Source organism: Podarcis bocagei (genome assembly GCF_964188305.1).
Source record: "Podarcis bocagei genome assembly, chromosome: 14".
In the NCBI taxonomy this organism is placed as follows: domain Eukaryota; kingdom Metazoa; phylum Chordata; class Lepidosauria; order Squamata; family Lacertidae; genus Podarcis; species Podarcis bocagei.
The window spans coordinates 41,893,684-41,959,015 of record NC_138139.1 but is presented as its reverse complement, the minus strand read 5'-3'; the positions used below and the strand labels follow the sequence as shown (position 1 = coordinate 41,959,015).

Sequence of the window (65,332 nt, the reverse complement as noted above, 5' to 3'; positions counted from 1 at the left end):
TACGTCTTGCATGTGGTCATGTTCTGGGGAGGGTGTGTATACGCAGAAATGCCTATACATGAACCGCCCCATTGGAACTGCCCTCGCACAACCGTCCTCAACTTCCAAGCAAGACGGAGAGCTTTTAAGCTCTCCACCTTGCTTACTAGGCTCTGGGATGCTCTCATGAGATCTCATGGGGCCATCTGAGTTCCCGCGAGATCTCGCAAGAGCATCCTAGAGCAAGGTAAGCAAGTCCAAGAGCTTAAAATCTCTTTCCGCACTGGGAAAACCCAGCACAAAAAAGGAGCTTTGAAGCTCTCCACCTTGCATGCAATTAATTTGTAGGATTTCAAGCAGCTGCCTTTGAACCACACAAGGTTGAAATCACACAAGTAAATTGGGTTCAAGATGCAATTGTACTGTAATGATTTAATAAAACATTGACCAACAACACTGAGACTCTAAAAATTCTTTCATAGGAAACCTGGGAGGAATGAGAGAGAAGTCGGAAGAATTTATTTACCATCCTTTTTCTTGGTCTCTTCATATCCTGGGTCTGATCGAAATAGACTAGACGGTGTCATGAAGACCATATCAACTTCTTGCCTGTGACGTCTCTGGATTAAGTGAACTGAGGAATTAACCAAAGCACCTTTTTAATGAACTTTACAAAACTTAATAAATGAAGCACTGATCTAAATAGATTTGTTTTCATACAGCTTACCTTCCCAGTGTAATATGCTAGAAGCCTACTGTGGGGAGAGGTAAGGTGTATGAGAGGTTATATAAGGTAACTTATATGATAAATTTGTTAAGAAATTTTCTTATATGTTATTTCACAGTTTCCCACTTTAAAAAAATTTAAACTGATTCTTTTCCTTTTCCATAACTGGTTAGCTAAAATCCTTGAGTTTTCATTGCCAAGTTCATAATAGGATTGTTTAAGATACTGAATGGTCACAATTTTGGGGATATCTAGTGAGTAAAGCTGTTTTATTTTCCCAGGTAACTGTCAGTAAGCACATTTACTAGATGCAATTTTATGTTATCCTGTTCCTAAATGTCTTCAACTAATGGTAGACAAAGGACTTTACTCTTTTGTTTCAGTGTACTGTGCTATTGATAAGAGTACCCCAAACCACAGCCTTGAAGATATCCCATCCCAGTGCTGGAGTATGAAGACTGGTGTCATTAAATGCCAAGCGCCACTGGGATTTCCTTAAGCAAGCTTTGTTGAACCAAACAGTTCTGCTGTTAAGAAATTTGAACCTGCCAGCATATGGGCAGCCAATGTAAGCTTTTAAGCACTGGAGATATTAGATGGTGACAACCCACCCCCATCAATTAAGCCACGGGGTTGTGTTTTCCTGCTATATACAGTTATGTGCATACACTTCAAAATTTGAGAGCAGCAGAATCTGAATACCATGGGAACTTATACCTTCCACTTCAGAGCCAGAAGATGCAATTAATTGGTCTCTAATGGTCTGAGAACAACATGGCATTTATTCACTGCATTCTTCCTTTGGCAAATGGTTTTTAAATATGATTTCTGGCCTAAGTGGAGGTGGAACGTCTGAAGCATCTATTTTTAGGTAAACCTTTTCCACGTTTTCAACAGTCTCCATGTTTGAACTTAAAAAAATTGTGGTGGCTGAAGATTTTTGTCCCAAACAAATTTCTCCTGCAACCACTTACAGTAATTGGGCCAGAATGCTTTGTGTCCAATGTGCTGCCTGGGTTCTCAATATTTACATGTTTATTATTCAGTTGATTCTTTGGGGAATCGATTTCACCCCCCAGAAATAGGAGGTTTCAATAAGAAAAGAGGATCTTTTGTTCTGTTATGAAGAACAAAATAGCTTGATCTTTGTTTCTCATGAATGGAAGACATTACTACTTTGAAGGGAAATGGCAGATCTTAGCTTGGAAAGATTTTCATTCCCATCCCTAACATAGGGCTGCCATATTTCAAAAATCAAGACTCAAAAACCGCCACCGAGCCCAAACAGCCCAAGCCAGAGAGTTTAAAGACATCACTCACAATTGCATTTCTTGTTTTATGCTGAGGTAGGACAACTCACTCTGAGGAAGAAAAATCACACTGTGGAGAATGACTCAGGTCCCATATATCTGAAAGACCACCTCCTTCCCCACAGACCCTCTTGGGTACTGAGATCGGCACAGGGGACCCTCGTGCAGTTAGTTCCTCTGCCCTCAGAGGCTCGAGGAGGGTGACAGGACAGGGCATTCCCTGTGGTGGCCCCCAAGTTGTAGAACTACTTTCCACAGAAGTGTGTCTGGCACCTTTATTATACAGCTTCTGAAGAATGCTGAAGACACACATTTCCCCCCGGCTTTTGACAATTGAAGTGTACGTTTTTATGATTGTAAGCTGTTTTTAATAGTGTGTTTAATTCTGTAAACTGCCCTAGAACCTAAAGGTAAAGGAAACAAACAAACAAACACCAGGATGCATGGTCTCTATATCCTTTAGAATATACTTCAAAAATCTCTTCATAATCAAATGATATTTGCCTATTCAGTAAATTTTCTTACACAGTATTTAAAATTCAAATCAGCTATGAAACCTACTCTGAATAATTTTTGATATCAAAACTTAAAAATTTCAACAATGCCATTATATCCCATAAACTTTACCTCCATCAGGCATATCACCCAGTCTATGTGCATAAGGATCATTCAGAGGACTATTAGCAGCAGGCGACCTCTGTATTAATTCTGGTTCATACTCAAATGAAGGATTAACTAATGAAGAAAAAAGAAAAGTGAAGAAGCAGGTTGAAGCTCTTCTTGTAGTCCACACACACACACACACACACACACACACATCCAGGGGGAAAGCTAAGACCCTGTAGAACTAGTTTTCTGGGTCTAGAGATTCTGTACATTTTTGCATGGAATCACATATATGCCCCGCCTCCACTCTGACACAGTGCAGCCCAAACCCAAGTGACAGCCAGGGCACAACCAAATTCACAAGCTGTTTGCGCGCGCACACACAGGCCCACCTTTTCCAATTTCACAAAAAATAAAATTGCATATATTCAGAGATTTTACCCCAGTTTTTCCATCATGTGTCCTTTGGGGGGGGGAGCCTAGAATTCTGCCGAAGCCAAAATAGTAACTCACAGCCAGGCATCCCTAGTCCCGCCAGCAGCTGTGCAGATACTTACACAATCAAAGTATTAGATATATTACAGTATTCCCTGCATTTCTGACACACAAGTTTTAGAGGCCTGTTGTCATTTAGCCCAAAATTGCACCAGCCACACACGGATGAAATTTCAACAGGCTTCAAGGATTTTGCACAAATAAATCCTAAATTTGAGGTGGAGGAAGACACTCAAAACAGTTCAGTATGCACTGAATGCCTACAAAAGGCTGACTGTTTTTGGAGGGATGGAGAACTAGGAAAGATGTATGATGGAAAGGAGCGGCTGGGGTCTTAAAACATCAACACTTCATGTGGAATCCTTTTCTTGCGGTTCGCACTTGCATTTTCCCATTATGGTAACCTCAACATGTTCTGCATTATTCCGTTACAACTTACATACATAAAATGCAATGACATACCATGAGAGTTTCCATATGGATTTGCACTGGACATCTCAGGCACAAAATCTGTCCGTCTGTATTCATCATCATCAGATGGAGTCTGCATCAAACTCATAGGCATCAGCACAAACGAGCTCCGTCCTCGTTCTTCCGCATTGTCGTAATCAACATCGGATTCGTAGGGAGAGGCGCCGTAAGGATTAAAATGAAAAGAAGTGCTCCTCTGAGAAGGTCTTCTGTGTGAGAAATAAAGAGAGGGGAGAAGTAAGCAGCTACCAGGAAGGAAGTGAAATATGGGGATTGCTTAGGAAGGCCTAAAAATGTCAGAAGAGCCCTGATGGAAACCAACTGCAGGTCTGAAAAGCTAACCACCCTCTCACTATCTCGTTATGAAAGGGGGTGTGCGTTTGTAGGGGCAATGATTCAAAGGCTTCATGATTAGACGCAGTTCTCAAGGGCGCCATTTGCCCATGGGTGCCACACTGGTGGCCCCAGGACTATCTAGTTCAACTTCCTGTATCTCACAATGGCTATTCAGATACCTGTGGAACGTCAACTAGCAGGACACAAATTCTCCTCCTCACAATCTCCAGCAAGTGGTAGTGCGAGGCATGCCCTCTCTGATCTTAGAGGTAGCATATAGCCCTCATGACTAGTTGCCACTGATAGCCTTTCCCTCCATATAACCACCTAAGAGTAGCCATCTTTGAGCATGACCTGAAAAAGGCTTGGGGAACCTTTGGCCCCCAGCTAGCAAGGTCAATGGTGATGGCTGATGGGATTCGAGTCCAATAACATCTGAGGGCCAAAAGTTCCTTAGCTCTTTTAATGAAAATGTGAATCTAATTTTGAATGTGTGTTGCATACGTAAAATATTGGTGTCTGTGACACTGGCGATATTGTGTTTTCTGTGCAATTAGTAGAGGTCTCCTCTCAGAGACCAGAAAGGCATATCCTAGTAAGTCTGAAATGCAGTGGCAATACATGCTCCAATTGGCTGTGTAGTTGTGAAGGAGTTTTCCTCTATATGTTTGCTTCAAGGTTTCCCTGCTATGTAGAAGGCTGGAACTACAAAAGAAAAGCTCTCCGGTCCTCTCTCCTCAAATTATATACTGTTTTCGTTCATTTTTCTCAGTGAGGTATTCTTATCTGGATTTCTTTTCTCTTTGGATTCTACCTGTGTTACAAAAGTAACTTTGGTACCCATGAGGACTAAACATTCAGTAACAGAATGCTGCCAATCAGGAAACAAAAACAGAAGTCTGAGGAAATGAAATGGCTTACTGGAGAAGGGTGTGTTTCGCTGGCACCCTGAACAGAAATACTTTTACTTGTAATAAATAATCTAGATATCAATGCACAGAATGAGTAGCTAGGTTTATTCTAGGAACATGCATCATTATTTGCTTTGTTAATTCAACAATAGCAACAGCTTAGTCTTTTATATGCTGTATTTCAGACTTACGTTCTGTCAATCTCTAGCGTTTCAGAGTGGTGATAGTCTGGGTTTTCAAAGGCTTCATTATTGTAGTGGAAAGACATGATGCATCCAAATCTTTGCCTTCGTATGAAAGATGTTTAGAAATCAACTTGGTGGACTGTTTTCAGTTTTTTACTGGGCGAAGTTTCATCCCGAATCTATTTTAAAAGAAATTAAATTAAAATACGTTCCAGCCAATCCTTCACACTCACACCCTCTTGTTTAAGCTTTTAACAGTATCTCTCTCTCTCTCTCTCTCTCTCTCTCTCTCTCTTACTCACACACACACACACACACACACAGTTTTCTTAGTTAAAAATCACATACCTTCTCAGAAGTCCTATGAGGAGTTGAACTGGGCATGTTTCACTTTGCTCGAGGGCTACAGGTCTCCTATCCCCAACAAAAGAGTTACACAGAGCGATCACAACCAGTAGCCACTGATACCCTTGTCCTCTTTGAGTTTCTTTCCTTTCCTTTTAAAGCCATCAAACTCCAGAAACCAGCATGTTTTCTTCTAACAATGAATGTCATAAATGAATAGGGTTATATCCAGTGTTAGCCCTACTCAATCATGGACATTACTTACTGCAATCCATGAATTTCAGTGGATATACTCCGTGTTGAATATAACCCACTAAAGACTGTGTGCAAGATAGCTCCATTTATCCAGCCCAAATCTACCCCAATTCAACTTATTAGCTGTCCTTGAGTTGTAGCATTTTGGGGTGATAGTTATAGGAAACCACATATGCTGAATACAACATTCCGGTATGGATATACCACTTCAGTGAACCATGGTTATGAGATTGGGAACAGGCGAAGGGATTGCATACTTTCTCTCTCATGAGAATCTCTCCAAACTCTCCAAGTGTCCCTATATTCCAGGGACAGTCTCAGATTTACAGAAGCTGTCTCAGTTTCTGATTCGATCCTGCTTTTCCTTAGGATGTCCCTATTTTCATCAGATAAATGTTGAAGGGTATGGAGTTTTGTGACCCTCAAGCCAAGGAGATAAGTAACTAGACAACCTTTAGAAGACATCTGAAGGCAGCCCTGTATAGGGAAGTTTTTTTTAAAAAAAATGTTTAATGGTTTCTTACATTTTTATGTATGTCGGAAGCCGCCCAGAATGGCTGGGGCAACCCAGTCAGATGGGTGGGGTATAAAGAATAAAATTGTGGAATAGGACAGCCCTGTTTTCACTGGAGAAACATTGGAGAGTATGTCTCACCCAGCTTAACTAAAGATCAAATTACATCAGCACTAACGTTAACTGTGTTGATAACAGAGCCTGAAATCTCAGTTTGAAACCTTGGGTTAAGGACAAACCCTGGTTAAGGATTACGGTCTTGATTTTTATGCTAATATTTTGGTTTATGATCTGGTTGAATTGTGGATTGTTTTGTATTTTTATTGTTGACCCACCCCCCCACCCCCATTTTTTTTTCTTACAATACTTAAAAACATATCTTTCAGTCTGGGGACAAATTCCGTTGATATGTGTCCGTCTAACAGCACAGGGGCTCAATAGAAAAGCCACAATTCGAACTTTTCAACTGCATTTTTGTCTTCAGGTTAGGATCAACCTGTTCTGGCCTTTTTGTTATTCCTATGAGATGACATGTTTTAGCTTGCCAAAAAGCCAAACACAAATCCCATCTTCAAATATCCGCTACGTCACTTAGAAACCACAAGGAAATACTGAGTGCTAAAAGAGTTAGCATACCTTTGTTCAGCGAGACCAGGAAAGGTGGAAATGCTTTCATGGCCCTCAAGACAAAGGTCAGCCATTTTACTTGAACATAAGCAGCCTAACCTCTCTATCGTGTCATCAGGAACTTGTCAGCAAAAGTTCCAGGTGGCAATATAAAACATGGCGAATAAGTTAATACATTCTTTTACTCGGACTTCGATACCAACACCATCAGCAAAACTCTCTTTTTCTTCCCAGAATCCTGAAGGAAAGTGTTTACGCTTCTACAAAACTAATTTGTGTAACACAGAAAGGAATAGTTTTTCACTCACTCACACACACAGCCTTGATTCTGCTCTCTCCAGCTACTTTTAAAAAAATTAATATAAATTTTATTTTCAATGCAACATTACAACAAAAATTACACTGAATCCAAAATAAAAACTATACAAACAAGAAAGAAAAACAAGACACAAAAAGGAAAAAAGAGAAAAAAGGGGGGAGCACACATCTACAAATAAAACCATATCTTCATTCTAGTCTAGTCATTCATTGAATTTGACATGTCTGTGTGTGTGTGTGTGTGTGTGTGTGTGTGTGTGTGTGTGTGTACGTTTGAAAGAAAAATAAAGTAGCTGGTCATATGTATGTACCAGCTACTTTCTTTTACTTTCAAACGTACACACACACACAAACTTGTCAAATTCAATCATTAAGTTAAATAAAGTGTGTCATTTTGCCCTCAGTCGGTATACCGCCTTAGCACATCATGCTATTATTAAGTGATTTAATCACCGAGGTCAAAACAAACAGGACAAGCTCCAGGATCAAGGAGTCCCATTGCAATGTTCCCTCCCCTCCTATATATCCTACCTGCCCCATACATTTGAAGCAGTATCACACCACCTTAAACAGCCACTGCTTCCCCCCCAAAATCCTAAGAGCTACAGTTTGCTAAAGGTGCTGAGAATTGTTGGGAGAGACCCCATTGCCACCCTACAATGACAATTCCCAGAGTTCTCTGGGAAGCTCTGTGAGGGAAAGAAGGGCAATGGCTGAGCCAGAAAAGAAGCGGAGGGGGGGGGGAAAGAAGGGGCAAGGTATATTTCTCTGGACTCATTTAAGGTCGTTCTTCCTTGTCCCTGCTATAGGCTTGTAGCTTCACTGGCTCTGGGTATTTATTTATTTTAGCTCATTCACTTTATTGCTTTCAGTATGTTCTCAACCAACCTGAGCAGTGAGAAACTGCAACCTCAAAGTAATAGCCTGAGCCATCAGAATCAACAAAGAGTGAGGCTCTTTTCCTTCTCAGGTTACGTCGAACTGAATACTGTGTTTGCTACCAGTTCCAGGTTATAATTTAATGAGATGTATCGCTTTCAAGAACTTCACCGACCAAGTTCATTTGGAGCAGGAAGGAGAGGAAATTAAAATATATGGATTCTTTGTTTGCTTTTAAAGAACACAGCAATTGCATTAGCAATCTCTGCAACCATGATATCTTTTTAGAAAACTATTTCCCATTAAGATAGCTCAGGAAGGCTGAACCACAGGCTGCCTTCTCTCTTTGGTCCTTTGGACTCTCTCCACGCCACACATCTTCCCCAGTCACACAAAGGTGCGCAAAAAATAGCCTAAATTTACATCCATTGCCCACCCACTTTTGACTGCCTTCTCCCACACAACTGCACCCCCACCACGTGCCCACCCCACTCCCAGAAATTGATTTGGCCCTCAGCAAACAGTCATGCTGCATATATATGAAGCACATTTTCCCCTTCCAAAAATTCTGGTTGCTGTAGTCTACCCCTCATAGAGTTACAATTCCCAGCCACACTCAACAAACTACATTGCCCAGAATTCCTAGAGGAGGGAAATGTACTTTAAAGATATATCATATACACAGGGAGAGATAGAGATATTAGTAACCACACCTTGATTTACAGAGAAATATGTTTTTTCTCCACAGACTACCTTCCAGGTTTCTGCTACTATGGGGCAAATAAAAATGTTCCACTAACGCTAAAGAAGTATCCTGAGTTTGGCAAGTAGTGCAGAGCCAAGGGGTGCTGTTTTCAGAACGACAGTGTGAAACAATATGATTCACAGCCTTTATCATGTTCTTCCCCATAAAAATACAGTTAAGGTAGGCTTCTAGATGGAAGGAAAACTGAGGCTGAAAGTTAATCCTCATAGAAGTACAGAGCCAGCCCTACCATTGGGCATCTTCCAAAGTTTCTAAGTGGGTAGGTTGGCAGCCAGGTGTGGAAATTGCCCATAAAGTAAGGAGAGCTCACCTGAGTTCAGATCCTGTTCTGCGCACCTTGATTCCTGAGAGCATGATGCTCATGCTGATTAGAGCAGACATGTGGTGGGAGCCAGGCTTTCCAAGGGCTCCCCCACAACCTTCAGAGCAGTCTTTATCCCAATCTACAAGCCCATCCACTTGAGCTAGCCACCATGAATAGCAGCCAGCTCATATCCACAATGTACATTTAAAGCACTTTTAAAGCAAATGGCTTCCACCCAAAAAGGAATTATGGGAACTGGAGTTCACCCCCCATAGAGACGCAATACCCAGCACCCTTAGCAAACTACAATTACCAGGATTCTTTGGGGGAAGTGATGTTCTTTAAATCTGCTTTAAACAGTGAGAAGATTATGGCTGTGGGGTTCCTGCTGGGGGTGGGCTTAGGCAGATGCCTGAATTTCCCATCTCCCAAGGCTGGAGGTCCAAGATGAATGCAGCAGAGAAAGTTAAAGCTGCAAATTGCAATCCTGTACCCCAGGTACAGGGAAGTTTTTCTTCAGCCTGAAAGCCACATTCCCTCATGAGCATCTTTCTTGGGGTCACACTGAAGTGGTGGGTGTGGTCAGAGACAAAATATAGATAGAGGAAAATGGAAAAGTAAGTGGAGCAATAGATGTGACTCTTACATTAAAGTAAAAGGTAAAAGACGCCTGGATGGTTAAGTCCAGTCAAAAGCGACTATAGGGTTGTGGTGCTCATCTCGCTTTCAGGCCGAGGGAGCTGATGTTTGTCCATAGACAGCTTTCCGGGTCATGTGGCCAGCATGACTAAACCGCTACTGGCATACAGATGACCGTGACGAGTGCCAGAGCGCACGTAAACAACATTTACCTTCCTGCCGCAGCGGTACCTATTTATCTACTTGCACTGGCGTGCTTTCAAACTGCTAGGTTGGCAGGAGCTGGGACAGAGCAATGGGAGTTCACCCCCTCGTGGGGATTCGAACCGCCGACCTTCCAATCAGCAAGCCCAAGAGGCTCAGTGGTTTAGACCACAGTGCCAGCCGCGTCCCTATACTCTTACATTAGGCCTCATCTGCACTATACATTTAAAGCAGTATTACTCCACTTTAAACAGTCATAGGTTCCCCCAAATAATCCTGGGAACTGCAATTTGTTAAGGGTGCTGAGAGTTGTTAGGAGACTCCTATTCCCCACCTAGAGCTACAATTCCCAGAATTCCCTTGGCAGAGGGATACACTGTTAAACCGTTCTCGGAATTGTAGCTTCTGACAACTTTCATCACCCTCAACAAACTACAGTTTTTAGGATTATTTGGGAGAAGCCATGACTATTTAAAGTGGTACAATACCGCTTTAAATATATAGTGCAGGTGGGGCCTCTGTATAGAAGGCCAAATTCCAGTGACACAAAATCTAGACTATCTTCCATCCAGAGGAGGATGTGTCACAATTAGATGACACATTCCAGCCAGGCACTTCAGAAGGAGACAGGACATGTGCTGCTAAGTATATTAAAATCCTATCGATTTCTACAAGGACTAGACACTTTATTTGCCTTGGGGCACCACCTGTTAACATAAACATTGCAGTTAACTGATAAGGAAGAATAACATATTACATAAAACTCCTACAATAAAGCAAGCACTAAGTTTATATGTGCAAGCACTTGTGTTTATATACGTAGTTTTGAATTTATTCAGCTGCAACCAAATTTTAAGATTTTATAATACTGAGAAAATAAATTGGAACCTGTTTTTTTTAAGTTATCTGTCCATCAGCAAGGATAACAGCTACGCTATTTTATTTTATTTCACAACACTTTATTTTAATAAAAGCTCTAAGTGGTTTTATTATCCTATCCTGCTCTTTTCAAAGACCTTGCATACTTATAGCTGTTGACACTCATGTTTGCTAATCAGCCTTGCTGAAAATTCCCACCCCCATCAGATCATTATGCTGTTGTTCACTTCCTTATTGACTAAATGTCCAAAGGTGGATTATAAAAATTACACAGATCCTTTGGGAGCAAAAAGGAAGTTCAGAATTTCTCTTTAAAGCAGAAAGAGTTTTTTATTACAAATCACTTTAACAAACCAGCACTCATCAATCTCAATAGGGCCAGCTTCCCAAAAACACATCTAGGATGGGAGTGTTAAAGTTAAATACATCTTTCAAAAATCTAACCAGTCACTGTGTTCTTTCTGTACTTCCTAACTGATAGCTTCTATATCCTAAACTCCCTGATAAAACACTCACACACACAAAATACTACAAAATACATACAGTACACAAGCACAAATAAAAGGGGGTGTCCTCAGGGGGGAAAAATTGGAGGAAAGAGAAAGTATAACAATGAAAGTGTGAAGCAGACTAGTTTCTCAGTAAGAATAATGCTTGTAAGAGTTTGCATCAGATCTCGGGTTGTACAAAAGCTAGAAACTTAATCCTTCTCTCTATTTTGTTTTAATGAAACCTGGGAATCTAGGGGTTAGGGTTTTCCAGGGGGAGCAACAGTCTCCATTTCCCAACTCTGTGGACACCTATATTTTTATCTGTATAATGTGTTTGAGTGTGTTTAAGGTCTCTAGGTCTCTGTATTTCGGTATTACGACTGGTACGAAGTCAGCCCTTTACATGGAGACCCCGGCATGAGAGAACTGCAAAAGTAAGAAAACTCTGCATGGGCGTCCTGACGATTTTTTTAAAACTGCAAAGTGATAGCAGACAGGTGAGAGCAGGCCAGTTTCTCAGCAAAATGTAAAAAAGAAAGAATTCTGCCTGCACATTTCTTCTCGTAACTCAGACTCTACAAATGCTAGAAAAGTAAGCTTTTTGAAAACAGAAAGCGGAGTATCTGGGGAGGGAGCCCCCTCGCCCACGCCCCCTGCGGATGCCCATGGAGCCGTGGGAAGCGCCAGGAAGGGAAAGAGGTTCTCCTGTAAGACCACCCACGCGGTATAAACAAGGGGGGAGAGAAACAAGTCCTGAAACAGACAAAGAAGTAGTAATGATGTCGTGGCTTTTTACCTCTTGGAAGGAGCCGGCTCTGCTATCCACTCAGCGATGCAGCAGCCGGCTAGTGGATCCGGCCCGCAGCGGGAAGGTTTTGCTGAAAGGTTGCAAGCTCCGCTCAAGTCATCATTCTGGTCCTCTTCTGCTTTCTCAGGAAGTGGCTGGCAGAGAATCCCAGGCGGGGGGGGCGGGGGGAGAGAGGCAAGGGTTCCGCCCCCGGCAGATCAGCAGGTGCCGACACCTTAAGCTGCCCTCGTCCCCAGCAGCAACCCACCCACTGCCCCGCAAAGGCACAGTCGCAACACACAAAGGTGGTGCGTTAAAGGAACGTCTCGTCCGGGCAGCTGAGGTTACAGGAGCTCTGGGGGACAATCTCCATTCCTGTATCCAAACCCCGGGATTTCCCCCTTGAAGCTCAGCTGAAGGTTTGCTAGCAATAATTGCAACGAAAGTCCACCCCCCCCGTGCTTTGCCTGATGCTTAACCTGTTGCATGTTTTCACTGGCGTGTTCACATTTCCGCATAACTATACGCATTCATTCTTTGTCCGAGGTCTGTGCTATTCAACGTGAGTAGGCAATATAAAACCACAGGAGACACAGAGAAACGTTGCTGTGTTGCGTCGATACTGTACTATGTACTTGTACTATGTACACGCCAGCGCCTCAGTGGGTGGTCGAAAAACTCACCTAAGAAGAGCCCTGCTGGATCAGGCCCAATGGTCCGTCTAGGGAAGTATCCTGTTCCACGGAGGGCAACACATGCTCACGAGAAGGCCATATGCAGGACCTGAGCAGAAAAGCTCTCTCCCCTCTTGTGATTCACAGCAACCAGTATTCAGAGGTGTACTGCTTGGAGGCAGAACATAGCCATTAGGGCTGATAGCCAGTGATGAGCCCGATCCTTCATGAAGTTGACTAATCTCTTAAAGTCACCCAAATTGGTTTGTTGGTTTGTTTATTATTATTATTATTATTAAATTTATTTTGTTTTTCAGATTAAAATTTTACATTCACATTTCCAACATACAACATAAAAACAAGATTCCAAGGAATCTCCTGGAATTCCCTCCTCCCCTTTGTGGGTCCTACTGTTCATCATTTCCTCCTGCATCTTTTATGATAACCCAAATCTTTTACATCTCCATTATGTCCGAAATTCACCATTAAGATACAAGTGTTATTCCTATCCTACTAACACTGTTAGCTGTTTACAATGGTTTTTAAGATAAATTATAAATTTCCCCCATTCCTTATTAAAATTTTGGTCTTCTTGATTTCTGATTCTTCCGGTCATTTTAGCCATTCGGCATAATCCATCAATTTAATCTGCCATTCTTCTGGTGACTATTGCTACATTTGGGGGGGGGGGCTGTAACCAACTAAGTTCTACTCAGAGAAGACCTTCTGAAATTAGTGGGCCCAAGCTAACCTTGTCCAACAATTCTGAGGGCTCTACTATTCAGAGCAGGATGGATACTGGATACAACCCATAGCTCATGTCCCGGTGAACCAAACAGAAGCTTAGCATTCAGTGCTGCAAGCCAGTGTGTGTCTACTCAGACACTACCCATGGAGTTCATTGGCTTACTCCCAGGGAAGTGTGTACAGGGTTGTAGCCTATGTTTCTCAATTACATCCACCAGAGGTCTGCAGCTTTGGAATTTGAACATCTATACCAGAGCACACCAGCAGTAAAATCCCACTCTCAGCCCATAATCCTCAGAATCTCACCTGTTGGGCTGGATGCTCTTCAGGGTGGCTGGCTCAAAAAGGAAGTGTGCAATACTAGGCACATCTATTCAGAAGGAAGCCCTGTTGAATAGGAGCCAACTCCTAGTGGTCTTGGGGGCTTCGGCCCCCACAATAAAATAATTGAGGGGACCAAGCCCCCACCAAGTTGATGGGCATTCCCATTCAAATGGTTTATGTGCACTGCGTCATGTGATCAATTTTGCGGGGCGGGGCTTACCTGGGCCCCACAATGTTTTATTCAAGTTGTCACTCCTGCCCCACTGAGATCTACAAAGGCACGACTAAGACTAAGGAAGAGGAAACTGGCAGTCAGTGCCACCTCCTGAACTGGTTGTAAGAAGGCAGATCAGCTGGGGGTTGGCTGAAGGTGGGCTGAGGTTGGCGGAAGGGGGGCAGTGCTCCCCTTTCCCCAATGGACCAGGCTCCACTGTCTCTAGACTGGAAAAAAAGGTTTGTGTCTGAAACACTGAAGAACTGCTACCAGCTTGTTGACAATATTGAGCTAGATCCACCACAGCATTTGATTCCGCTTAAGTGCAGTTTCCTGTGTTCCTGTGGAAGCTCACAGAACCCTGGTTTGAACAGCACTGCTTTAACACCACATGGTGTTCCTACAAGTTCTCTCCTAGCAGAACATTTCTAACCATGAGCAAGACTGCATGCAGTTTGAATCGCTTTAAACACAAGCTTCAACCTATCTGTAGCCCATGAATGTACTATGTAAACACTGCAGCGGTTATGCTTTTATGTTCATTTAATATATTTGTGGTAGCTTGTGTTTAACCACATTGGTGTAGTTCAGTGTTTCCCAACCGGTGTTCCGCGGCACACTAGTGTGCCGTGAGACACCGGCTGGTGTGCCGTGGGAGGGAGGCGGGCGAGTCGGGCGCCTAGGAGAGAACAAAACCAAGTGAGCAGCGCGCGAGAGGGAAGCGACCCGAAAAAGAAGCGCGTTCGGAGTCCGGAGGCACTTTTGGGGCTGCGTACGAAGGGAGGGGGGCACGGACGGCGGAAGGGGGCGGGGTGCGGTTGCAGAAACCCGCCAATGCTTCCACCTCATTGGGAAAGGGAAGGGGTTGGGCCACCTAAAACTCTCCGCCGGGGCCACATCCTGCCTCCCAGCCCCCTTTCCTCCACCCACGGAGGGAGGGATGTTTTTAACACACACACCCCCCCCCCTCACAACCCTTTGGTAGCGTTTCTCCAATCTGAGGCGAGCGCCCGCCGACGCCCCCTTCCCCTGCTCAGTCGCGCAAAAACCGAAGTCTCCTCCCTACCCCTTATTCCCTCAAACCCCGTTTCCATAAGGGGGGGGAATAACCCCTTCCGTCGCGCGCAAAGCCCAGCTCCCTCCGCCCTTCGCGGTCTCCTCAGCACTTCAGCCAGCCGTTTACACTCTCGGAGCCACTGGGCAAAACTCGCTCTCAGAAGCGCGCGCGCGCGGAGAGAAAGAGAGAGGGAAACAAAGTTAACTTGTGGGGAGAGAGAAAGAGCGAGCGGGAGCTAACTTGTGTCCAAAGGCAGATACAAAGTAGCCCCCCCCCCGCCCCGAAGGCGACCTCTCTTGCTCTGCTCCTCTGGGGTGGGGAAACCAACTCCACCACGCGGAGCAGCCCCGAGGCGGGGAATTTCGCCCCTTCGTAATGTATGCATGTAAATGAGGCGGGTGCAAGGGGTGGGCGCGGAGAGGAACTCGCGCCTCTGAGGCCGCCGCCTCCTTCTCCTCCTCCTCCGCCCCCCCCTCAAACCCAGGCGGCGGCGGCGGCAGGAGGCAGCAGCGGCAATAACAGAAGCAGCTGCGCTGACAACAACACGTGTTCGCTCGGGCACCATGGAATTCGAGGAGCTGGGGATTCGGGAGGAGTGCGGCGTGTTCGGGTGCATCGCCTCCGGCCTGTGGCCCACGGAGCTGGACGTGCCCCATGTGATCACGCTGGGGCTAGTGGGGCTGCAGCACAGGTAGGGGACACGGCGGTGGGGGGGGGAGACGGTCTGGGGAAGCGGGGGGAGGGTGGGTTGCTTGCGAGACAGCGGAGGAGGAGGAGGCCGGCATGTCCGGGCAGCAGCAGCAACAGCAGCAGCAGCAACTCCCGGCGACGGCTCCTCCTCCGCCCGCTATCGCCGCCACCAGCACAACAGCCGCCGCCGCCTCAGCTGCCGCCGTCCCTCAGTCCCTCGCTCTGCTGCCTCCTCCCACCCCGGCAAGGGGGAGGGAAAAAACTTTCACTTTTGTGCGTCCCTCCCGGCGTGACGCTGCGCGCTGACGTCACGGGGCGGGGCTTTAATGGTGGTGTGCCGCGAGATTTTTTTCCGGTAAACAGGTGTGCCGTTGCCCAAAAACGTTTGGGAAACACTGGTGTAGTTAACACTACGCCAATTCCTGCCACAGAAATGGCCTGAGTTCAAGACCTCATTTAGACTAGTCGACCTCACTTTCTCAGTGTAGCCTACCTCGAAATGGGCTGGTGGAAACCTTATACTCTGCTATGAGAAAAATAGTCATTCAAATAAGGTATGGCACTGAGAGCTGAAAGGCAGGACAGAAAGCATTTATACAGTAATAAACAAATGCAATCCCAAAAGTAACAATATATGAAAAAGCATAGGATGGTCTCCTATCTATGCTCCTTTCAGAAAAAGGGTGGAATGAAAGTGTGATATAGGTATATTATATTATACGTACTATTATTATTGAATTGATATTCCACTATTCTTCTTAAAGGAGGACATGGTAGCATGCAACAAGCAATAAACAATTTGATTTAAAAATAAATAAATAGAAACAATTCCAATACAGATGCAGAGATTTATGTATATCAGCCTGGATAGCTCAGTTGATTAGAGTGTGGTGCTGATAACGCTAAGGTTTCAGGTTCGATCCCTGTATTGGCCAGTTGCAGATTCCTGCATTGCAGGGGTTTGGACTAGATGATTCTCAGTGCCACTTCCAACTTTGTAATACCATTCTATGATTCCATGTTATGACTTGGAGCTTGGATAGTTCTGTGCAAGTGGCTTTGCCGGCTACAAGGGTCAGGCTTGGAAAGTGCCGTGCCTTTGCCTACACCGTTTCAAGCCATGCAGGCAAAAAGTGCCTCATCTGATGTCATTGTGTCATCAGCTGGTTGACAGGAGGGTAGCCTTGCCCACCTGCCAGATGTGACCTGCAGCAGGTGAGGGAAATAAAGATCTGGCTTGCCGGCTGGCTCCAGCCTCCAATATTAGCTGAAAGGAGTGCACTGACATACAAAGGTGAGTCTAATTAATTTGCTCTTTCTGAAACAATATGTGAACCGAAATACAGTGGTACCTCGGGTTAAGTACTTAATTCGTTCTGGAGGTCCGTTCTTAACCTGAAACTGTTCTTAACCTGAAGCACCACTTTAGCTAATGGGGCCTCCTGCTGCTGCCACCGCGCCGCCAGAGCACAATTTCTGTTCTCATCCTGAAGCAAAGTTCTTAACCCGAGGTACTATTTCTGGGTTAGTGGAGTCTGTAACCTGAAGCGTATGTAACCTGAAGCGTATGTAACCCGAGATACCACTGTATAGCTGGCTATAGAAATTTGCATAGAGTTTTGCAATGCAGTTCTGCAGCCAAGAAATGTGTGCAGGAAAATGCATATTAGTGGAATCAGCATACAAAAATGAATCATATTAGGGGAAATTGCTTTGCAAAAGTGTGCATAATAGGCAACATTATATTTTAAAAATAGTATTTTAAGAGAATTGCACTAAAATGCTGATGGATTTTCAATATAACTTTTTATTGTAAATTGATGGGGGAAAACAGAGAACTGAATTCAAGGTGGGATAAAATAAGAAACTGAAAGAAAATTGACAGATTCACTCACATACTCATATGTTATGCCTATTTTGATCCATATACAACCCTACCTGATGCTCTACTGTTGTAATTTACTGGGGCAAGAGGGGAGCTGCCAACTGTTTTCTTATGTTTAGATGTCAAAAGTCTTAGGAAGAATGATTACTCTGCTGAGTTCCTGTTAATCTTGGAAGAAATAACAACCTGTAGCTTGGAACAATCGGTCTGGAACATGTGGATCTTTGCTTGAGTGCAGTCCTACAGAATGTCCCAAGCATCTGTATACCTTTACTGGAGGTTTACATGGGCACTGTGCCATCCGGCTGAAAGCAAGTCCAAACTGTCGCTTATCGTTTCTATAAACATATAAGTGGGAAGCACTTTCTTGCTGAATTCAGTGCTTCATTCCTGCTATTATCCCCTCCAGTATAAGAAAATAATAGCTATGGCCAATAATTAGCTATCTTGTGACTTGTGTCAACTCAGAATCATAAATAAAAATGTGACCAAAGGGAATAGCTCTGAAAAGTGCTAAGAGTAGTAAATACGAAGTGAGGAAGGTGTTTCACTCTAGGCTCAAACCTGGTTAGTTGTAAATAAGGGGTCCACCTCCACTGCCACATCCTTGCCTCTTAGCGCATCCCCCCAGGTAATCCCACCACACACTAGAGGGCGGTACTGTCCACTTTGGGAACCAATGATCTAGATCCATTTCAATCTGGATACAGGACTGAACATACCTTGGTGAGCCTGGTGGGTGACCTCTGTTGGGAGAGGTACAGGGGGATTGTGACCATGTGGCTCTTACTAGATTTTTCATCAGCTGTGGACACCATGGATCATGGAGCCCTTCTGGACCATCTATCAGGAGCAGAGTTCACACCCGGGCACGCTACCCGCCTGCAACTCCCAAGCCTCCCCTGGGCTGTCAAAATGAAGACAAAGTGGCGCAGCTCCCCCCTTCCCCTGGCGGCTTGGGAGCCACGGGTGGCATGCTGAATGTCACCCCCCTCAGCAATGACACCTGGGGCAGTACATCCCCCTGCCCCCCTTCCTACGCCTTTGCTTAACAGCAACTCCCCCGTAGCTGCTGAGGTCCTCTCACAAATTCCGCAAAAACATACTAGAGATGAGCTTGCAGTAAATCTGGGAGAGCTGTGTACAGCTTTTAACCAAATGAAAAAACAACAAAGCCAGTGGACCTGATGGGATACATGCCAAAGTCTTCAAAGTGGGCGGAATTGAACTTACACAACAACTTCACAAGTGTATCGAAAAATCTGGGAGAAAGAGGAGATCCCAGCAGACTTTAGCCAAAATTATCCATCTCTTTAGAACAGGTAAGAGAACTGATTGCGGAAACCATCAAGGCATCTCTTTATTAGCTGTGGCCAGCAAAATTATTGCAAAGATCTTAGCAAACTGCCTCCTAACAATATCCGAGACTACCCTTCCTGAATCCCATAATGGTTTTCGACCTTCTAGGGGGTCAGTGGACATGATTTTCATTACTCGATAGCTTCAAGAAAAATGCAGAGAGCAAAACCAACCCCTGTATATGCCATTTATTGACCTGACTAAGGCCTTCAACACTGCAAATCGTAATGCCCTGCAGACTGTCCTTCTGAAAACTGGCTGCCCAGATAAATTTGTGAACACCCTTTGGCTCCTCCATGATAATATGACATCAACAATCACAGATAAAAATGACTCTCAAAGTGGACCATTCACAGTGGGGTCAGGTGTTAAACAGGGTTGTGTTATCGCTCCAACTCTTCATTATTTTCATTGCCATGATCCTACACTTTGTCGAAGGGAAACTCCCCACCGGAGTAGAAATCATATTGAACACATGGAAAGCTCTTTACTCTGAATAGGCTGAAAGCAAAGAGTAAGATTACCGTAACTTCCATCATAGAGCTTCAGTATGCTGATGACAACATAGTGTGTGCACACTCAGAGGCTGACCTCCAAACCATCCTAAATATCTTCGCAAAAGCTTATGAAAAGCTTGGCCTATCACTCAACATCCAAACCAAAGTGTTGCACCAACAAGCACAAAACAGCCCCTCTGCAGTGCCACAAATCCAATTCGATGGTGTAACATTGCAAAGTGTTGATCACTTCTCCTACCTGGGCTTTCCACAAGGGCCGACATTGATGCCGAAATCCAGTATCGCCCAATTTCTGCGAGTGTAGCTTTCTCCCGATTGAAGTAGAGAGTGTTTGTGGACTGGGACATTCACAGGGAAACCTAAATGCTTGTTTACAAAGCTATTGTACTACCAACCTTACTGTACGCTTGTGAAACATGGACCACTATCTCCAGCTCCTCAAAAGATTCCATCAATGGTGTCTCTGAAAAAAATTACACATCACTTGGGAAGACAGGTGAACTAATGCCAGTGTTCTGGAAGAAGCAAAGATCACCAGTGTCAAAGCAATAATTCTTCAACATCAACTTCATTGGACTGGTCATGTTGTTTGGATGCCTGATTATCGTCTTCCAAAGCAACTACTCTATTCCAAACTTAAAAATGGAAAGCGTAATGCTGGTGGTCAACACAAGAGGTTTAAAGACTGTCTCAAGGCAAATCTTTAAAAATGTAGTATAAACACTGATAATTAGTAAACACTGGCCTGTGAGAGCTCCAATTGGAGACCAGCCTTTACCAAAGGTGTCATGGACTTTGAAGACACTCAAACTCAGGACGCAAGGGAGAAACGTGCTAAGAGGAAGGCACATTTCGCAAATCCTCACCGTGATCAACTCCCACCCAGAAACCTACGTCCCCACTGTGGAAGAATGCATGGATTGAGAATTGTTCTCCAAAGCCACTTATGGACTCACTTCATGGAAGACAATCTTACTTGACTACGAGTGATCGCCAAAGAAGACTTTATTTCCTGAATCTCCTACACATATTAATAGTTTGCTCAGCTTAACAGATACTTTGCCAGACTTTATTTGCAGGGAGGTGTAAGCCCCTACAGCCCAAGGACAATTGGAAAGCTTTTCCCATTTTCCTTCCCCCTTGCAGAGAAATATTTGAGGTCTATTTGGGAAGAGTCAAAATGGCTTCAGGATTGCTCTCCTATACTATTTCAGACCATGTGGTTTTTATACTTATGTGCCTGCCTTGTACATTCATGAACATTTATTCTATATCGGAGACCTCAGAATTCTGATTAACACTAGTAAGGCCGTTTCCCATACAATTTGACACCATCGGTCCATGTTCACTCCTGACAGGTGTCTCCAATGTCTATATGAGGCTACAAGGCTCCTGAAGAGTCAGGTGGGTTATCATAATTGCTCTGTATAATGTTAATGGAGTCATGGTTATCTTGGAAGGCGGCGCCAGTTCTGGGGGTGACTACTAATACCTAAAACTTTCAAAAGGAAAAGGGAGAAGAGCCTCAAGCGTGAGCAACAATTCGAAACAAACGAACGTGAGTTTAGGGCAGCAGCGGCGGCACCACGAGGCGCTGAGGCCGCTCCCCGCCGGCCTCCCTCACAACAATAATATCCGGCCCAGCCAGCAGCCGAGCTCGCTTCCATTGGCTCCCCCGGAGAGGGCCGGAAACAGCCCGGTCAGGACTGGGCCGCGGCGGCGGCGCCTCTCCTGAGGAAGGCGGCGGAGGCTTTGTTTGCGACGACGGCGAAAGGCCGCCGGACGGCCAGCATGGGCGAGCAGCTGCAGGGCGCCGCGAGGCTGGACAGCCCCGGCTGGGGGAGCAACGGTGGGTCGAGGGCGGGACGGGGACGGCGTTGCCGGCCTCTTGGGTGTCTTACTTGGGAGAAAGTTCCGTTGAACGGCGCGCGTTTGTTTTGGTTTTTTACTCCCGCGTAAAACGAGTGGGCAACGGGAGTGGGCACTTTGGGGCGCCGTGGATGCGAAAGGGGTGGCGGGGAAGAGATGGGGGCTGCTCCTCGTCTGCTCCGGCTTTTTCTCAAGTGAACCGAGTCCCCGTAGCTCGCTTTTTGCAGGTTGCAACTCGTAAAGTTTGCTTTCTTGGGGAGTAAATAAATCCCACGGGGTTCTATTCCCCTGTTGATCATGCTCAGGGTAGGCCCTTTTTAATTATTATGAATGGGCCGGAGTTAGCCGTGGGTTGCAGCCAATGCTAGCCTTGCTCAAAAGGTTAAGATGAATAGGCACGACTAATTTCGGCCCTTAATTTTCAACGGGTCGCCGCTGAGTTAAGTTCCGAGTGTGATGCAGCCCGCTGAGGTCACCTGGGCGTTGCTTCTGAGTAAACCTGCTCCGGGATCACGTTGCGACTCTGTTGTGTAAAAGCTCTGTTGGCTAGAAGTGCCACTTCAGATTTGTGAAATGGTTTAATTTAATAATGTGATCATTTTTAGCCGCCTCCTTTGGGGCCCATACCTAAGGCTGAGAGAGAGCTCATAATAATAAACATAACCAATGTCCTTTTAAAATGTGCTGGGGAAGGGGGATTCTTGGGTTGGTCTTTTTATTATGTATTTTGTGTTTTTATCTTGTAAACCACCCTGAGTCCTGTAGGTATAGGGCGGTATACAAATTTAATGATTAATAATAACAATAATATATGGTATTGATAGCATTAATAGGAGTGATATTAATGTTAATTTAATAATGGGATAGCTGCTAACTTATTAGTTTAGTGATATCTAAATTAGTCCAAAACAACGGCTGTGTTCACATGGTGAACTATGGCTTACCTGGACTTGCTGGCTCCCAATGAGATTGCTCCCTGGGCTTTTCAGGTCAGTGCAATGGCAGCCTTACTGTGTCATCTGAACTCTGCATCATGGTTAAAGTCTTTTATCGTTAATCACTATCTGTAGCCAAGGTTTTCCTATAATTACAGGTCATGGTTAAGGATGCTTACTATGTGATGCAAACCAGGCATTGTAGCACATACCGTATTTTTCGCACCATAGGGCGCACCTAGTTTTTAGACGGGGAAATCAATTTAAAAAATCTCCCCCCCCCCCAGCCCCAAAGAGCAGCGTACAGGCTGCACACAACCTCTCCCTGCTGGAGCCAAGGCAGCGAGCGGGATGGACCGCGCTGGCTGTTTTGGCTTCCTCTTCAGCTCCACGCAACCTCTCCCTGCCAGGAGAGGCTGCGCAGGGCTAAAGAAGCCATAGCCCCGTGCAGCCTCTCCCTGCCGGAGGGGTTGTGCGTGGCTATGGCACAAGCCAAGGCAGCCAGCGGGATGGATCCCGCTCGCTGCTTTGGCTTCCTCTTTAGCCCCGTGCAGCCTCTCCCTGCCGGAGGGGTTGCGCGCGGCTATGGAACAAGCCTCCATTCGCTCCATAGGACGCACACACATTTCCCCTCAATTTTTTGAGGGGAAAAACTACGTCCAATAGAGCGAAAAATACGGTATATTGTACATGGGAACATGGCACACTTCATTCCCAACACCACCCCTCCCTCCATAGTGGATCATCTAGTGAAGTGCAGCCCCCTGCAATTCGGGCATATGCAGTTTTCCAGCCGACCAAACCTGAAACCTCAGCATCAGCACCATGCTTTAACCAACTAAGCTTGGGAGCTACTGGTAATTTGTTAACCTTTCCCCCCTTTTCTTTTTGCAGAGGTTTTCCTTCTTGACTCACAGTATGTAGCACCAACTGTTGCCTTTCTGCAAGAACTACCCAGTTACCAGTCTATGTTGAGGAGGAGAACTTCAGCTGGAGGATTGCGGGACTACCGCAGTTTAGCACGGACAGCTTCTGGTGAGACCAGCAGTCTCCTAGAAAGGGTTGGACCAGGAAGCCCAGGCTCTGCACAGCCGCTGAGAGAATATGCCTTAACTATCGCAGAGAAGAGAAGATTAAGGTTAGAGAGAGAAACTCTTTAAGTTGTATAGTAGTTGTGGTAGTGGGATCCATTTCTGGGTAAAAATTGCTTCTGGGAAATGGATTTTATTAATTTCTAAAATTGTTTCTAAATAGCAGTAAGTCATTTTGCCTCCACCACGCTCCTAAGCATTGGTCCGTGTTCAGGGAACCTAGGTTAAGATGACGGAAGTAAAAGAATCCAAATCTTTGTGTTTAGATGAAAAATTAATTCCAAAAGTATAAACCCCCTTTCAGTTTATGATATAGACAATGGCCATTCGCAGTTCTCACTCATGGTCCAACAGGCATGGAAATTGTAAGCTAAAAGACTTTTAACTTTATATCTTATATTGTAAATTGCTTTGGGATGCATCATGTGCAGTTGTTGTTTTTTTTTTTAAATAATCCTGCATTTTCACCAGTTCTAAAATTAACCCCCCAATGATCTTGTCACGTTAATTCGTTTTATCTTACTAGGGAAATTCAGGTGGCTAACATAAGATACCTGTCAGGTTGGCATCAGTGGAGACAGATAAGTAGCAAATCATGGAAAAAAATTGTAGAGGATACCAGAGAACTGTCATCTTACTTTGAACTTTGGGGACATGACATCCGCAGTATTGAGGGTATGTTCTTTATTAATTTGTATGCTGCTTGATTTTGCTCTTTATTTTCATTGTCTTTTTCACATCTTTTGTTCCGTTATTCAGTGGATTTATAAACTGGTTGACTGAGAAACTCTCCACAAAGAAATTGCACAAATGAAATTGTAAATAAGACACAGCTAAAATCCACAAACAAATTAAACATAAAAATACAAAAAACCTCTAGGTTAGATTACTGCAATGTGTTATATACTGAGGCTGCCTTTGAAGATAGCGCAGAAACAGCAGCTTCTGCAGAACATACAACACAGGTTCTCTCCTGATTCCTTTTTCAGCTCTCTGCCTTTACAGTAACTAACTTGGCTTAAAACAGTTAACACCAAAAGTACAATGCATTTAAATAAGCCAGTTTTTAAAAGAATGTACTAAACGTTCACAGACAGACAAATCTGTCACAAGTCACCCACCCCACAACTGCAGGATGAGGCAACTGTTCAGGTGATGATCTGAGCCTTGAAAAGAAGATGTGAGAGTAAATGTCATTGCTTCAACTTCCTCCTTTATCTCTGTGTGCTTTTGAAGTGGTGGGTGGAGGGAAGATAACCAGCCACCCTCAGAATCTCATGATGGAGGGAACAGTGAGGGGGGCAAATGCTTGGGGAAAACAAAAGTGTCTTTGCCTGGCAAAGGAAAGATTCCAGAGATGATGGCAGACAAGGCAACTTTGGAAGAGTGTTCCACAGCTGAGTGGGCTACCACTGAAGAGGTTTAGCATGTTGTCCAAACCTGGGATTGTGCTTAAAGTTTCTCCTGATTAACCATGATCTGTCACCAAAGTTTGTCGTTAAGGAGCAAAGATCTTGACCATAATTCCAGGTTTGGACAATATCATAAGCCAAACCTTAGGTGCTGTGCTGAGCTAAAAAGCCTGTGAAGGAACCAAGTGGTTATAACCTGCTCCTTGGGAGGCAGTACATTCACACTAAGCCATGTACAATGGCTTGGCTTGGTTTGGCTTAGTATTATGTGCAAACTGAGACCATTCAAAGGGCCCACCTTTCTTCCACTATGGAACTTGAGGCAGGGTACTTGGGGGTCTTCCGACCAGGCCCAGACCTTTTCCTTCAGCAAGGTGGCTGCATCACGCGCGCACAGTTTTACAGTAACAGTAAATGTGTTCATTCATAAATTAAATCTTTCTTTTCATAGGGAAGTTTGGCACTGGGATCCAGTCTTACTTTTCCTTTCTACGATTCCTCGTGATCCTGAACGTTGTGATCTTTCTCCTTGTGTTCACCTTTATCACCCTTCCTAGTGCCTTTTACAAACATGGAACGGTCAATGGCAGCTACGTTCAACTTCCCCTGAAGAGCATAGGTAATACACTCTTCCTACTAACCTGTTTTCTGTTCGCAAGTACAGACATAGCAGATGAGCATTTGGCTGTTTTCACTCCTCCTGTTCCATTTATTTTCTTTTAATCTCTTATCTACAGAGCACCACTGTACAGTTTATGTTGTCAGTGGTACCAAGGGACTTATTTACTTCTACAGTTACGTTATAGATCTGCTGACTGGCACAGTAAGTATTTGGACATATATTGCTAAATCCAAAGAAGCAGATTAAAAAAACAAAACAAACTGGGAGGGTTTCATTAGGCGGTAGAAAGCCCACTTCCTCCCTCCACCTTCTGGGCAAAATGGTGAGGCTGCATTGGGCAGGGTAAATCTCTAAAGTTAAGCTCTTCAGAGTAGAGACTCTCAGGTTGTGTTAAAGTCAATTCGCCCCCTCAATGAATCCTGGGAACTGTAGTTTTGTTAAGGGTGCTGGGAATTTTAGCTCGGCAAGATGTAAACTGCCATTCTCAGGATTCTTTGGGGGGTTGGGGGGGAAATGTGCTTTAAATGTATGGTGTGTATGTAGCTTTACAATGTCATGCAAGCACTGGCCCATTGCTTCCTGTTAAACCAGCTTTGATCCGTCGCCTTATATTTTGGCTTCCTTAGAACCTATTAAACATAGTTCCCTTACTTTGACAGGTAAAGATTTATCCCATTCAGTGCAGCCTTGCTGCTTGCTTGCTCACTCACTCGTGCAGAGCCACTGCTTGCAGGTGCCTGAAGCCTATGCATGTATTGGTTTATTAAGTAGATACCTATTTTTCCGAATGCATCCATAGTGCGCATGTGACATACATTATTGAATGCAGAACATCCTGAGAACCCCTGCTTTAATTTTAAGTTTCTTGTCCTTCTAGCTGTAGCATTGTAAAATTGTTTTATTTAATTGTTAACATTAAAAAAAAAAAATCCCCTGGAAGAGTTTTCCTCCAGAAACCTTAGGGGAGTGTATATGGTTCCTGCTTCTCTTCCTTTTACAGGACAGCTGTACTACATAGGACAGCATCCAATGAAGTAGTTTCCTTAATGCAAGGACCTCGGACTGTGCAATGGAACTTCTCCCTCCCTCTACTTGGCCTCCCCCCCCCCCCGTGTTCCTCTTAAATCTGTGCTGGGGATCTCCCCAGCCCTCCAAGGAGGGCATATGGGGAGTTTGAGGAGAGGAAGGGGAAGTTCTGTTGTTCAAATGGAAATGCTTGTGCCAATTGAGCTACTTCATTGGATACCACCCTTTGGGGCTCTTCCAGTTTATCTTGATTTACACAGTTGAAGGCATTTCCTTATAGGTAAAGAGCTTTATTGGGGGTGCAACACCATTTGTTTTCAAATAGTTGCTTTTGGCACTTGGCAGAGCATGTCTGTAAACCGTTGCGTGCTTCTATGTAGTAACTTTCTTCTGTGCTGAATTCTTGCAGGGCTTTCTGGAAATGACTAGTCTCTTTTATGGCTATTACACAGTAGATACCATCTATTTTGGCTTCCTGAAATACCATGTGCCGCTTGCCTATTTGCTGACCACGCTGGGTTACCTTTCATTAAGCTTTCTCTGGATCGTGAAAAGGTAAAGTTAGCTTGAAGTGTGCGCTGTGATGGCCCATTTGGGTCTTTTCCCTGCATTTCTCTTATTTCTTCATGATCTTTTCTCCTGTCACTATGGTTAATGTTCAACATACTTTAGTTATCCTTTATTTAGTTATCCTTTATTTATGCCGCAGGCACAATTCCTTTAAAAAAAACACCTTAGAGGGATTTGAGGAGGTCCTTGCTCTGCCAGTCTGGTCAGGAAGGGGGGCAGCCATTCCCTCTGGAGAAGCAGCAGTGCTAAAGGCCCCAGGAGGAAGTGCCATCTGATAGGTCAGGAATTCCCTTCACTCCCACCCCAGAGACTCTCTTACTTGATAAACTGGGCTGAAAATGATGCGGGTAATAAAACAGACAAGGAGCTTCCCTGTGTTGTCTAGTAGTGCCTTTTGTAGGTTTGCAAAGGTCTCTTCTGCTTGAGTTCAGCGGGACTTGCTTCCTAGTGAGAATGTTGTAGAGTTGCACTCAGGGTCAGCCCACCCTTGAGACAAGATGAGGTGACTGCCTCAGGGATCAGGATCCACAGGGGCAGCTCCTGATGTGGATCTTCACTCACCCCCTTCTCTCGTGGTGAGGGGGGAAAACATTTTGTGGGTACTCTCAGGGGCTGGCCCTGATTGCAATCATGGCTTACTTCGTGGCAAGTAAGAGCTTTGCTTCGTGATCAGTAAATCCTTTTGTAGAAGCTGGTGCTGGATTGTATCACTAGAGACTGCTGGGGGGTGGGTACCAAATATTTCAGTGCTCCCCAGCTTTAAAAAAATCCTGCATACCTGCTTTCTCCCTGACATTCTCAAGATGCACATCTTTACACTTGGTGTATAATCTGGACCCACCCTATTCTTCCTATCGTAATTCATTAAAACTGTTTTCAGTGTTGTATTTTTAATTGTGACCCACCCTGGAACCTTGGGGTGAAGGGTGGGGAATATATCAAATTGATAATAATTCTAGGGAGTGTTTATAGATAGGTAGTCAGACATTTAGAAATATCTTGTTTTCAGCTGAAGCTATACAGTAGAGCAACAGGAAAACCATGAAATGCTTTTTGTCTGTTTCATCCCCTAATGTTGTAATCCTATGCAGAGTTAATTTGGAGGAAATTCAAATGAATTAAGCAGCACTTAATTCTGAGTGTCCATGGGTAGGATCTGGCTGTGAATGAGTATACTCTTCCATGTACTTGTACAAATAGGAAAATCTTTAAGTTGCTAATCAAGCATTTCATTTTTGGGGGATGCTTTTTCCAGATCTGTCGATGGATTCAAACAAAGCTTGGTACGCAACGACGATCAGTTTCAGAGTTACTGCAACAAAATATTTGCTGGCTGGGATTTCTGTATTACGGATGTAAATGCTGCACGGCTCAAGCATAGCAGCTTGCATTATGAGCTTAAAGTGAGTGTACCATTCCGTCTCTTTATAATGTTCAGGCTGTGACTTGCCATTGCAAATGTACCCCAAACAGTACTACCTAAACACCAGAGGGAGGCAGCAGCAGGTCTGGGGAACTCCCAAGGTTTGCAGAATTGCAAAAAAGGGGGAAATACTTTTAGGGAGGGTAGGGGGCAAAACAGACCACTGGAGAATGCTCAGTGACCATGGAATGCTGTCTGACTTGTGGAGGTGTGGGTGGGAAACCAGGTGTGGATGGAACAAATGAAATGGAGTGGCCAGAATCTTGAGCAGCAGAACTCTGTATTGCAATTTTTTCCTGCAGGGGGCTTGTGTGTATCTCTCCCTCCCCCCAAAAAAACACCACCCATGCTTCATGCATTGAAGGGAGTTGAACTAGATGACTCTCATAGTCCCTACCTACAATTCTATAATTATATGATCTATGTCAAACTGGGCTATGTGTCATAATACACATAATACCTCAATTAAAGTGAGAGAGAAATCTAAATAAATAGCGGTGAGTGAATCATAGCATAAACAACATGTAAGAAAAATTGAGAAACTACTCTTACTGTGCAAGCCTGTCTGAGCCTTCCGTGTTCAGTGGGGCTTACTCCCAGGAAAGTGGGTGTAGAATAAATAGCAATATAGCAGAGGTGGATGAGAGGCTTCAGCAGAATGTCTCCGGCATCATATTTGGCTGCTTCGCCACCAACAGAAGAGTTAAATGCTGTTTTTAATTCTGAATTTAAAATTGTTGTAAGCTGCCCTGGAACTTTGCTCATGAAGGGTAGGTAATATGTTTAGTCATAAGAATAATAAAGAATGTTGTTAATCTGTTGTTAGCCTCCTTAGGGATCATTTGACAAAAGTTGGGGTTTAGCTTTAAAAAATATCATCGGTGAATGAATTTCTGTTTACAGACTGACTTGGAGGAAGAGAGACTAAGGCAGAAGGTTGCAGAAAGGACCACCAGAGAGAAAATACGCATCTATTGCTTGAGAATATTCCTAAACTGCATTGTCCTAGCTGTTTTGTCAGCTTGCTTTTATTCTATCTATAGAGCAACAGTCTACTCACAAGAAAACATTTCCAATGTAAGTGGCATGGCAGATTTTTATAAACAAATCTCCCCAGGCAGGGCAAGCAATGGGAATAACTGTCGCCATTTCCAAGGAGTTGTAATTTCACTACAAATATGGTGCCTCCCTGGAGAATTTATCAGAATGTCCAGTTTAAACAAGTTGTTATTATAAGTAGAACAGTTGTGGAGAGGAACGAAGATGCCAGAAAGGGAGGCTGACGAGCCTGGGAGTTGTGCACCTTCCCATGCAGACAAGAGGCAGACACTTTGGGGAACTTAAAAGTACATTCATGAGAGTTTTGCAGCTGGAGTATTGTGTGCAGATACGGGGATGCTATCAGCTAGAGAGAAGTACACAGTAAAGGGAATAGCTGACAAAACTAAAGAATCAGGGACCAAGTGTATTTCCATCTGCTGGGAAAGAAGCTGTAGTTGCTACTGTAAGATCAGGTCAACAGGCAACAGGTCTTGACGAGCGATTCAGTTGCAAGTTGAAAGTTTCTGTGCTCTGCCTCCATGTTTTGAGACAGTAATACTTCTGAATCCCAGCTGCTGGAAGCCCCAGGAGGTGAGAGGGCTCTCGGGCTTAGGTCCTGCTTGCCGCTTTCCCACGGGCATCTGCTTGGACACAATGGGGATGCGAGCAGGATGCTGGACTAGATGGGCCATTGGCCTATTTTATGAGTTCTGCAGCTAACCAGAGTACAGTGGTGCCTCGCAAGACGAAAAGAATCCGTTCTGTGATTCTCTTCGTCTAGCGGTTTTTTCGTCTTGCGAAGCAAGCCCATTGAAGGATTAGCGGCTTAGCGCTATTAGCGGCTTTTAGTGGCTTATCTGCTGATCGGATCAGCTGATTAGCAGCTTAGCGGCTTAGAAAAAGGGGGGGAAAGGGGAAAAAACCAGCAGGAACTCGCAAGACATTGTCGTCTTGCGAAGCAAGCCCATAGGAAATTCGTTTTGCGAATCACCTCCAAAACGGAAAACTCTTTTGTCTAGCGAGTTTTCCGTCTTGCGAGGCATTCGTCTTGCGGGGCACCACTGTAACAACTCCTCCCTTTGCTTTTGCTTTCTTTCTCCCTATGCAGGACCACAAACCAAGATTTGATGATAACCTCATAGTACAATACTTACCTTCCATGGTGATTACGATGGCCAACTTTATTGCCCCATTAATTTTTTCAGTTCTCATCAAATTTGAAGACTACTCACCAGCCTTTGAAATCCGGTTAACGCTGATGAGGTAAGCACCCGCGCTGCTCGATTCTGTAACACAATATCGAAATAGAACCTTTTTCCAACTCTGTGCACCTGCCGCCACCTATTCTGGTGTTCTTAGGTCTGGTAGTGCCTTGTGGCTGGTTGGGCTTCTCTAATTGTGTGTTGCCAAATGGTCACTCTTTGGGCTTCTAGGTTCATAGCTGCTTCGAAAATTGAGTTGGGTGACACACCCCGATGACAACTTGCAGGAATAGAAATAATAGTGTTATCTCTGCTGCTCTGGGCAAGTGAGAGAGCAGAACACTTTGGCATGTTGACTCCTCACTTCTAAGAGATCATGGCAGCAGCTTTAAAACCATGGATTGGCTGTGGGGAAAGGAAGAGAGGTGGATCAAGGGCCCAGTAGGAGGGGAGATTCTACGAGATTCCATCATGGATTGAAACTGATGAAATGGGAGGGAGGGATCCCTCCCCTAAGCTTTCTGTGCAGAATCACCTTAGCCAGTTGGCTCCCTCTCCTTGACCTTTTGCATTAGAATGCCTAAAGCTGCATATTTTAACTCATGGATATCTTTTGCTTTTTTGTAATCAAGCCCCTGGTATTGCAAAATCCCCTTAGTATAAAAATTGGACAATTCATTGGTGTGTTCCTTCCATTTTGTTTTGAAGGTGTGTCTTTGTGAGGCTGGCCAACATTGGTGTTCTCTTGTTCTCACTGTGGACTCGAATCAGGTCCTGTACTAATGCAAAATGCATGGCCTGTGGATACAACTATCAGCTCTACCCTGTAAGTAGATATACATGTGAACTAAAATTGAGACGTGTGAAACAAGGTCTACCTTTCCACTGACTGTCCTTAAACCCCTCTTGGAACCAAAGGAACCCTGGCAGAAACTGCTCACCAAAGTGAAAAGCTTTACAGCTGTACTTGCCCACATTCGGTTTCCAGTAGCTTTGTGAATTTTGTTTTAGTGAGATGACAATTCAGTGGTGTTTTATGATAATCTTAAAACATAATAATCAGCTGAATTTATTTTGATAAACCCTTTTCTTTTCCTTCAGTGCTGGGAATCTCGAGTTGGCCAGGAAATGTATAAGCTGATGATCTTTGACTTCATCATAATATTTGCTATTACAGTCTTTATTGACTTTCCAAGAAAGTGAGTATGAACTTCAGTGAAGAGGTATTTCCTTTCTTTACAGTTGAAACACAATTTAAGACCAAAAGTAACCACTTTCAGTTTTGTTTTGTTTTTAAAAATGCTGTTTCCTGTAATGTCTAAACTTGGGTATCTGTAGTTTGTGACAAATGCTGTGCTAGCAAGAAAAGCCAGAATCATAACGGTCACTTCAGGTCCTTGCTTGTCGTGAAACCATTGCTACTTTAAGCAAACCACGGTTGCCTGAGTTTGAACATCACAGGGAATTGCAGTTAGTGGATACCTCTAATCTCCTGGTGGGCATGAAAGAAGGGGAGGGGTCTGGGAACCATAGGCTCCCAAGGCTTTACTGCATCTCATTTGTAGAGAAACCAGGGTTTCCTGTTCTGCCTAACTTAGTCCAAAATACTTAAGCTTCCCCTTGTGAATCCTTTATTAAAAGATGAAGTACAAAAGTAAGAGATTTTTGAAAATATTAAGCGGTATTTAAGCAAATAACTGAGCCACAAACCATAGATAAACCTTGGTTAGTTTGTATGGAGCTAAACCATGAGCCTGAGTTTGGCTGACATGCTGTGCTAAACTCTGTCTTAGCTCATCATGCTGCAGTAGCAGGACAACCTAGGAGGAATATTGGGACCATGAGCTTCACTCTTGGAACTTGCACGTTCATGCTAAGTGTGTATGAACTTGGGACAATATTTTTTTTTGGGGGGGGGGCAGCCTCAAATCTCATCATGGCAATAAGGGTGCCACGGGCTAGGTTCAAGAGCAACCTCGGAAATAATTTTTCATTTGTTTCCGATCTGGCAACATTTGTTCAACCCCACATTTCTGCACTATGCACTACCTGGCTAGCTACGAATGCAGTTATGTTTCTGATATTTTATTTCTATAAATGATGAAAAGGTTCATTTAGTTTTATTGCTGGACTGTAAAGTAGGGCCTTTTTATTACTGTTCCTAGATTGATGGTTACCTATTGCTCATATAAGGCCTTCCGGTGGTGTGGTCTGCAGGAGTTTGCCATCCCTGACAACGTACTGGAAATTGTTTACGGGCAAACTATCTGTTGGATTGGGACTTTCTATTGTCCTCTTCTCCCTGCCATCGCAGCAGTAAAATATTTTGTCGTCTTTTACATTAAAAAGGTACCTGGTCTTTTTAATGCTGACTGTTGCCTAGGTGTATCTGTAACAACAGTTTTAATAATTTCCATCCTGCACCGGACTTGTAAAGGGAGGAGTTGCAGACCAACCATTTTTGCTCTTGTGCAAATTCCTTACTTGTTTCTCTTCAGTCAGGTACAGAGGGGGGTGGAGCTTGCGGCCCTTTGCATGTTAATTGTATTACAATTTGAATTCTGTGCAGTACAATAAAATACAACAGAAGAAAGAAAAGGAAGATGCAATTAAAAAACATATGGCATCTAGCGCAGTGCATTACAATGACCACATTGAGGCTGTCAGAAATTTTAAATCTGGGGAAAGATGTCTGGGGACCACAGGAATAGAGGTTAGAATAGGAATCCACAACTGGACGTTGCTGGGTAAAATCTGGCCTTTCAGCGTTAGGCCTGAGCCCCACTTGGCAGGCCAGATATGCAAGAAGGTGCTGGTTCAAATGACATTGGGAGTTACTGACAGGTGATTGGTGGGTGGGTGGCCTTCCTGCTTCTTTTCTCAAAGTGCCTCCCCGCTTTGCAAAACTAGTTCCTCTCCAGGAGCCCAAACTTCTGGCACCTGGGCTGAGCTCTTCTCTTCTCTCCAGATTAGTCTGATGCATACATGCAAGTCTTCAACGCGGCCCTTCAGAGCTTCCAGCTCCAACTTTTTCTTCCTGGTGGTGCTCTTGATTGGCCTCATTCTAGCTTTCATTCCGTTGGGACTCAGCATGACGCAGTAAGTAGTCCTTTTAATACAGCTTTGCCTCTCTGTTACTGTGTAGCTGGGAGGGAAAATGGGTCTATCCAAGTCCACTTATGTGCCAATGTTCAAAATCATAAGTTGTGATGACAGCTTATTTCACTGTAGAAATGGTCAGGGGAAAGTACACGCGAGCTAAAAAGCCTTGGAAAATAAAAGGGAATTTTCCTAGTGCTTAACAAACATTTTTATAGGTGTCATATAAGCCTTTCTGGGGGCGTGGGAGAGTTTCCCAAGCAGAAAGGCTCTCCCCTGTCTCATTTCAGAGTGTGGGGGCACATCTTCCTTCTGAAAGGGGGCTCCTGCTATCAGAGGACACTGGAGTAGGGCTTCATATGAATCAACCTAGACCCCTCTATCATCATCTCCATGTGCCCCCCTCTATGGGAGGTCAGGAGGATGGCAACACAAGAATGGGCCTTCTCAGTGGTGGCTCCCTGCTTGTGGAATCCTCTCCCCAGGGAGGCTCACCTGCTACCATCATTAATTTCCTTAAGTCACCAGGCAAAGGCATTCCTTTTCTGACAGGCCTTTTGCTTTTAATTATTTGTGGCCTTCTTCAGCGGGTGGGATGTTTTAGTTCTGTCTTTTAAAAATATGATCAAGTTTTATATTTTATTGTTTTAGTTTCATGCTGGTTATAATGTATCCGTTACTTCGTCATTATTGTAAGACATTTTAAGTTACTTTTGCATTAAAAATGACTAATAAGGTTAGTTAATAGTAATTTTCTTGCCCATGCTTCCTTCCTTCCCCGCTTAAACAGCATTCCCTCCTCAAAAGCGTGTGGGCCTTTTGTGAATGTTAACCGTTCGTGGGATGTCATAGAACATACGGCGCATCATTTTCCACCAGTATTGCAGAAGGTTCTGAATGGCATTGTATCGGAAGCATTTGCAGTGCCTTTCTTTATGGTTGTCTGGTAAGCACTGGCCAGGCTGGCCTTGATCTCTTCCATGTTGTTCTTCGGTGTTGTCTGGGGTCAATAGCAAAATATTCCCAGTACACTTTATTGGATCATGTTCCAATGTAAATGTACCAGATTATTTTTGCGGGGGGGGGGGGATGCTGAGCACAGCTATGCAGAAGCAACCATTGGATATTTAGCTGAAACAGTTCATACTGCTGGTGTTTCTGCAAGTATGATATCCATATGATATTGTAAAAATAGAAAAAGATCTACTGTGTCTTAATAATGTGTCCAGCTGCCACCCTTTCCCCCTCTAACTGACAATCGCTTAGCACTATATAGAGCAGTGTTTTTGTAGCTGGTATTCTTACATTGTGCATGATACCACAGTTGTGTGCTGGAAGCACTATTTTATTAATGTCACTGCTGTTCCTTTGTTTATTTAAAGGATTTTTGCCCTGCTCTTCAGCGGCAAAGGCTCCGAGAGCAGCTTATAGTTCAATAAAAAAAAGGCCATTCCTCTTCTCAAGCTTAGAATACTGGTCCCTTGTTTAGCTTCAGTTGCTGAGGTCACCGTTGGCAGGCATCTGCTGTGGAGAAAGCAGCGTGGACAGTGTTGCAGCCTTTGCTAGGGTTGAGTGTCCCATGTACGTTTGAAGCTGCCCTGTACTGGGAGGCCACCGGGCTGACTGGCCCTGTACTGGGAAGGATTAGCTTGGGCAAAAGACTCCTTAGGTTAGGGTTTTCTAAGCAGGGACTAGATAAGGATGCAGTAGCCATGGATTCCCTACATTGGTTGGGAGTTGGACTAATAATAATAATAATAATAATAATAATAATAATAATAATAATAATAATAAATTTTATTTATATCCCGCCCTCCCCAGCCGAAGCCAGGCTCAGGGTGGCTAACAACAATAAAACAGTACAAAAGTACAGCACAAACAACACTCTAAACTCATTCATTATAAAATTAATTAATTCAAGCCACTGGCAACCATTGGGCCAGAGCTCTGCAAAGATTGCCGAGGGAGGGAGTCAGGCTGTGCCCTGGCCAAAGGCCTGGTGGAACAGCTCTGTCTTGCAGGCCCTGCGGAAAGATGTCAAGTCCCGCAGGGCCCTGGTCTCTAAAAGGACTAAAAGACCTTTTGAGATCCTTTCCAACTCTGATTCTGTTGTTGAGTTTGATTGACATCAGACCTCCAAGGCCTCCAGCACTGGTCCCCTTTCCCACCCCTGCTGCCTTTTAGATCCTTACATGCAGCCCCAATTATAGCAGTCTTTTGACACAGCAATGCCTCTCTTCTCGTGGATTTCATTGTTCAAATACTAAGAAGAATGTAGTTGATGTAGGGCTCATGCCTTGGATGCAGATGGTCCCAGGTTCAGTCCTTGGTATCTCCAGTTCAAAAGGTTGGGTGGCAGCTGACAGGAAAGACCCCCTGCATGAAGGCCTGGAGAGCAGCTGCCAGGTCAAAGACGACAACACTGAGTTAGATGGGCAAAGAGCTTGAGCTCGTATAGGGCAGCTTCCTGTATAAATGCAGAAAAAGGTCATTGGTTAGTTAATATGTTTATGGCCCTAAACATCCATGATAAACATTAAATTGCTACTGGAGACAGATTACTGGGCTTGAGGAACTCTTCATCTGTCTTGTTGAAGTTGTTCCTGCATTTGGTAGCTTGGGAATCCTTACTATTATTTCATATGTATCTCAATCTTCTGGATGCTGTTTTACAAAACTTGGGCCTGCACCAGTATTAAACTGTCCTGATGTTTGTGTTTCTCCCTTGTTTTACAGCCTTATTATGTTTTATTTCATTGCCTTGGCTGGAGCACATAAACGAGTTGTCAATCAACTCAGGGAACAATTAGTTATGGTAAGTTTAAATCAGTGCTTCATCTCCCCTCCCCAAATACTGCATGCACAAGTTGTCCTGACAGTCCAATGTATGATGAGAGCCATCTATTTTTTTTAACCTGCTAAATATTTGTTGTGGGATCATGGGACATGATGTCAAATTAATACCTTGGACAGATTACTCACATGGGATGTCAACCAAGGCTGTTGCTTTGTGTAATTAACTCCTAGGCCCCACTGTCATTCAGTGAACTCTGCAAGAGTTTGGCAGGGTTGCTTTTTTCCCCTGTGTGTTTTACATATTTTGCCTCTTTAAAATGGTGCACTGTGTTTTTGTTTTAATCTTGATGGCTAGAAATACATTTCTGGGCTTCAGAGAGCGCTACAAGCTGCAACCCATGAAGACCAAGGCGTACACCAGCCTTTGCCAACCTGGTGCCCTCCAGATGTTGGACTACAACTCCCACTAGCTGTCCTGGTGGGAGCTGATAGGAGCTGTAGTCCCAGCATTTGGAGGGCACCAGGCCGGATTAGCCTGTGGTAGTATTATGGCGCAAGTATCTGAGCACAGTCTTCTCTGGGCTTCAGTAAGGCAGGAAATCATAATGAATGGAGTAGAAACTGAAGTCTGGCCACACTCTAAGGAGTAACAGGCTGAAGAGTGGCAACAGGAATTTTGAGGGAAGTGGAAGGTTGTCCTTGCATTTCTTTATTCAGAGCCAACTGCTGTTCAGTCACTGTGCTTTTGCTTAGGTTAAGGGTAGGGATGTTCTTGGATGCCAGCTCCCATTGGCCCCAGCCAGCATGATCAATGGCATGGGTAGGCAAACTAAGGCCCGGGGGCCGGATTCGGCCCAATTTCCTTCTAAATCCGGCCCACAGACGGTCCAGGAATCAGCGTGTTTTTACATGAGTAGAATGTGTCCTTTTATTTAAAATGCATCTCTGGGTTATTTTGTGGGGCCTGCCTGGTGTTTTTACATGAACAGAATGTGTCCTTTTATTTAAAATGCATCTCTGGGTTATTTGTGGGGCTTGGGAATTCGTTCATTCCCCCACCCCCCAAAAAAATATAGTCTGGCTTCCCACAAGGTCTGAGGGACAGTGGACTAGCCCCCTGCTGAAAAAGTTTGCTGACCCCTGATCAGTGGTCAGGGATGATGAGTTCAGTAATATCTGGAGAGGCCATAGGCTCCCCACTCTGGTTTAGATCTTGCTTGGTAGAGGACTTGCACTTTATATTGAAGAACTTTAAATACCTGTTTATTGTATTCCCCATCCCACCACCCAATTACTGCCTTAGGAGAGTCGTGACAAGCTCTTCCTGATCAGGAAGCTAACTGAAGCTCAGAGACTTAGCTGAGGTGCTTTTTCATGCCTGCTGCCTTTGGAGCCGTTTTTTGGAGCTGCTGTTTAGGGGATGCTAAAAAGAGAAGAAATCTAGTGCCTTGAGCCAAGTGACTTGGAACTTCATCCTTGGACCAGTTTAACTTGCAGTAGATGTGGGCCTCCTGCAGCTGTTCCAATATCTGTGTCCGGATACGGGGCTGGTGTGCATAAGTGAGTTGTTGATCAACTCAGGGAGCCATTTATCATGTTGACCTGTTAGGCTTTTCATTGAGCATGCACGCCTTTTATACAGGATTTCTGTATTTCTGTTTGTGCAGAATTGACTCTTAAAAATCGTGCTCAGAATCTCTACCATTGTAGAGGTCTTTGTGAGGTTGTATCTTTATTTTCAATGTTTACACTTTAAGCCTCTGTTTTTCATGGGTGTTTTAAAACTGTTGTGAACTGCCTTCCCTGTCCTGACCAGGAAGCTCTTTGTAAAGGGTTCTCAGTGTTGTTTTCAATGCCATTCCTTTTTTTATTAAAAAAATAATCAACTTTTATTTATCAGTTTTACTTAATTACATTGTAAGTACATCATTCCTGATGGTAACTGCCTGGGTCTGTGCTGGTTCAGTCATATAGCAGAGTGTATGCAGTGAAATGTAGTCCTTCTAGTCTTCTTTGATGGAGAGGCTTGGTTGATTACCTGTCCAGAACTTGGTATGTGCTTGAGGAAGGGAAGATACATTACCTGTCTTCAAGTACAACACCCCCCCCCAAAAAAAAAATGTTAGGGCGATTATCTCTGCTGCCCCAAATCTTCCTTGCTGGGTATAAACTAGGCATGTATTGTGCTTCAACCCAGAATCTGACTTCCGTTGATTACTCTGCCAGATGGTTGGATTTTGCATACTGGATAAGAACGGCTTTATGCTGAAGCCTATATACATGTCCCAACTATATACTTTGTTTCGTTTTAATTGCTGCTTTAGGAGAGCTGTGGCAAACTCTTCCTAATCAAAAAGCCAATGGAACCTCAGAGGCATAGCTGTGAAGCCCTGCCCATAGGTGCCCATGGTTCATGCGGTCCATGGCCATCTATAGAAACCACTTAAATCCAGGGTTGGAAAGTTGTGGTCCTCCAGATGTTGTTAAGACTACAGCTCCCAACATCCCTGGCTGTTGGTCTTGCTGCGTGGGGCTGATGGGAATTGGAGTTCAACATCTGGAAGGCCACAGGTTCCTTACTCCTTCTGTATTCACGGGGTATAAATATAAGCGGCAGGGGACAGGAAAATGCTGATAGCATTATGCTTCAAAACAAACGTGTAGATGCTCAAGTCATTAAGTTGAAACAAAAATATTTTTTGGAATGAGATGGGGGTGGAAGAAAGGACGTATTGAGGTAGGTTTGTAACTATATAGTTACTCAGAATCCTCAGAAACCTTGGTTTTTCAAATTGTAGAAGGGTCAGACTATCAGGTAACAGCCAGATCCTTGGCTGGAGTTAATTGCTGTGTTGAAATAGAAGCCAAGGGTTTGCTCATCTTTGGCCCTTATTAAGTAGCCATGTTTTCTCACTCTATTTCCATTTGGATAAGCATTAATTGTTGCATTAAATGGCACACTTCAGAGGTACTTAAAAACAAAGAAAGAAAGAAATATTATAAAAATGGTAATGTATATATTAATTAATGCTAATAAATATATTGCAGCTGCTTTATGGAGTGTTGGCTTTTATTTCTCTTTAACTACATTATTCAGCTTTGTCAAATCATACTACCCAAGGGTCAAGCTTTCAGCACAACATTAAAGCAACAACAGTTGAACACTTCAAAATCATGTTTGCAAAACACAGGGCATAATCTGACCAAAGTTTAAAAACACTTAGTCTTCTTTCAAGGGGATAGCAGTATTTTGTCCTTATTTCTGAGCCTGGAGGAAGATTCTAGTCAGTCTAAAGTAGTGGTTCTCAGGGGGGGAAATTCTGAGCCACACTTTCAGGAAAAAAATCTGCTTGTACCACACCAATTTTTTTATTGATAAGGAATACATTGGAAAACAAAAAGAAACAAATCCTAGCGGTGCTTGATTTATAACATACAACACAATTACTTTATAATTTGACCATGGGACGTTCATAAGATATTAAACAACACAGCTACATAAGAACTTGAATCATTCCCAAAATAGAATTATAAATGAGCCTCTTACATATGTACCTTAAGTATGTTTTTTTTAGAAAAGGTAAAGGACCCCCCTGGATGGTCACCTTTTACCTTAAGTATGCATACAAACTCAGAGGTGTGAACTTGCTTTTGCTGGGTAATCTTGATATTAGGTCTAATTTGAGACAAATTCATCTCCTCAACACAAGGAAGCCTTTATCTTTTCTGATCTTTAATATTTGGAAGACCCTGTTCACAATAATACGTTGTAAAGAACTGTATAGTGGTACCTCGCAAGATGAATGCCTCGCAAGTCGAAAAACTCGCAAGACGAAAGAGTTTTTCGTTTTTTGAGTTGCTTCGCAAGACGAATTTCCCTATGGTCTTGCTTTGCAAGACAAAAATGTCTTGCAAGTTTGTTTCCTTTTTCTTAAAACCGTTAATACCCAGGGTGCATTGCTTGAAGACTTTGGTGATTTTTGAAGCTTTTCCAAAACTTCTTTTGCAGCCATTTGGTAAGTTAAACTTTTAAAACTTTTTTGGGGGGTTTTTGGATTTGGGGTTGGGGTGTTTGGAATTCAAGGACTTGGTGTTGGGGAGGGGTTTGCAAGAATCTGGAAGCTGGTGTGTGTTTTTTCTGCATTTTTATGATTTTTTGTGACCATTGGGACACTTTGCTGTTGTTAAAAAAAAAGATTTCTGGGTTTGGATTTCTGTGTGGTGGGTGGCTGGGGGGGTCAGGGAATTGTTGAGAAGGGGTTTGCAAGACTCTGGAACGCATAGGACCATAGGAACACATTAATTGATTTTCAATGCATTCGTATGGGAAACTGTGCTTCGCAAGACGAAAAATTCGCAAGATAAAAAAACTCGCAGAACGAATTAATTTTGTCTTGCGAGGCACCACTGTAGAAGAATAGCCAATGCTCTTGAAGAGAGACATGGATAGATATCCCCACCACCACCACCAAAAAAATAAGTTTTCTACTATGCTACTCTGAAATGTTTAAATGTTTCTTTGATTGTCCTTGAATCTTCCCGCAGTACTTGCCATCCTTTCCTGCCAAACCCCTTGAGAACCACCGGTCTTAAAAGAAGAACTTCACACAGTGCAGTGTTGAACTATCAGATTGGCTTCTGTTGAGAGTCATCCATTTAGATGGTTTTTTTAAAAGGGAGGGAGATTCATAAAGGGTAATGCTGTCAGTGGTTTCTAGATGTGATGGCAATCTGCAACCTCCCGGTTCAGAGGCAACATGCCACCGAGTACAAGTTGTTGGAAAACAATGGTTGTGAGAGGGCTGTTTTGCTCATGTGCCTCTTGCAGTCTTCACGAGAGGCATCTGTTGGTTACTGGGACTATACAGACCTTTGTTCTGATCCAGCAGGGCTCTTCTTAAAATAACAATTTCAAAATCTTTCAACACTGGGGATTAAACTGTCTTAAAAAATCAGAGCTCAGTCCCGTTGATTTCAAGAGTCTCTGGAGATTATGGGCAGGTTTTGTTTAGAGGTCAGTTCATCTTTCAATCTTTTAAGAAGATTCCCACAGTGGAAACAGCTTTTTCGTTTCAGGTGGGTGATTTTATCAGCTGTCAAGATTACAAAAATAAAACGGCACTCTATTCATACCTGACGCAAGCATCAGCCTGGGCAGACAGTCACTGAAATTGGAGAGGCATTGGGAGAAAAATGCATTTGAGATCTAAATGCTACTGATTTGATTTCCATGCACATAGCGAATAATGCATTAAACAATCACAAGCAGAGTGGTAAAAAAGAGTGGTGGCTACCATGCCTTTTTTTATGACGAGGAAAGAAATGAGCCAACAATTAATGTGGTTCTTTTGGAGTTGGGGATCTGCACTAAAATGACTGGGGGAAGTGAGAAAAATAAACTATTTGATTGACGCAGGTACCCTCAGTTCCATGATCCAAGTCTCTTCTCGTCTCAGTGGGAGAACTGAAGGGAGAAAAAGCAAAGATTACAAAATGGACTTAGACAGGGAGAAAATGACTGGCTAGGCCACGGGTCAGCAAACTTTTTCAGCAGGGGGCCGGTCCATTGTTCCTCAGACCTTATGGGGGGCCGGACTATATTAAGAAAAAGAAAAAAGAACTAATTCCTATGCCCCACAAATAACCCAGAGATGCATTTTAAATAAAAGCACACATTCTGCTCATGTAAAAACACCAGGCAGGCCCCACAAATAACCCAGAGATGTATTTAAATAAAAGGACACATTCTACTCATGTAAAAACACGCCGATTCCCAGACCATCCGTGGGCTGGGTTTAGAAGGCGATTGGGCCGGATTTGGCCCCTGGGCCTTAGTTTGCCTACCCATGGGCTAGGCTATGATGTAGCTCAGTTGGCAAAACTGTTATTCAGTGAAAGAAGGTGGAGCATCCTTGCACTAAACTAAAGGAAAATCAAACCCGACCAAAGCCACTCCCCTTGCTTTGCTCTGTAGACTCTTCACCCAAACAAGGAAGTAAAACTGAAACATAATGTTAGGGTACGTGGAGATTAAGGAAGCGAAACTGAGCATTAAGCTTAATTTGCAGGCGTGAGAGACACAACAAAAGTAACCTTACTACCCTTCACAGCAAGGAGCACTTTTAAAAAGACCTTCTGAATGCTTCCTCTTCCCATCTGATCACTGCCCAGGAAAAAAAAGGTGGTGGGTTTTGTTTGGTACTGCCCTGCGTCCCTAAAATTAGCCATAGATCCCAAGTATTTAAAAGCCTTAAAGGTACTCCACTCTGAACCAAATAACACACATACAAACAACTACATGAGACCACATGTTATTCAAACATTACTCTTGAACCAGTGCATTCACCAGAAGCCAGTCCAAGCATGCTTTCCAGAATTCTGTAAGCTGCGCTTTGGCAGACATGCGTGGGGAGGGTATCTGTAAGTGGGATCAGCCACATAATGCTTTTCTGCACACTTTAATAATGTGGATATACTGCACAGATGTGAACAAGAGGATGAGCTTTCAGACAACCTTAAGAGCTTTGGGGATGAAGTGCTTTCTCACATGTACAGGATTCATCGAATCATAGAAACTTTGAGTTGGAAGGGACCCCAAGGGTCATCCAGTCCAACCAGCTGCAGAGCAGAAATATCAGCTAAAGCATCCATGGCAGATTCAGTCTCTACTTCTTCCTTTGCTTTTACCCTGCCTGAATGGCCAGATGTTAATGGCAAGAAAGGGCTGCTAACTCATTAGTCATCCATATGTTGAATATAAGTGGGTGGCGGGAGAGTGGTGGTGGTTATTGCTAGGCATAATCTCTCTGGCCAAACTATGAAACCGTGATGTTACAGCACACCTGGAAACATCTAGACTAGAGTATCGTATTTTTAAAAATTCAAAATTGTCATTCGCCAACAGAATAAAAGTTTTCATACCTTGGCTTTTTGCTTTCTTGACGGAACCTATCTTGACATGTGGTGGTCTCTTCTGGCGTCACCTTCCGAAGTTTCTGAACAAGAAGTTCCATGCTAGGGTCAGTGTTGTTTTCCTTCTTGCTGTTTCTGCTCTAGGATTAAAAGCACATGTAGGTAACATTTAGGTAATAGGGAGATAACATAGATTTCTGTTGGAAATGTTAGATTATCCCTAATTCAGATGTCAGGGCAGTTCCTATGGAGGAGATCTTCTGGCCCAGGGTTAAGAAGACTTCAGGCTCGCTGGAACTATTTGTATTTTACACAGCCCCCAAGATCTAACAGCTAGAGCCAGGTGTGTGTAAATATGTGCACACAGAAAGTATGTCTCTTTCACATGAAGTACGTATGTTGTAGCAGAGGTAAAATCTTTAAAAACAGGCACCATGGATGAATTTTCACAATAAACGGGATGCACTGTTCTAGTGCATATAAATAGGTTGACAAACATATATTTAGCCCTGGAGAGAGAAGATTGAATGGGAACAGTAATCACCATCTATTTAAACTCTATAAAATTGCAGGAGGCAGCTGTTTACATCAGTGTCTGCCATAGATCAATATAATTAGATCTACTGCTTATGCTGCCCAGCTCTTATGTCATAGACTAGGGGCTGCCAACATCATGCCGTCCAGTTGTTGTTGGACTACAACTCCCATCAGCCCCAGCCAGCATAACCAATTGTCAAGGATGATGGGAGTTGTAGTCTATTGATAACTTGAGGGTCACAGGTTTCCCATCCCCTGTCCTGGAGCCAGTAATCACTGAAAAGCACTTCAGGCTGTTACAAAAGTATTATTCATAATGATGTGGGGCTGCTGAGATGGTACAATGTAATATGAAGAGACCCATACCCCAGATGTCCACTTTGACAAGTAACATATGGTGGAAATGAATTTGTCTGTGTCTTCTGCTTCTGCCCATCCTGAGCAAGACCTATCAAATACCCCTGAGGCAGCATCACTCTAGTTCACTGAGGGACATTTATATGGTGGATCTGATCTACCTAGTGTTGATGACTGTGGTGTGGCTACCCACCACCACCAGGTAAACTCCTCAGAACAGGTGAGGATGCACCAGAAAGCTCTTTCCCCGAAACCTACTTGAACATGAAGATAGAGAATGAGCCGCAGCACTACTAAGAGACAAATGGCAGATTGGCTCAGCACCTCTTGAGCTGCCCAATAAATCATAACCGATCTGCCCAATTTTAAAAGATGGGTTTGGCCTAATTAGGCAGCTTCCAATTTTGCTGAAAAGTAATGGGGAACCTCATTCCAGAAGCCAAGTAGAAGTCATTAAAGCACAACTTCAAATGCCTTACCATCTGTTCACATAGGCCAGTTAATGATCTGGCACTCAGGCTGCTAGAGGCAGATGAAATGGTGAATTCTTCTTCTGACTGCTCACTTTCCAGTCTTTCTAAAATAGTTGCGGTTTTAACAGGGGGTCCCAGACGTTGCTTTTCAGGAGCTTGACACACACAGTAACTCAGTAGTTCTGAACACCTGCAAGCACCTGGTGTCACTGATGGGAGAGGCATCATTTGCTTATCCCGGGACTCTCCTAAAGTAACATCCTGCATCTGTGTGGTACTGGCAGGGTCCTCAATGGCATAGCTGTACCCTTCTTCCTCTGAAGAGAAGAGCTGGTCTAAAAGATGGTGTGTACTTTGGTTTCTGACATTTCCATCTCTAGTCAGAGACCTATTCATACTTAAACTTGGTGGTACATCTTCATCCATTTCCTGGCACACTTGATACAGAAAATGCGATTCACGCTGGACCACGGGGATATGGTCATTGTTCTGATCCTCTTGAAGACCTGTCACAATCCCAGTGGATACTTTGTTGGTGGCAATTGACTGAGTTGCATCTTCAGGGCTTCTTAGGTTTTGCCAGCTACAACTTTCCAAAGAAGGGTGTTCCCAAGCAGGAATGGACTCCTCTTGAAGTGTTTGGAAATGAACCTGGCGGCATTCAGGGTTCCTTGATACTAAATCACACCACTTTTGCTCATTTTGAGGCCAGTCACTTTCAGAGTTTTCCACAAGCTTGCTTTTCTGATCACCTTGGCTGTGTATTTGATTGCCTTGCCCTTTAAGAAACCACCCAGAAATCGGCGTGGGATCATATTGCTTCTGAGTCTTTTCTATGGACATTAAACTCTGGATACTTATCACTTCAGCGGTTGATTTTGCAGAATATTTTGTGTTGCGTCTTTTTTCTTCTTGATTACTCCTGGAACTCTGGATTGGTCTTGTATTCAAAAATTTGCTTGCTGGAGAGCTCTTAACTTTTGGGACTGTTTCAGTGGGTCTGAGAGATGACTTTTGCCTTTTGATTTTAAGTGGTTTATTGGAAGGTCCAGCAGAATTCTCTGCAAATTGCTGAGTGGGTGAAAAGTTCTTCCATCGAGCATTTGACTGCTTATCTTGGTGTTCAGACATTGCTGAGGAGGTTCTGCTTCTAAGTATACCTTTCCTAAATGCTTCGTTTTGTCCAGTTTGCAAATATAGAGCTACGGACCTCCTATCATCTGAGCTTATATTGCTTGGTATAGGGGGAATTTTCAAAAAAGGCCTGTTAGATTTCTTGGAGTTGTTGGAAGTGCTTGAAGTTTCAGATGATCTCTTCGCCTCTTTCCATTTTTTCCCTTCACGGTTTCGTTTAATCCTGAAAGACACCAGAAAATGAAAACATTGTAAAATCCTATTCACATTTTTTGAGAATGACTTCCTGAGAAGGCAGGAAATAAATTAGAAGATCAAAGGTGCATCCCAACAAAAAGAAGCAATCCTATATTCACATTACACTGAGGCCAGAAATAAGCCACTGCTATTCTGGTGTAATGGCCGCATATCCAATGATATTCAGCCCAGGAGGGGGAGAAACTCATAACCAGAATATATTAAAAAGATGCTTAAAAGTATCAGATACATCCTTGGTATCTTTAGAAACACCACCATAGCCCAACCAATCATTCCCCCTTCCCCAACACACAAAGGCAGCCAATGGACTTGTGTCAAGGGCACCCCACATTCTTGCATCATTCCTCCTCTCTCTCACACACAAGATAATGCCACAGTGCCCCCACTCATCCCAACAGTGCTGGAAGGTCAACTTTAGGTGTGAAGGGGGATGCTTGTGTTGCACAAAGTTGACACAAGATCTTCATCAGAGTCAAAGGAAAATCTAGCATTCTAACCTCACAGGTGGATTAGGGACGTGGGTGGCACTGTGATCTAAACCACAGAGTGCAGGGCTTGCCGATCAGAAGGTCGGCAGTTCGAATCCCCGTGACGGGGTGAGCTCCCGTTGCTTGGTCCCAGCTGCTGCCCACCTAGCAAGTCAAAGTGCAAGTAGATAAGTAGGTACCGCTCTGGCGGAAAGGTAAACGGTGTTTCTGTGCACTGCTCTGATTCGCCAGAAGCGGTTTAGTCATGCTGGCCACATGACCTGGAAGCTGTCTTAGGACAAACGCCGGCTCCCTCGGCCTATAGAGCAAGATGAGCGTGCAACCCCAGAGTCGTCCGCGACTGGACCTTTACCTTAACCCCACAGAAATGAGCAAATATCAACACTAATAAAACTGTAGGATCCCTTCATCATGTCACCTCAATGAAAAAGCCTAACAATCCCAGAGATGGCTCGTCCACTGCTAAAAGGAGGAGATGCCAGGGCAATTAGGTGCCCAGAGAAAACTGATCCATCAGCTGCAAGGGAAAGGAGGAGGTGGGAATACTTTTCTGAAAGACAAAAAGCAAACAGAAAGAAAGAAGATGGAATCTCAGGAGGATAGGAAGCATCATCGGGCATGTGAAATGGTTAGTCTAGGGATGGAGGAGACATTTGATTCAGTGTACATTTAAAGCACGATATGCAAACCAAAACACAGCCATCCTTTAAAATCTGCACTCAACCCTATTATGGGGTGCATTTCTCCAGCTAACCACAGTTTACCAAAATGTGGATAAAAATAGAGGTATTAGTGATAAAAACATGCACTATATTAGGGGAAATTGCTTGCAAAACTGCACATTAGTCATGTGAAATATGTTTTTTAGGATAAATTTGCACTAGAATGCTGGTGAGTTTTCACGAGGATTTAAAAATAAAATAAATTAGCAAATTGCTGCAAGATGTGAATAACAAAATTTAAGTTTGGAAAAATGAGGAACTGGTAGAAATGGACAAATCCTCCCATCTCTGGGTTTGACTGTATGGAATTTGGGGCAAAGGTTTCTTTCAAGATGCCAACTGGCATGCCACCATGCTGCCGTACCTTCTTGCTTCATTTTTGTGAGAATGTGTGGAGGAAAGACCTGCCTTGCTGCCACTGTCCAAACTTTGAATGTTTTTTGCTTCTTTTCTCTTTGAGGTTGAAAAGCTTTCTTGAATTGTTCCCATTTCTCTTGGAGAGGCTTCAGAAGTCTGGAGAGAGAGAGACTCAACATAAATTCTTGAGAAATATGTTTTTTATCCGTTGAGTTTGACAGAGAGATGTGTTCACAAAAGCTGTCTACTCTCAACTCTAGAAGTAAAACAGTAACAGAATTATTGCTGGGAGATGTTTGCTAGATAGCTAAAAAGTCAGCTGACTTCTTTCCGTACGTAAAGAGCATAAAGGAACAGTGACAGATTTTAGGGGAAATGCTTAACAATTTTGTAAATGAGTGAAAGAGCGTGACTTGATACACACAGCAGCCACGATTAGCTTGGAAGCCGATGAAATGAGTCTCCGTACTTCTGGTGCCATACATGGAGTAGTAGTTATATGTAGTCTGGAGGGAGTAGTCTGCAGATTTTCCTGCCTGATGAAAAACAAAGGTACAGTTAATTAATGCCAAGAAAATGCTAATATTTACAACAAGCAGGCCCAGCTCCAAGTTTTGGGGGTCCTGGGCTGCTGGGGGTGCGTGCCTAGCTAAGATGATGGTGGCACATCTGAACAGAGCTGGGGATCTCATACACAAACTCACTGCTGGAGCTGCTGGCTGCTCACTTGCTTACAAGTGGTGGCTCTGGAGAGGTGCTGAATGGAGCTGTGAGCCTTCACATGTGCAAACTCCCTGACAGGGACATAGGAATCTGCCTTATGCTGAATCAGACCATTGGTCCATCTATCTGAGTACTGTCTACACTAACTGGCAGCAGCTCCCCAGGGTTTCTGGCATGGATCTCTCCCAGCCATACCTGGAGATGCTGGAAGTGAACCCAGGATACCTTCTGCATGCAAATCAGATGCTCTATCACTGAGCTACACCCCTTCCCTGACGCCACTGGCTTAAATATGATGGTCTTTCCCCTGATGTGTGTATGTTGGGGGCAGCGTAATAAAGGTGGCAAAGCTGTAGAATCTGTGTATGCAGCTCATAACTCTGCTCAGTGCTGTCCCCAGCTGGCACTATGGGTGGGCAAGTGGCCAGCTAGCCACAGTACTGGGCAAGGCAGGTCTGCATTCCCTGCCTATTTCCCCCAAATGCCTGCGGCCCCCAATATAGCATTGCTACATTCAGAGGAATCGGTTGGGAATGAGAGTGACTATTTCTACAACACCTAAGCCTGTGCTTCTCTCTTCAGTACTGAATCCTAAATCTCGGCCCCCGTTAAATTAAAAATCCTGACATTAGTGTTGGGGATTCCCAGTATTTACCCAAGCATGCCAGGTGCCTGACTGCAAGACCAACAGCTTTCAACAGGAAAGACTGGACACAATTATACACTGTCATCTCAAAATGACAAAACCATAGGATCCAGCTGCCATTTTGTACAAGCAGGGGCTGCATCCAGAGCATCCCAGTTTGGTTCAACCAGCAGCTGTGGTTGTGTGAACCCCAAATCCACTGTCAGTAGCTCAAAGACACAGCACATGTGTGGCAGCTGCAGTGGGGTGGTTGAGTGTGTTAATGCAATAGGTTTTCTTTCATACACTCAACTACTATAATTTCAGGGAGAAAATAATTTGAGATTGTTCTTGGGTGTACATTTGCATTATAGCATTCTAGCAATCAGCGGGGCAGCAAGAGCTTCTGCTGACCATTAGGCAACAATTAGACAGCAATAGGTTTTACCTTTTTGTACTTTTTGCTTTGCCCTCATTTGTTCTATCAGGTATGTAATCCTACAAATAAAGATGCAGACGATGTTACTAACTTGTCTAATGCAAGTCAAAACGCTAGATGCTTTGGGAGCCTAGAAAACCACCCAGTTGCACTGTAACTGCAAGCCCATAGGGAAAATCGTCTTGCGAAGCAGCTCAAAAAACGAAAAACCCTTTCGTCTAGCAAGTTTTTCGTCTTGCGAGGCATTCGTCTTGCGGGGCACCACTGTATAGATGATGGCTGGAAAAGTTCTTGGCTTAAAAGGTTTGTGGGAAGAGGAAGGTCTTCAGTAGGGGACAACAAAGACAGGGGAATTCAAAAGCGCAAGTACCATGGCACTGAAGGTTGGATTCCTATCTTGTGCGGAACAGAACTTGTGAAAAAATTGTATCTGCAGAGCACAGTGACCAATTGGGTATATAAGGAGAGAGATGATCTTTCAGGTATCTTGGTCATAGGCTGTACAGTGGTGCCCCGCAAGACGAATGCCTCGCAAGACGAAAAACTCGCTAGACGAAAGGGTTTTTCGGTTTTGCGTTGCTTCGCTAGACGAATTTCCCTATGGGCTTGCTTCGCAAGACGAAAACGTCTTGCGCTTTTTTCTTAAAGCCGCTTGAAGAGGCGCAGTTGCGATGGACCGTGCTTCGCAAGACGAAAAACATCGCAAGACGAAAAGACTTGTGGAACGAATTACTTTCGTCTTGCGAGGCACCACTGTATAGGGCTTTATACACCAAAACTAGTGCTTTGAACTTATTATGTGTGAACACACCCACTGGCTGGATACACATTGCTATTTCCCATATGATGGCTCTACCACCATACATGGCAGATGATTCCCCAAACATGAAATGATATGTATTAAAAAGGTGGTATGCATAAAGAAATAGAGAAGAGTGATTCTAAATATTACTTGTGCCATCTTTTTAATAAGCTTTTCCAAATCCTTTTGCTTTTCTGGGCTTTTCTGCAATTTTCTGTTGCATTCTTCAGTGCTCCCCATAAAGGCACGTAAGGATGCTTCCAATTTAATCTCAGCAAAATTATGTTCCAGCTCCCGGTTTTCCTTCTGCTTCATCAAAAATGCTGGATGCTGCAAGACCAGTAAAAATGAAGATTCTTAGAAAACTATTTAGATTGGGGAATCTTGAGAAACTCTACAAGAAAGCTAATAGGCTCAAATCTACAGTACACAAAACTAGTTTTTGTGTGTGCGTATTCAACATTAAAAACCCACTTTTCTATATGCAAATGTTAAAATACTCAATCATAAAAAAGAAAAAAATCCAATGCATCTCACTGGTATTGCAAATACCACTCAAAATCTATAAATTTGGGCTGCAATCCTAAACACACGTTTGGATATACGGTAAATCCCATTGAACTCAGTGGGACTACATCCATATAGGATAGAGTGGCGGGGGCAACCCATCCAGATGGACATGGCTAGGATGGCAAGGCACGAGGATCAAGTTTGCTACCATGATAATCACCATCAAGGCCAGATGCAGCATAACAACCCAGCAAAGACCAAATGGGAAGAGGCTAACAATCAGCCACCACATGATAAGTTACAACAGGAGTAGGCAGAAGGTAGTTTCTGGTGGGCTAATTAGTGCTAGAATAGTACCCTCCAGATGTTGGACTTAAACTCCCTTCATGCTTGGATTGCCACCCCCAAGCCTAGTTGCAAGTGAGAAGATAGGAAGGTGGGGAGCTGGCTGAGGTTAGTGGGCCAGTGCCCCCCTTTAATAATAATAATAATAATAATAATAATAATAATAATAATAATAATAATAATTTATTATTTATACCCCGCTCATCTGGCTGGGCTTCCCCAGCCACTCTGGGCGGCTTCCAAAAGAATATTAAAATACTATAATACTTTCCCTAATGTACCAGCCTTCATTGTGTGCAACAGATGTGATTTTGAAACCCACACATACGTTAACAAATATTTACCAAATGCAAACTTTCAGTCTCATCATGGATGACTCCAGATGAATCGAAGGAATCTTCTTTTCTTTGTACATCAACATAATACTTTCTAAATGAGGAAAAACACATTTTTTCCTTATTTTTTTTAAAAAAGCATAATTGCCATCTGGCTATGCTGCTCCCTTTGCCATCATAACATTCAAAATCACAAAGCTATCGTGAAGAGTTTGGGAGTGTCAAGATGCTTCTACATTCCTGTCTAGTTTTGCAGTACAAATTTAGCATTTAAAGATCACGTATTGGCCTGAGATGATGGTTGAAGCGTTGCCAAGCAGGATGGAAAGGGCAGATCTCCAAGGCAGCAATCCTACACATACTTACCTAGGCATAAGTTCCATTTACATATGACAGTGCTGTGAATTACCTGTCTAGGTAGTAGGGAATGAGGATGGGGCCATTGCCCTGAACATATTTTATAAGATCAGACAGCAGTATACTGCAAGCCAAATGTCTGTTCAATCTTGTGCTGTGTGGCTTTATAACTAGGGTTGCTAGATCTTAATTTAAAAAACATTAATAATAATTTAAAATTAACATTGATCAGTCCCTGATGGTCACTGCTAAGTGGATGTGTTTAGTGTGCTTGTGGGTTTTCACTCTCATTATGGGAGTGATGATGAGACCCAGTGTGGCACAGTGGTTAGAGCGCCGAGAGACCAGGGTTCAAATCCCCATTTGGCTATGAAGCTCACCGTGTGACTTTGGACCAGTCGCTGCCTGTCAGCCTAATCTACCTCACAGGGTCACTGTGAGGAAAAATGAAAGAAATAAGGATGTATGCTACCTCTTGAGCTCTTTGTAGAAAGGGTGGCATGTAAGTGTAATAATAAATAAACATATTAATCTGTACTGTTACGGTCATGTCAAAGTTCTTTTGTATTTATTAATTAAATTTATATACTGCTTGACTCTAGAGAAAAACCCACAAGGCAGATTACAGAAAACATACTGTATAATTATGTATGTTGCTGGTGTCATAGGTATATATTATTAATATAAGAACAATAATGCATCTATATTCTGCCTTTTTCCCCCTGACAGGGACTCAAGGAGGCTTACCGATAAAATAACAGCAGTGAAAAACATTGGGGGGTTGTGGACCCATTAACAAGCAATTACAGATTAATAGAATTAAAGCGCGCGCGCGCGCGCGCGCACACACACACACACAGATATATATATATATATATATATATATATATATATATATATATATATACACACACACACACACACACACACACACACATAATTACGAATTACATTTCTGCCCCCGTTCCCCAGCCACTGAAGCGCGCGCACACACATACACACTCCTTACAGCCTGTGGGCCACCGAGCGGGCCAGTCCCCGGGGGGACACGGAGCCCCCCAGCAGCGCCGCCATCGCTTTAGCCCTCAGCGCCGGGAAGGCGTTCTGTGGTCGCCATGACAACCTGAGGAGGACGCGCCTCCCGAGGAATTGGCGGTCGCTTTCCTCCAATGGGGGAAAGGGAAAGGTGAGCGAGGGCGGGAACCAAAGTACACAGAGGGGAACACAGAGATACGAAAGTACAGAGCTCCCACGCCGCGCGCGCGCGCGCAGGTAGGTAGGTACGTGCGTGCGTGGGTAGGAACAGGAGTGAATAAAGCGAAATGTCTGTAATGGGCTGTCAGTTTCTCTCTCCGCTCGGCGGCAGGCAGAATAAAAGTTAGAAAGGAACCCGGAAAGCTGCAACTTTCTGTAACTCTACATCATTATCTATTGGGACAAAGCAATGTTGTATAATGGCTGGGAACGCGAAGGCGACTTTGATCTGTCTTTCGTTGCTAGAGTGGGCGCGGTTGGGCAGGCCGATGGCTGCGACGTCATCAGTCCGCACCAGGCACCCGTGGGCGGGAGGATGGCGGCGGGGCTGCAGCTGCTGCGAGCTGAGTGCTGGCGGTCCCTTTGCAGGGAAGGTAGGGCGGGAGGGCGCCCTTGACGTAGCCGCCCCTCTCCCGGGATGTTCTCCTTCATTCCTCCCCGGTGCTCCTTGTCGCCCTCTAATCGTCCTCCCCCCCATCCGCCCTGCCCTTTTCAGTCCCCTTGACACACCCTCGTTCATCGCAATGGGTGGCGGTGAGGGGAAGGCGCTCTGTGTACGCTCAGAGGCACGCTCGGCCATAGCTGCATGATTTAGATCTTACTCCTTCAGGATGCAGTCAGGTCTCTGCAGCAGCTAAAAGAATAGTATGCTGCAACAATAATATTTAACGCGTTATAACTCTCGTATTTTAACTTAGTAAAATAGTATTGTTATTAATGATATACTCACTGCTTTTTTCGGGGGGGGGGCGAATACACCTAAGCATTTTGTGAATCTTTGTACTTTGGTCCATTTACTGTATTAATTTTCCCCGATTTGAACTATAAAATAGTGATTTTCTGGAATCAAAATGAGAGTACCCCTAAACATTTTTTAAAAAAGAAAAAAAGCACTGGATATACTTAAATCTCATTATTAGTAATACTAAATATTATATTTTCAGATTATTATTATTTTTTACAAATAATAAGAATGCTAATAATTTATTAAGCAACAAGAAGGACCAAGTGGACAGTTCTCCCAGTGAAGGGATGTACAAAGATGAGTCTCCCGAAGATCCAAAGCTGTTGTTATTATGAAGGCTGTCATCCCGATAAAGAAGTCTTCCTTCATTAATTGAAGGAGTGTTAGTTAATGCTTTTTCTATAAATTCATAGAAGGAACTACATTCTTAAAATCAACTCCGTTTTTAAAAAATTATGTGCGAAACATTGCAACAGGCACCAGCCTTGAGGGTGTTTCTCTTTTGCTGCTCAGAGGGAAATGCTTCTTTTAAGAACACCTTTTCCACCTGCAGTTTTTATAATTAGTAATAATAATTTAATTCCCTGGAAAACCCCTTCCAATTTAAAGTGATTTTATGTCCTTTTTAGTTGATTTAATTGAAAGACTAACATCACAGCTGTACTTATTACTAAGTAGTAAAAACTTCCTGGCTGCCCTCCTCCCTCCCCATTGTTAGTGAATAGTGACAGGATTCTTGTTCTGACTTTTTTCTGATAAATAAAATGTGTGTTTTTACAGGTGGAAGAAGATGGCATTTGCCATCCTTACACTCACCTTACAGATGCTGTAGTACTGGAACGACTTATGAAAACATCAATAAGCCAGTTGTTGACCGTATAATCAGAGTGGATCATGCTGGGGAATATGGGGCGAACCGCATTTATGCAGGACAAATGGCAGTGCTAGGGAGAACTTCAGTAGGACCAGTTATAAGGGTGACTATTTCTAACCTATACCTGTATTTTTTTCTCCAATGCTTCTTGTGCTTTAATTAATAATTTATACAATTTATTACCCACTGTTCTTCATCCTAAGGTCCCATGGTGGGTTACAGTAATTAAAACAGAACATTAATATTAAAATACAATATGAAAAAATGTAAATGAAGGCCACCAGATAGTATGAATACAACAATTTATGCTGTACCTGATTGCACACCACTTAGAATCTATAGTATTTAGTAACACACCTGCTCACTCTTGACTTTTGATACGATGCATATTTTTAAGACCCACTAAATTTTTGTAATTTTAAGTTGTTTCAAACTGTTTTTCCTATCTGTTTTGATCCTGATATGGAGGGTTCCTCGACCCATTGTTTGCCAATTCAGACATAACTGCAAACAGTGGTTTGGTTGTGAGGCAGGCATGTGAGGAAAGGAGGATGCTTATGGTCATGGGCTTTATTCTCAGTCCTCCAAACCATGGTTTAGAGTACAGTGGTACCTTGGTTGTCAGACTTAATCCATTCTAGGAGTCCATTCGACTCCTGGAACCGTTCGAAAACCAAGGCGTGGCTTCCGATTGGCTGCAGGAGCTTCCTGCACTCAAGCGGAAGCCGTGTTGGATGCTTGGCTTCCAAAAAACGTTCGTAAACTGGAACACTTGCTTCCAGATTTGTGGCATTCGGGAGCCAATTTGTTCAGGAGCCAAGCCGTTCGACAACCAAGGTACCAGTGTTTTGGAGAAGTTGCATCAGAATGCAACAATAATGAAATAGTGTTGAAAATGACAGCAGTGCTCTTAAATCTATAATGTATCCTGAAGGCTGATACTGGGGAAGATTTTCCTTCCATGTTACTGCAGATGTCTTGCTGAATGCCATTTTTTTAATGCAGAAAATGTGGGATCAGGAAAAGGACCATTTGAAAAAGTTCAATGAGTTAATGATCTTGTACAGAGTCCGGCCAACCATTCTGTTGCCTTTCTGGAACATTGCAGGATTTATGTTAGGTGAGGCTAAGCCTTTTCCCTCTTTCACGTTTTCTTCTTCATTTTTAATTCAAATACATATATGGGGCACGCGTTTTATTTCAATGACTCTGCAACAGGTGCTGGAACTGCCTTGCTTGGAAAAGAAGGTGCAATGGCTTGCACTGTGGCTGTAGAGGAGAGCATATCTCACCATTATAACAACCAGATCAGGACACTTGTGGAAGAGGATCCAGAAAAATACAAAGAATTATTAGAGGTGTGTTTTAATCCATGGTTGGCTAGTTTTACAGTTAAAGCTCCAGGGGCTCAAGTGTAAAGTAGGCATTTTTTAAACAAACATTTGGGCTAACTTTTGAAGGGTGACGGGAGGGTCACAAAATCCGGTGAGTTCCGGCTGAAAAAAAAGCCCTGGTGCTGAGAGCTGTTAGGAGATTCCCATTTCCTTCACAAAGTTACAGTTCCTTGAGTGGTTTGACAGTCAATCCCTCTTTCCCAGGGAACTCTGGGAATTGTAGCTCTGTGAGGGGAAGAGCAGTCTCCTAACAACTCATGGCACAATCAGCAAACTACAGTTCCCAGATTCTTTGGGGGAAGCCATGACCTTTTAAAGTGGTATGGTGCTGTTTTAAATGTGTAGTTCAGATGGGGCCTTACTTATGTTCATTAGCTTCAGTGGATCTACTCTTGAGTTGGGCTTACGGTACGGGCTACAACCCTGGGTGTTCTGGCATCTCTGTTGACTTGCATGTAAGACAGTCAGCTATTCATCTGGTATGTTTTTTGTTTTTAAACAAGGTAATAAAGAAATTTAGGGATGAAGAGATGGAGCATCACGACATTGGACTTGATCATGACGCAGAACTGGTAGGTGCCAATCGTTAACTCCCCAGGCTATCCATCATGGCTGGTTTTAGCACCTGGAATCCATGTTAGTGGATGGTTCCTCATCACCCCGGCATGGCTCACCACAGATGGCAGTCCTGAGTCCACACATGGATAAATAACTGGGGCTGTGAGCCACCCAATGTTTTAATTACCCCCCAAGGTAGCATCGTTCCAGGTTACTCTCAGAAATTTTAACAGAAAGGCCACCATTTAAATTCCCCAGAATGCCATTGAATTATGCTTATGTTGAGGCCAATGTTAACTTTTAAATGGAGAACAGGTCTTGCCTCTCCCCAGTGAAGCCCCCAAGACTGCAGGGAGTTTCCCAGAGGGCACTTTGATTGGGTTTCGGTTTGCAAACCTGGATCTGAATCTATTAATGATTTCAGCGCAGTGATGTCAAATACGGAAAATAGGTCTGGCTAGTGGACCAATGGACCAATGGTTTAACTCTGTATAAGGCGGTTTCATAACTACCGTATTTTTCTGTCTATAGCAGTGTTTCCCAACCACTGTTCCGCGGCGCACTAGTGTGCCGCGAGATGTTGCCTGGTGTGCCGCGGGAAAAATTTAAAAAATCGAAAGATTTTTTTTTTTAAAAAAGTCAAATTTTCGATTGGGGCGCCGTCACTAGATGACCCCTGGGGTTCCCTCCCTCCCTCCCGCTCTGCGCCTCCCTCCTCCTCCTCCTCCTCCGGGGAGGCCCTTCCTGGCTCTCGGCCAAGGCTTGGCGGCTGCCACTCACTCGCTTGCCCACCCGTCCCTCCATCCCTGCACCCGGCCTCTCCCCCTCCGTCCCCGGCGCGGGGGCTGCCGGGATCCGTAGTCCCCTCGTCCTTGGGCTCCGCGCCTGGGTGGGGTGCGCGAACTACGTTTCCCAGCGTGGCCTGGCGGGCCGGGCGTTTTGTTTGAAGCGCTCTTCTCCCGGCCATGGAATGAGCGCAGTGGCGGTGGCCGGGCAGGCAGGGCCTCTTCCGCGCAGACCCCACGCAGCCTGCCTGCTCCCCCGCGGAGATCGGGCAGCAGGATGGAGCCCGGGGATCCCCGCGGAGGCGGAGCGGCGGAGGCTGCCCCCCAGGTAGGGCTGCGCCGGGGTGTGTGTGTTATTTTTGCAATGCTGCATCCGCGCCGGAGGGGACGCATCAGACCGCGGGGAGACCCCTTGGCGGGCGTGCAAGGCAATGCATGCGTGCAGGTGTTGCATGGAGTGCAGTGCAATGCAATGGCAACGCGGCGCCCTGCATGCATGCATGCAACTTCCACCGGCGCTCCGGACTTGGCAGGTGAGGGGGGTCCCCAGTGGGCGGCAGAGAGAGCCGGGAGGGCGAAGGGGAGCCGGGGGGGAGCAGCGCTGCTCCCCGAGCCGAGCCCGGGGGGAAACTTCGGCGTCGTTGCGCCGGGTGTTGGAAGCGGAGGCTGGCGGGGGCCCCTCACCTGCAAAACCTGGTCGCCTCTCATATATTTCGTGCATTGCATTCATCGCCCGCTTTCTCCTCCAAGGAGCTCCCGGGGGCGCGCGTGGTTCTCCCCGTGTTATCCTCGCAACAACAGCCCTGCGAGGTGGGTCAGGCGAGTGGCCCAAGGGAGCTCCCAGGGATTGTCCTGGCCAGGTGGGGTGATTTGAACCCTGCTCTCTGCCCGGTCTTCGTCCTCATTTAGCCCCCACATGTGCATGACTGTGCATGACTGAGGTTTTCCCCCCTCGTCTTGGCTATGGTGTGAGTCTGTCCTGTTAATTAATGGGGTTCTGCCTTCGGAGAAGATGAGCCAGCCCTCAAGGAGGTGATTATGTAATTTGCTAGCAATTCATGTCCCTCCCGGCGTGACGCTGCGCGCTGACGTCACGGGGCTGTAATGGTGGTGTGCCTCAAGATTTTTTTCATGAAACAAGTGTGCCTTTGCCCAAAAAAGGTTGGGAAACACTGGTCTATAGGACGCCCCCATGTATAAGGACCCCCCTTATTTTGGGGGGACTCAATTTTAAGAAACTGAGGGGAGATGGCCCAAAGTTGTGGAGCCTCTCCCTGCAGGCAGCTGCGGGTAGGAAGCATTCCCTAGATCGTTTCCTGCCCGCAGTGGCATCGGGGGAAGTTGTGCTCCTGCCAACGAGCTGGCTGGTGGCGTGCAGTTTCTCCTCCCCCCACGCAGCTGCAGGCAGGACCCCCCCCCCCAGATCGAGCGCCATTGGGGGAAGCCGTACTCCTGTCAACCAAATGGCTAGCACGCCCTGCTTCTCTCCCCCCCCCCCCAAGCCACTATCCATGTATTGGACGATCCCAGTTTTTTGACGTAATTTTTGAGTCAAAAAACCTCGTCCAATACACGGAAAAATACGGTACTTAGTATATGGTCTCTTGGATGACAGTTTTGGAGTTTCTACGGTGGCCCAAGACTGAATTCAAACTAAGCTGCAAAGTGTATTAAATGTCCCCCCTCTTTCTCTCTTCTATAGGCTCCAGCGTATTCCATTATGAAGAATGCTATACAAATGGGATGTAAAGCTGCAATTTTTTTATCGGAAAGAATATAGAGAAGTTTTGTGCAATAGTATAATAACAGTTTTGAATAAATGGATTATTATAGCATCATTCAAATAATATAAAAGTAAAATCACACAGTCGTGCATCTTTTTTCTTCCTGTTCTGTTCATACAAGCTATCTTCTAGTGCTTATAGCAGCACCAAAAAACAAACAAACAAACCCTAGGGTTGATGGGATGGCATGATACCTTGAGTAAATAATTATAGTTTGATCTTTCACTTGGTAAGAATAATAATTATATCTACACATAAGATAGGTAACTGCATTTTAAATGTAAGTGAAAAGAAGGTGTAAACATTCATAGCATATATGTGGTAGTATAGAATACACGTACCATTGTAGCGATCCAGATCCTTATCAGGATCAGATTCGACTTGTCAAAATCCCCTTTCCCTCTGGTTGTAAAAGGGAAGCAGGAGAAGGCTTCCAAAAGCTTTTGCAGATCCAGCCCCCTCCCCACTAGAGGCTTTTGCAAGCCTTCTCCCTCTTTCCTTTTAAGTTCCTAGGTTCTTAAAAGGGAAGATGGAAGCAGCTTTCAGAACTTTGTGAGTTTCCCCCATCCCCCTTACATCTCCAGTCCTGTACCAATCTCATTCCAGTCTTTAATCAGCTGATGAATGAGCAGAAATTGAATGCTGCTTCCCAGGCTATATAAACAGACAGTGCAGCCAATGGAGGATTAAATTGGGTTGGCCTGCCCATCAGCTGATGTCACCGGTGATGTCAGTTGATGGATGGGTGTGGTTTGAGGAGGGCCAATAGCTCATGTGCTAGAGGCTCCTCACCCCTAAAATAGTTGGAGGGAAATAAAACAAGCATTGCTTCCTACTATGATGTCAACTATTCATGTTGGCTACATTTGATTGAAATTAAGTCTCATTGAAACCAGCGCTGAGGAATCAGGTTTAGGATTGAGGTGCAAATTATGTTGCAGTTGTGGGATGTGTGTGTCTTCATTCCAAGTAGGGAAGAAAATGTCATTTAAATATTTTTACCAGGAGTTTAAAGTGACCGCAAGCAGCTTTGTTTGTGCAAGGCCCCTGCTTTGGGAAAGGTCCAAGTGACTGCGAAGAAAGCCGTGCTGGACATGTGTCGAGTACACCCGCCCAATGGCCTCTGATATGATGAGGGATGGGCAAGCAAAAAAATTAATGCTTTTCTATTTTGGAGTTAGGTCCCACCCACACTGTACAGTTAAAGCATTCTTACTACTTTAGGAATCATGGATTCCAACCCCTCCCCCCAAAAAAGTATTGTGGGAACTGTAGTTTAAGCATGCTGAGAATTGTTAGGAGACCTCTAACTAGTTGCTCCATTCCTAGCAGTCTTTGGGGAAAACCATGACTCACAATACTACAAGTGTGCTTTAAATGTATGGCGTGACTCTGACTTTATTTGCCACTACGTCCCAGTCCTCCTTATTAACACATGGCTTCCGTTTTCATTTTGCTTCTTCCTGCCATAAGTGGCAATTGATTAACGTAATATGGTGGAGAGATCACACCAGGCATAGGCAAACTCCGACCCTCCAGATGTTTGGGACTACAGTTCCCATCATCCCCGACCACTGGTTCTGTTAGCTAAGGATGATGGCAATTATAGTCCCAAACATCTGGAGGGCCAGAGTTTGCCTATGCCTAGATCACACAATGCCTGCTGGGCTAAATATTACCAACATGCCATCCATTTGGCTCTTGGTTTTAGGCCTTTCCAATGGTCTTTTGCCTTGTTCCCACTTGGATGTATTTTGAGAGATTTTCATCTGGGCTCCAGAAAGGCCCCTGTGAGGCTGGTGCTTTGATGCAGAGATCATCCTACGTGTTCTCCCCGCCCCCCTTTCCTCTTCACCGTTAGCACTCCTACCCTCTGACAGTGTCCCAGATTTCTTGGAATTCTCTGCTAGACTCTTCACAGACAAGTCATGTGTTTGGCAGAAGTTTGTGTGCTGTTCTTATCCCTCCTCTGTTCTGGGAGCTGTCAGGAACAAGGCATTGAGTCAAGTGCCTTTCCTGCAGGGTGTCAGCTTACAAACGGCAAGGAATGGGCAGTTTTGGGATGCAGTTACTGCACTGCCCCTATTCAGGTGTTCATCTCCCGGCTGGCGTTCCCATAAGCCACCCATCCGCAGTGGGTGCAGAGGCTGCTCACCCCATCGGCTCCCAGTCTAATGAAGACAGTATGAGGCAGGCACCCTACACAAAGGGAACGGATCTATCAATTTCAGTTTCTCATTTTCCCAGTCTTAAATTCAGTTCAGTACATTTCTGCAGCAACACGCATTAAAAAATCCAAAAAACCTGCATGAAAGTTGTATTTCAGTGTGGATTTCTCCCAACATTTTTTTGTATGAAGTGTTGCCTAATGCACACATTTCTGCAAACCAATTTCCCCTCATGTAGTGCATTTTTGTATATAGTTTTTGTTGATATATGTGAAAATTTATGTATATGTACAACTTTCGTTAAAATTTAAATGAATCCTCCCCACCAAATCCCTAGGTAGTAAAGTAAAAGTAACCTTTTAATGCATTGAGGATGACCGTATGTGTGATGAGATATAGAACTAGTGTTATTCCTACTGTTGCTCACCTGCTTATTTAACTCAAAAAACACTTGTCCATCTAGAGTCATTGTTGTATTGTGGGATTGTCCAACACAAATTAAACTCTTGGCCACACCTCAGTTCATTATTGTAGCGGCATCTGCTTCTGATGGTTCCTTCGGCATGCCAATGAAGATTGTCAAGACCATCCCATGTTCAGAACAAAAATGCCAGTTTCCTAATGTTTCCACTTATGACAACAAAACGTCCCCTCCTGAACACTTTCCAGCTGAATTTACTTCTCTCCACTCCAGATGTTGGGAACTTTTGGCCCTGTGGATGTTGCTGAACTACAACTCCCATCAGCCCCAGGAAGCATGGCCAATGGGCCTGGGGATGGTGGGAGTTGTAGTTCAGCAACATCTGGTGGGCCAAAGGTTTTCCACACCTGTGCTGCAGCTCTTTGGTGTTTTCTCTGGCCAGAATTGAACCTATTGTTGCTAACAGCTCACTTTTATATCTTCACATTCATCAAAGCTGACGTCTTGCGCTCTTTGCACTGGGAAGAATTTAATTCTTGTATGCCTGTCAGTGTGACTGCGAGTACGCTCTGAACCTTGTCAGTTTTCTTGTCAGGGCTGCAAGATCTATTACAGGTCTGATTCCTTCCTTTGACATCTCTTTCCTTTGGACGTTCCTGTTCTGTCACATTTCAGTGAGAAAACACATTTCTCTTACTTCCAACCTTGCCCTCTGGATCCTGAGGGTGCCTTCTTTGCAGACACACTTTAGCAACGCTTTGGTGCAATAGATAATCTCTTCAGCTGACATACAGTATTGCTTTGCTTAAAAGTCACTGCCTTCACCTTGACTGGAATCTCCTTTTGCTCCACTTTGGGCAGGTAAGGCTTTGTCTTGTCCTTGTAAAGATCCCTAAATTGCTCCCCCTTTTTGTGCTTGCTGATTACTGAACTAAGGCAGATTCATAAATGAATAATCATTGTATAATAGGTAAAAACTACTGATTCCTAAGGAGTAAGGACCATTGATACAGGATGATCATGTAACATAGAAGCAAAAAAACAAAAACAAAACCCCACTTTGTTTTACGTTTGGCTTTTAAAAAATTTTTTACTGGTGGGTGTCTGATGATGAATTTGGCAGTTGAAAATCTGCTTTAAAAACCCTGACTGAAGTGGAAGACACAAGATTTACCCACTCTGGAAGAATGGCAGATGAAGGTGATCGACTACATGGAATTGGCAGAAATGACTGGCAGAATCCGAGACCAGGGAGAAGAGTTGGTGAAAGAAGACTGGAAGAAATTTAAAGACTATTTACAGAAACATTGTAAAATTAATGAATGTTAGAAGGATGTTGGATAGAAACTAAGTGGTTTCCAGCTGTAATGCTTTAGGAGATACGAAAAAAAGGTTTACAAATGGGTAAAAGCTTAATGGTAAGGATTTGCTGAACTAACAAATTGAAGTAGAATACAAAGAAGGGAGGTATGAGGAGGTCTGGGGAAATAAGCGTAAGGAAGATATGTTATGGAAAATTATTTGTTTTTTAACTGTTTTTATGTTGTATTTTGTTTCTTTTTATTTTTCATTTTCACTGTTATATTTTAAAAACTTTAATAAATATCTTTTGAAAAAAATAAAAACCCTGACTGATGCACATGAGTGTTATAGGTCAGTGCGGAACAGGGATTCCCCCAGAGCTTTGGGTGCCAGGTTTCCCCCTCTCGATTCTTGGGTTGCTGGGGTTTGAACCAGAGCTTTGATAAGGTGAGAGGACATGCTGAACTTCTTTTCCTTCCAAACAGAGGGGCAGAGGGGGATAATGGCCTTGCCATTAACTCATTGCAAAAGCCATCTACTAGACAAAACTCCCTATTGTCTCCCTCCCAAGAAGGAGATTGCCAGGGCAAGGGTGTGTGTGTATGTGTGGTGCCACTCAGGAAAAAAGTTGTCCTTTTACACAGAGGATTTTATGGCAGCTTGGTGTTCTGGGAACAAGGAGGAGGAAGTAGGAATAACTCCATGCAGATGCACACAGAGATGGCATTCAAGGGTGCCTTGGGAATCCAGTGCTGCCCTGCTGGAGGAATAAGCCCCTCTTGAGATGTAATGCTCTGAACTCCCTCCATCGAAGGCTTTAACTATAAATATGTGCACATAAACCATATTTCTCTGCTGTGCCTTGATTTCTCAATGGAAACACAACCCTGGGTGAGTGCCTGGAACCCCCTGGAATTCTGTTACCAGTCAGCAGAGATTGGGGGTGGTGGACAACCTTTATAAAATGTTTGTTTGTTTATCCATCCCACCTTTTCCCCAGAAACAGGACTCAAGGTGGTTTGCAAAAATTAAAATACAGATAAATCCATATTAAAGGTTATTGTTAAAATGTAATTAACTACCTGCAGATTTAAACCAATGTTATTTTATTTAAGTAAATAGTTTTCCTTCCTTCCTTCCTTCCCTCTTTTAAATAGCTGTCAATCTTAGGAACTTATTCTCTTATCTCTTCTGAATGGATGAAGCCTCTGAGCCATCAGGAGAGCAAAAAGCATTCAGCCAATGGACTCATGGCTGGACTTTGGTGCAGACGTCCCGGCCCCCATTCAGTACAATGAGCAGCATGCGCCCCTAAAAACAACAACACCCCACATACTTACCACATTTTGGAGTAATACTAATTACCATTGCAAGATGGAAGCTGCCAGGCTGTTAAAGTCTGAAACAAGAATGTGCGAACCTGAGCCTCTCCAGATGTGACTGGACTCCGGCTCCCATCATCCCTGGCAAATATGCCCAAAGGCCAGGGCTGATGGGAGCTGTAGTTCAGCAACATCTGGCGAGCCAGTGGTTCCCCCTCCCACTCTTGGACTACCAGCTCTGATTTCACATCCACCCACCATCCCAGTCTTTGTGTTATTTCCTCCCTGAGCTCATAGAATAAGTGACGCGAAAAAGTTCCTCTTTCCCACTCGGAAGAGGAAGCTTCAAAAGCCCCATTCCTCCCCCCTTAAGTAACGGTCTGCGGGAAGGGCTGGAGAGGGGAAGAGGCTTTGGAGGAGGAGGCCACTTTGGCGCGCGGCGCGCTCCCCCCGCATAGTCCCGGGACAGTAAAAACTGGAGAGGAGGAGGAGGCGGCGGCAACGAGACAGGAAACCGCAAAGGAAAGCCGTCCTCCAGGCAGAAAGTTTCAGCCAAGGGAGTTTGGAGAGGACGAGAGAGAGAGGGAAACGCGGGGAACCCGAGATCTGATTCCAGGAACGGGGAAGCTCAGCTTCCAAAGTATTCCTCAGCCCCATTTCAGAGGCGGCTGGATCCCAGCGCACCAGCAGATCGGAGATCTACCGCGCCGGGGGAGGAGGAAGAGGCCGCCCAAGTGTTGTCGGCTGTTGCCGGGAGGAAGGAGGCGGG

The 65,332-nt window shown here is 44.2% G+C and overlaps 4 protein-coding genes across 8 annotated transcripts in view; 3 read left to right on the top strand and 1 right to left on the bottom strand.

Annotated features, from left to right (window-relative positions):
• Positions 1–20,835: 20,835 nt before the first annotated feature.
• Positions 20,836–39,634, top strand: TMC7 (transmembrane channel like 7). Of its 4 annotated transcripts, none has more exons than XM_081169509.1 (16): positions 20,836–20,900; positions 23,195–23,438; positions 23,918–24,066; positions 25,255–25,422; positions 25,541–25,626; positions 26,861–27,006; positions 28,277–28,424; positions 29,348–29,521; positions 30,594–30,748; positions 31,396–31,513; positions 31,789–31,886; positions 32,853–33,036; positions 33,656–33,786; positions 34,577–34,732; positions 36,523–36,601; positions 37,886–39,634. In XM_081169509.1, exons 2-16 carry the CDS (start codon positions 23,269–23,271, stop codon positions 37,943–37,945), a joined length of 2,022 nt encoding a protein of 673 aa, XP_081025635.1. In that variant the 5' UTR covers positions 20,836–20,900; positions 23,195–23,268; the 3' UTR covers positions 37,946–39,634. The 4 variants fall into 4 exon arrangements, with proteins under 4 accessions (XP_081025635.1, XP_081025633.1, XP_081025634.1 ...); XM_081169507.1 differs by lacking the exon at positions 20,836–20,900 and adding an exon at positions 20,943–21,345; XM_081169508.1 differs by lacking the exon at positions 20,836–20,900 and adding an exon at positions 21,443–21,460.
• A 1,360-nt stretch (positions 39,635–40,994) lies between these two features.
• Positions 40,995–53,241, bottom strand: LOC308572931 (uncharacterized protein). Of its 2 annotated transcripts, none has more exons than XR_014001901.1 (9): positions 52,966–53,241; positions 51,609–51,693; positions 50,560–50,739; positions 49,617–49,666; positions 48,245–48,356; positions 47,828–47,976; positions 44,868–46,218; positions 43,504–43,629; positions 40,995–42,046 (listed from the first exon to the last, which is right to left on the bottom strand). XR_014001901.1 is itself a non-coding variant. In XM_081169490.1 (9 exons), the coding sequence occupies exons 1-9, from the start codon at positions 53,028–53,030 to the stop codon at positions 41,950–41,952; spliced, it is 2,220 nt and encodes a 739-aa protein (XP_081025616.1). In that variant the 5' UTR covers positions 53,031–53,241; the 3' UTR covers positions 40,995–41,949. The 2 variants fall into 2 exon arrangements, 1 of the variants encoding a protein (XP_081025616.1); XM_081169490.1 differs by having other exon boundaries at positions 43,504–43,634.
• Positions 53,242–53,385: 144 nt separating this feature from the next.
• On the top strand, positions 53,386–59,429 carry COQ7 (coenzyme Q7, hydroxylase). The gene is made up of 6 exons (XM_081169737.1): positions 53,386–53,584; positions 54,736–54,932; positions 55,835–55,949; positions 56,048–56,187; positions 56,727–56,795; positions 59,269–59,429. The coding sequence occupies exons 1-6, from the start codon at positions 53,401–53,403 to the stop codon at positions 59,344–59,346; spliced, it is 783 nt and encodes a 260-aa protein (XP_081025863.1). The 5' UTR covers positions 53,386–53,400; the 3' UTR covers positions 59,347–59,429.
• A 4,946-nt stretch (positions 59,430–64,375) lies between these two features.
• The window catches only part of ITPRIPL2 (ITPRIP like 2), a 3,650-nt gene continuing 2,693 nt past the window's right edge, over positions 64,376–65,332 (top strand). Inside the window, exon 1 of the mRNA XM_081169157.1 lies at positions 64,376–65,332. This exon is cut by the window's right edge and continues 2,693 nt beyond it. The gene's annotated coding sequence lies outside the window, so the exon portion shown is untranslated.

Coding starts and splice junctions, on each gene's coding strand:
- TMC7 (XM_081169507.1), top strand. CDS start 21,288: ATGGGCGAGCAGCTGCAGGGCGCCGCGAGGCTGGACAGCCCCGGCTGG. Junction 24,067..25,254: donor TGACATCCGCAGTATTGAGG/GTATGTTCTTTA, acceptor TTCTTTTCATAG/GGAAGTTTGGCACTGGGATC. Junction 31,887..32,852: donor TTTATTGACTTTCCAAGAAA/GTGAGTATGAAC, acceptor TACTGTTCCTAG/ATTGATGGTTACCTATTGCT.
- LOC308572931 (XM_081169490.1), bottom strand. CDS start 53,030: ATGGCGGCGCTGCTGGGGGGCTCCGTGTCCCCCCGGGGACTGGCCCGC. Junction 50,740..51,608: donor AGACTGAAAGTTTGCATTTG/GTAAATATTTGT, acceptor CTGGTCTTGCAG/CATCCAGCATTTTTGATGAA. Junction 47,977..48,244: donor CCAAGCTAATCGTGGCTGCT/GTGTGTATCAAG, acceptor CTCTCTCTCCAG/ACTTCTGAAGCCTCTCCAAG.
- COQ7 (XM_081169737.1), top strand. CDS start 53,401: ATGTTGTATAATGGCTGGGAACGCGAAGGCGACTTTGATCTGTCTTTC. Junction 56,188..56,726: donor AATACAAAGAATTATTAGAG/GTGTGTTTTAAT, acceptor TTTTTAAACAAG/GTAATAAAGAAATTTAGGGA. Junction 56,796..59,268: donor TTGATCATGACGCAGAACTG/GTAGGTGCCAAT, acceptor TCTCTTCTATAG/GCTCCAGCGTATTCCATTAT.